Source organism: Nelumbo lutea, chromosome 6, assembly GCF_056320005.1.
Source record: "Nelumbo lutea isolate HS-2025 chromosome 6, American lotus-T2T, whole genome shotgun sequence".
NCBI lineage: Eukaryota > Viridiplantae > Streptophyta > Magnoliopsida > Proteales > Nelumbonaceae > Nelumbo > Nelumbo lutea.
Genome location: NC_142689.1, coordinates 58,749,882 through 58,821,970, shown reverse-complemented (window position 1 = coordinate 58,821,970; position 72,089 = coordinate 58,749,882). Strand labels below are relative to the sequence as shown.

General features: G+C 40.2%; 1 protein-coding gene across 2 annotated transcripts; it reads left to right on the top strand.

Annotated features, from left to right (window-relative positions):
* The first annotated feature begins 28,863 nt into the window (after nt 1-28,863).
* SULA (NAD(P)-binding Rossmann-fold superfamily protein) lies at nt 28,864-54,493 on the top strand. 2 transcript variants are annotated; one of them, XM_088950494.1, is made up of 13 exons: nt 28,864-30,656; nt 30,768-30,839; nt 32,270-32,345; nt 34,545-34,604; nt 35,164-35,282; nt 36,744-36,788; nt 36,903-36,981; nt 37,931-37,992; nt 38,198-38,300; nt 52,938-52,998; nt 53,261-53,331; nt 53,933-54,072; nt 54,172-54,493. In XM_088950494.1, the coding sequence occupies exons 1-13, from the start codon at nt 30,582-30,584 to the stop codon at nt 54,274-54,276; spliced, it is 1,068 nt and encodes a 355-aa protein (XP_088806620.1). In that variant the 5' UTR covers nt 28,864-30,581; the 3' UTR covers nt 54,277-54,493. The 2 variants fall into 2 exon arrangements, with proteins under 2 accessions (XP_088806620.1, XP_088806621.1); XM_088950495.1 differs by having other exon boundaries at nt 28,960-30,656; nt 53,975-54,072.
* Nucleotides 54,494-72,089: the final 17,596 nt, after the last annotated feature.

Sequence of the window (72,089 nt, the reverse complement as noted above, 5' to 3'; positions counted from 1 at the left end):
ATGAATTCAGATCTACAAAACAAAGAAATGGACAAGAATCAAATCCAAAAGATTGTAGAAATAAAAATAACAAAAAAAATATAGAAAAGAAAAGAATGGTTGATCAGATCCAGTGGCGATAGTTGTTGAATGGTTGAACAACTTGCAAGAACCCCTCCTGACAAGATCTGGGCATTCTCCCCTTCTACAACCCTTGAACTCCTCAAGAAACCTTAGCCTTGTTAACTAGGTGAATTGACCAACCCCTTTTACAGGGCCCCTAAGGTCCTTTTTATAGAAAAGGGTGGACACAACTGAGAATAGAGAGAAAGAGGGGGGGGGGGGGGACAACTGGGTTTTAGAAAAAATATGAGTGTCCTAGGGTTTAGAATGAAGGGTTAGGATGGTTCTAGGGTGATCCTAAGGCTGAGAAGAAAAGGAGAAGGCACTCAATATTATGTAAAGCTGAGATTTAATGGCTAAAGGCTGAATGGTGAAAATTAGAGATTAGGTGGCTCCTAGGATTAGAATGCTAAAAAGAGAGTGCCCTAGAATGGATGGTGGAGATTAGAAGGGATGGAATGTGAGAATTTAGTAGTTAGGGGTGGCTAGGGTTTGTTAAGAGTGAAAAGAATGGGTTAAAAGGCGCCCTAGGGTTTGCTAAGGCGTGGGGAGCATGCTAATATAGTAGGAGGGGCGCCAAACTGAGTTTAGCAGCTATGAGGCACCCTCCTACTTTCAGTTTTTCACAAAAGCACCCCCTTTCTTAGCTGGACTTCGCACCTGATTCCCAAAATCTACATTTTAGCTATGAAAACTTCCTAGTTTTCCCTAAAATTTGCACAGAGGTCCTTAGAGACCACAACATTGCATTTAACTAGGAAAATGACACATCTTGACTATTCTAAGGCCGAAAATACCCCTGAATTGATGCCCTTAAGGCATCAAAATGCAGAATTATCACACCCCCCAACTTAAACATTGCTAGTCCCTTAGCAATATAGCCTTAAAATTACACTGATCATAGAGATCTTTCCCATCTCAAGATCCTCCCTAATAGAATTAGTCAAGCATCATGATTCTAGCATTCTCAAACTCTATATAGATCGGTATTGGGTTTTAGGGGTAAAACTGTCTTGTTTTGAATATTATAGAAACTTGGCTTCAAAATCTTATTTACCCCTCCATTTGCAGACTGTCTTGATAAGTTGAGATTGATTTTTAAAATCAAACATGTATTCTTCTTATCATTTCTAACAGTGGATTTCTACACCTTAACTTGATTTGCACACTTTTTTTTATTGCTACCTTCCACCGTTTGACGCGAATCTCAACACTTGCCTTAGGTGAAGAGACCTAGTTACTAAGTGTTAGGTGAGTGTCTTTGGTATTCCCTTTTCCGTTTGACGCGAATCTCGACACTTGACTTTGGTGAAGAGTCCCGGTTAGGGTGTCCATTTACCTTTTATTCTCTCTCTCTTTTTTTTTTCTTTTTTTTTTTTTTTCAGAAGCACAGTTCAGGGTAGTCCACTGTCTCTAACAATTTTGATGAATATTTTTGTCTAATTTCTCAATCTTTCTTTTCTTATCTTGGAAGGGGAAAACTTACGAGTATTTTCAAATTTCTAAACGGTTTCGACAATATTCAAATAAGACCAATTTTTTACTCCTATCACTTGCTACCAATTTCTACAGAATTCAATATTCTTTTATCAGCTTTTTTAACTTTTTCTGTTTGGGAGTCTCTTTTAATGGATTTTTTTTTTTACAATTTTAGTAAAATTTTAATTCTACACATTTAAAGGCTTAGCTTTTTCAAAATTTTTAATCAATTTCCCCACTAATTTTACTTCCCAACTTAAATGCCATTGCCCCTAATGGCATGACTAGAATGATACAAAGAAGATTTGGGCCAAAGGGAACAACGAGTAGGATTTTCCTAAGGGGTTCAAGGTATGCCACATGGTCTTGAATCAAGAAAAGAAATAACAATTCTAACACTATAGACAAAAATCAACTGAAAACTACATTGAGTTGCCTCCCAACTAGCTCTAAGTTCAACGTCTTCAACCAAACACATTCACGCACTATTCCCATCTATACTCCCCAATTCATTTTCATCTTCCGATAGACAGGGTTCAGATTGGGCTAACCAAGGGTAGACATGTCATTTAAAAAGTCATCCACTATATCTACCTTGAATTCATCTTCCCCTAGGTTTGGATACTTAGAGGCACTAAAAACATTTAACCGGACTTTCCTCAAATGAAATGTTCATTTCTCCCGATTTACAGTTGATGTTTGTATTGGTCGTCACTAGAATCGAACATCTTAAGATTATCGAGATGTGGTTCATTTTCTCGGTTAGGGTTATGTCTGTGATGATGAAATTCACTAGGAAGTGACAACCCTCTAGCCTGACAATGACATTCTCAATAACACTTCGAGGAGTCTTAACTGACCAATTAGTGAGTTGCAGAATTACCAGGGTATGTTCTAACTCGTTGATCCTAAACCTGTCATATTTATATTGACCCCTAGATCCAATAAGGCCTGATCGAAAGTGATTCCAGAGATAACACAGCTTATGAGAGGAACACTAAGGTCTTTCATTTTTTGGGGAATCCTCCCACTCCTTAAGTGGTTGAATTTGTTGTGGAAGAAAACCCGGTGGTTGATTTTCAGGACTCAAAACCAGTTGACTCGATAATTGCCCTACTCCTCTCCTCTTCTTGGCTTCAATTAGCTGTCATATTCGGCTCTCTAATCTATAGATGGGCTGCTGTTAATTTAGGATCAGCTATTGAAGCTGCATGAATTGGTCATCTACTATACAGGTTTGAGGAGGTTGAGGGTAAGCCTAATACGGTTGGACCTGTTGGTTCCTAGGGTACACTTGTTGGAATTAACTTTGTACTTGTGGCCTCTAAAATTGCTGGGCCATGGAGTTAGATGGATGATGATACTGTTGGGACTGTGTATGTGTTTGACATGGTTAAGCCGGTTGAGTCCCAGGGCAATCTTTGTACTCCCATTGAGAGTGCATATCTGACAGGGGGTTTCTTGGCTTGGGCCCTATAAGTGAAGTTGGGCATATTTTCCCACCCAGGGTTATATGGGCTAAAGAATGGGTTAGCATTGGGTTGAAAAAATCTGTTGGCCGCATGTACTTGGTTTAGACTAACTAGTTGACATGGGCTCACGGTAGAGCACTAGCTAACATGATGGGCCAGGCTTGCACAGATGGAACATGATGGGTAGGATGACAATGTTGGGTATGGGCCACTTTGTTGACGACGCGCAAGGAGATTAGAAGGCTAAGAAGAAAGGGAGAAGGCACCCAATATTATGTAAAGCTGAGATTTAATGGATAAAGGTTGAATGGTGAAGATTAGAGGTTAGGTGGCTCCTAGGGTTAGAATGCTAAAAAGAGAGTGCCCTAGAATGGATGGTGGAGATTAGAAGGGATGGAAGGTGAGGATTTAGCAGTTAGGAGTGGCTAGGGTTTGTTAAGAGTGAAAAGATTAAAAGGCGCCTAGGGTTTGCTAAGGCGTGGAGAGCATGCAAATACAGTAGGAGGGGCACCAAACTGGGTTTAGTAGCTAGGAGGCGCCCTCCTGCTTTTAGTTTTTCACAAAAACACCTATTCTCTCAGCTGAACTTCACACCAGATTCCCAAAATCTGCATTTCAGCCATGAAAAATTCCCAGTTTTTCCCAGAATTTGCACAACTATCTTTAGAGACCACAACATTGCATTTAATTGGGAAAAGGGCACATCTTGACTATTCTAAGGCTGAAAATACCCCTGAATTGATGCCCTTAAGGCATCAAAATGCAGAATTATCTAGTTCTAGGTCTATGGGCCAGCACGACACAATACAACTATCCATGGCGTGTCGCTCGCGGCCCACATGCTGGCACGACCCAGCCCACGACACGGCCCGTGGGCCCATAGCGGGCCGCGCTTAGCCCATCCTATGAACTAGCCATTAGGGGCCCAACGACTAGTTCTGGCTTTTGGGGTTTTTTTACAAAAATACCGCTAACTACTATTAGGGGGTATTTATGTATTTTGGTTTTGGTGGGAGAAAGAATGACACAAATGCCCCCAACAACTATATAACTAGTTTAGGGGGCATTTTGGGTAAAGTGATAAATAACTTTACTATGACCAAAATACCCCTCTCAATAACTAAAAAATGACTAGTTTTTAGGGTATTTTGGGCAATTAAGTTATTTTCAATTCCTATAAATAATTATATCCTCCACCATTCTCATTACATCAATTCAACAATTCTCTTAATCTCTTCTCTAGTTCTCATACTTTCTCAAGTCTCAATCTCTTAATCTCTCTTACATTCTCTAATTCTCCAATTCTCAAATTTATTGAAGTTTCAACAAGAAGAAGGTTTGCTCGACAGTTCAAGTATCTCAATTCTCAAGTTAGAAATTTGGGAGGCTTGGAGTCTTGGAGTTGAAAGGCTTCAACCATTGGAATCAAGTTGGGATTTTGAACCGACAATCCGGGTAAGTGCAATTAAATTAATTTTTATTTTTTAGAACTCAAAAAATGGTTGGTTGCTCCAAAAACCAATCCCAACATGTTCAAAGTCATCAGTATTAAGTCGCAACATGGTAGTATTAGCACCGATATGGATGCTATTGATATTGATGGAACTTCCACCTTTAATACTGATATTAGGGTAAAGAAAAAGAATGCCACTAAGTTGATTAGCCCGGTTTAGAAAATATTTAAAATAAAGGAGGTTCAGGGGAAGGGAAAAAGAGTTGTTTGCCAAAAATGTAGGAAAAACTTTAGCTATTGTAGAAAGAAGAAGAAGAAGAAGAAGAAGAAGAAGAAGAAGAAGAAGAGAGAAACAACACAAACACAAATTGGACGGGGGATTTTGGTACTTTTAAATATTCTCAAAAAAATGAGGTAAGAATTAGCAAAATACATGTTACATGCTGAACAACCATTTTTGTTAGCTGAAAATACTAAACTTGAAAAATGGTTACATAGTTTTGTAAATCCACAATTTACAAAAGTTTCTAGGAATACTATTAGATCAAATGCTTTTAAATTTTTTTTTATTCATATAAACAAAATTTAATTTATATGTTATCAAATCTTAATTCTAAAGTTGCAATTACTTCTGATATTTGGACTTCTAAATTTAACATAAGATTAATGTTTACCGGTTATTTTATTGATGAATATTGGCTTTTAAATAAAAGAATTTTAAGTTTTACTAGGCTTGAATGACCACATATTGGCCACATTAGTTTTCATAATTCTAGTAATAATGATTTAGAAATAAATATTTTAAAATCTCAATTAAAATTATGTTTAAATGGTAAATTATTTTATATCAAATGTACATGTCACATCTTAAATTTATGTATTCAAGAAGTTTTAAATATTATTTCTACTCATATTTCTAAAATTAGAAATTGTATTATATATTTTAAAAGTTCTAGAGCAAGAAAATAAGAATTTAAATATTTATTTAACATTTTATATTAGATGTTAAATATAGATGGGATTCTACCTATGCTATGTTAGAAAGTTGTATTTCTCACAAACAAATTCTCAGTGATTTTTATAATGCAAAAATGCCTACTGATATTATATTTGAGGGAGACTGGGAAATGATAATTTGTATAAGAGATCTTTTTACACTTTTTTATGATGCAACTAATGAATTATCGGGTATTTATTACCCAACTAGTTGAAATTTAGCTTATCAATTAATGATGATTAGTGATTGTTTTGCAAAATATAAAAAGAATCCACAATTTAAAAGTAATGTTGAAATAATGGAAAATAAATTTAAAAAATATTGGCAGAACATTTCTCCTCTTTATTGCTAGGTTCAATATCAAATCCTAGGAATAGGAAAGATGGTTTAGATATTTTACTTGAAACATATTGTGAAAATATGAATATTGAAATTGGAAATAAAAAAGAAGAAATTAGTAGTTTATTGTTTGAAATGTATAGTTTATATGAATCTAAAGTAATGGGAAATAATAAAAATTCTACAAGTTATACAACTGCATCTTCCACTTCTAAACTTGAGTCTAGTAGTGGAAGAAAAAAAATTATTTAATAAGAGGAAGAAATCCACAGCCTCAACAAGTTTTAGTGTAGGTACTGGGGTGTTGGATGACAAGGGAAGTTGTATGAATGATGAAAGCTTAGAGATGTGCATTTGCTTTAAAGATTGACTGAATGCTGAAAATAGACTACAAGACAAAGGAGGGCATGACGCTACACCTGATGTTTCACTTGAAGCAAATGATCAAAGTCAAGAACAATAGAAGAAAATGATGAAGTCAATATTTTTTGTATACTCAAAAGTTGTATAGCATTTTTTCAAAATATTGTAAATTTTGTTTTAATTTTATTTAATTTATTTGATATTTTTTTAATAATGTAATTTTTATTTTCAATTTGTAACTATATTGTATTTTTACATTTTATTAATTTATTCCATTTTCCAATTTTCATATTTCATTCATCCAATCATTGTATGCTTTTTATCATTCAAATTTAAATGAAATAAAATTCCTATTTTTCTTCCAATTTGTTATTCACTTTGAGTCTTTGCCTCTTCGACATCTTATTTGGTTAAGTATTTTTTTTTCATTTATTTGTTAGATTTCCTATTTTTCAAATAGTTCCCAAAGGAAAGTTAAATATTTTAGTTTTACTTGGAAAAGAAATTAAAAAATAAAAAATGTCAAAAAAAATTGCCTAGCCCAATTCAACCCATGCCCAAGGCCCGACCTGTGGTCCAACCCGGCATGGCTTGTAGCCCGCCTGGCCCAGGCCTATGGCACAGCACGAACCTGCATGGGCTTGGGTTGTGGGCTATGTCGGGCCAACCCCCCAAATTATCCTTGGGGAGGGTGGCACAATCTGCACAATGATCTGAAATTTTATCTTTATATTCTTTTATATTATTTGGAATGATTTTATGGTAAATTCTTGAATTCTTGGGCTGAAGGTGTGATAGAGATCAAATTCTTTATTGTGGCAAGTTTAAAGCACACCATGCGATTTTGATTTTCATGGTTTGTAATTAATTTTTTTATTTTTCAAAACAAAATGTATTAGGTTTCTTTTTCTTGATGTAAGCATTAGAAATTAGGGTTTTCTAGAACAAGTTAGATATCACAAAGAATGATGGAGAACAAGATCGATGTGGAGATAATAGGTCGATGGATTCCTATAGATTGTCCATATTAGATTCAAACCATCACACTATCAGCCTAGTTATTTTATTCTATTATGTTGTTGATCATTTGTTGATTTGATTGTAAATCATACCTAAGAATTTTCAAGATCATAGTTTTTTTGAATTGATGCATGTTTTGGGCACCAAAGCCTAGGCCGATTTGGCCTAGTTTTGGTCTACCTCACATGGGTCGAACCTAGGGTTCTTTAGGGATGGTTAATAGCCCCTTGAATAACTGATTAAGTGATCAATTTTGGACCTCAGCCAGGGGTTTGATAGGCCATTGCATTTGACCCACACTTGTGAAACCTAGTTGGGTTTAGATTAAAGCAAGATAAACCCATTTCAGCATGGACTACAATATTGGCCGAACTACTTCTTGCAGTTGGGATCAAATATGAAGACAAGTGGACCTGGGTTTTACAAGATTTAAGTTGATTCTTGATCAATTATGTGTGATAAGTTATGTGAATATTGATGTAGGCGCCCATGGCCCAAATCAATACCACGTGCGCATGTGGCAGACAACGGCGCACAAGGTGGACCCAATTAGGGTACACACAAAGCAGAGGCTGATACATGACGCGGGGCCAATAGCGCAGCCATACACAATGGCCTTGGATGGCTGCGCTCCTCAAGGTTGGACTACATCCTGATCGTCCGTGCCCATCTACCTCCAGGCCACCTCAAGAATAAATAGGGGAAACCCTCTCAAGGTAAACATTTGGACTCTGGATTACTGATAACTTTGTATTTTGATGCCTTAAGGACATCATTTTAGGGGTATTTTAGACCTTAGACTGACTAATCTATACCCTTTTTTTTTCGTTAAATTCAATGTTGTGGCCTCTGAGGGTCCTTGTGCAAATTCTGGGTAAAAACTAGGAAATTTATAGAGTTTTCTGCAAATTTTGGGAAGTTGGTGAGAATTCCAGTTGAGAGAGGGGTTGTTTCTATGAAAAACAGAGCACAGGAGGGCACCTCCTATCTACTAAACACAGAAAGGTACCCCTCCTACTGTATTAGCATACTCCCCTCTCCTTAGCAAACCCTAGGGTGCTCATTCCTTTCACCTCTAACAAACCCTAGCCGCCCCTAACTACTAAATATTCACCTTCTACTCCTCCTTAACATCTAATCTCAACCATCCAAGCCTTAGCAACCTCTCATACCCTTAGATCTTCGCATTGCAATCTCCACCCTCCATTCTAGGGTGCCATCTCTTTAGCATTCTAACCCTAAGGTGCCACCCACTCCTTTTAATCTCGACCTTTCAGCCCTAAGTGCCCAAATCTTCACCATTCAATCCTAAGAGCTTAAATCCCGACCCTCCATAATTATAGGTGCCCTCTCCTTTTCACTCTAACCGTAGGATCCCTTTAGTTTAATCCTAATCCTCCATTCCTAAACCCTAGGGACGCCCATTTTCTGCATAAAGCCACTAGTCGCCCCTCTCTTTCTCTCTAATCCTAGTTTTGTTCACCCTTGAGAAGGGGTTGGTTAGCCTAGTTCACAAGGCCAAGGCTTCTTGAGTGGTTCAAGGGTTACAGGAAGAAGGACTTCTAGTTCTTGTCAGGAGGGGTTCCTGCAAGCAATTCGTCCAACTTGCAACTGTCGCCACTGGGGCTGATCCACCATTTTTATTTTGTTTTATTTTCTTTCTTTTGTTATTCAGTTTTTCTAGCAATTTAATTTCTACAATTTTCGATTTTGGTTTGATTTAATTTCTGTTTTTCTTTGTCTTTTGCAAATCTTAATTCTCCCAGTTCAAGACTAAGGTGCCTCGAGGGGTTCGAGGGATGAACGGAGGAGGAACTGCTTGCAGTTTGTCTTCCCGGAAAGCTACCACCACTAGATCCAAATTTCAGCATATTTTTGTTTATTTTTTTTGTTAATTTCAGTTTTATTTAATTTCAGAATTTTATTTTCTTATTTTCTGCAAATCCCAAATCTGTTTTCTTTTTCTTATTTGTCTGGAACAAAATAATAATTTTTAACCTTGCTTTCCTGAGGATTCGACCTCTTCCTCACCACTAAACTATGTTCTTTATTTAGTTTTGAGGATTGGAAAAATATAAATTATTAAACTGGCATCCCGGGTGCACCAATTACTAAGAGCACCCTTATTCCCTTTGTGGCCTCGTTTGAACATCCTAACCTCAGGCCTCGTCTAACCTACATTGCACCTGTATTAACTTGACTGTCAGAGTCTCCACCCAGGGCCTCTAACGTTTTCCCTCTCTCTCTTCGTAGGACTGGCCTACTGGCCCTCATCTACGGTAAACCTTGGACTCCTTAGTCGGTCCTCGCTTGGATGTGGATTTACCTTGTTGCCCTCGGTCCATTGACCTCAAACTTAAGAATTCACTTTTAAGCTTCAGCCAACATAGAAAGAAACACCAGGAATGCTTAGAACTTGGTCACAACGGACCAATTCCAAGTGGTGCTCAACTAGCTTGACAACCTCGCATAGAGGTTGGATGAGGTGGGGCGCTTGGCAAGAAGCCACCCTTAGGGTAGTCACCCCGTTGGAAGCCTAGGGCACCATGGCGAACGAGTGTCCCCGGACCCATTATCCATTGGCCCATTCGGATCCAATAGGGCCAACCCCTCAAAATCCAATAGTTTCTAACATGCCATGACCAAGGACATCATCACCGCCAACAAGAAAGCCATTGGGATGAAGGCGAGCGATCGGGCTACCACAACCCCCTTCGAGGGCCGAAGGCCGATGCCGCACCTCTCCCTCTCATGTCTCGGACCTTCAAGAATTCCTGAATGATAGGAGGGCCAGAAGAAATGGGCATGTACCCGCATCAGAGTACTCAGGAAACAAGCTGACCCGTTCTGTGTCTCGGAGAACTAGGATGAGGCCTAGGCCCCCATCAACCAGAAAATCATTGACCTACAGTGCAACTCGGCACTGTCAAAGATGAACTCTGCCAGGTTAAGGAGGGCCAAGCCAACACCTCGGCAAGCTAGAACCCCTTGTTTGGGAAGATGGATACTTCACCCCTGACATCACCTCAGAGCCCTGCCCACCACACTTCAAAGCGTCGATGCTCAAAATGTACAATGGAACATCCGATCTGGACAACCACTTGGAAAGTTCCAAGGCACTCATGCTCTTTTACGGATACTTTGACGCCTTGATGTGCTGGACTTTCCAAGTGACATTCAAGGGTGCAGCCCACCGATGGTTCTCTTGGCTCCCCCATTGGTCCATTAGCTCGTGGGAGCAATTCGCTAGTCTCTTCTTGCCCACTTTATCAGTAGCCAACGAAAACAGAAGAGTGTATCTCACTCATGACTATCCAACAAAAGCATAGCAAGAATCTGCAGTCCTATATTGATCGCTTCAAGAAGGAGGAGCTCGAGGTACAAGACCTCGACCCCATGGTCTCCATGCATGTAGCCATCAATGGCCTCTTGCCGGTCTCGGCCTTCAAGTGCTCAGTAGCCAAGACACTGCCCAAGTCCAAGGCAGAATTTTTGAAGAAGTCACAAAAGTACATCACCGCCGAGGAGGCCTCAACCGGTGACCACCAAGAGGGAGAGACCAACCACCACCACAGAGGCCCAAAGAAGAGAATAAATGGAGACAACCACAACAATAATAACAACAACAACAACAAGGACAACAAGAAGCCACCGGCCTCAGCCTTGGCTTATAGTAAGTACACACCACTCAACTTCACCCAAACAAAAATTCTCATGCAAGTAGGGAAGGAGGAGTATGTGAAGTGGTTCGAAAAGATTAAGAGGAACCCCAAAAGGGGCAATCCAAAGAAGTATTACAAGTACCACGGCGGCACCGGCCACAATATTGAGGACTGCTACGAACATCACCACGGACATTTGAAGCAATACGTGCGTGGCGAGGCCGACAACTCATCCGCACAACAACAACAACAACAGTTAGCAGGCATCATAAACATCATCATTAAATATCCAGGGGCCAGCCCCCAAGAAGCCAAAGCAGAGTGAAGTCCTCACATTCACATATGAGGACTTGAAGTGGATCTTGGTCCCCCATGACAGCACATTAGTTATGTTCGTCGTCATCACGAATTTCATGGTGAAGAGGATACTGGTGGGTAGCGTCTCCTCAGCCAGAATCCTCTTCTACAATGCCTTCAAAAGAATGAAGCTGGTGCTCGAGAGCCTCCAACCTTCTGATGTGCTACTCGTTAGCTTCTTCAGAAACATGGTCAAACTGAAGGGAAGAGTCACCCTGCCAGTCATGATAGGGACAAAACCTCGATAGGTGATGAAGATGAACAAGTTCCTAGTCGTGAATATTGACTCACCCTACAACGTCATCATTGGATGGCCGACCCTCCATGCATTCAAGACAACCATCTCCTCTTACCACTTCACCCTCAAGTTCCCCATTGAACATGGCATTGGAGTCATCCAGGTTTTGTCCCTATCATGATCAACAAACTGCTCGCTAGTATTACGTGGTGGCACTAAAAGACAAGAACAAGGAAAATCTTCCATTGGAAGGCCTCGACCTTAGGGAGGAGCTAGCGAGTTGAAGCCAACCAGCCGAGGACCTCGACTCAATACTCCTAGACGAGGCCGAGCCTGAGAGAATGGTTCGTATCGGGTCCAAACTGGTAAGTTTCCTCAAAGCTAATATCGACATCTTTGCTTGGTCTGCCATTGACATGCCCAGAATTGACACTTTGGTCATTACTCATAGGTTGAGCATGGACCTGAGCTCTAGGCCAGTTCGAAAGAAGAAGATGAGCTTTACACCAGAGTGGTGGAAGACCAAAGGAGAGGAAGTTGACAAAATACTCGATGCTAGTTTCATTCGAGAGGTACATTACCCTAATTGTTTGTCCAATCTGATTCTGGTGAAGAAAGCTAATGGGAAGTGGTGGATCTGTTTTGACTTCACAGACATCAATCGAGCCTACCCCAAAGATAGTTTTCCTTTGCCAAGGATAGACTACCTCGTCGATGCCACTACAGGGTATGAGCTACTCAACTTCATGGATGCCTTCTCTAGATATAACCAAATCAAGATGCATGCCGAGGATGAGGAGAAGACATCGTTCATCACTAAGAACAACGCATATTGTTACAAGGTCATGCCCTTCGACCTCAAGAACGTTGGGGCCACGTACCAACACCTCATGCACAAAGTCTTCAAGCACCAAATGGGAAGAAACATTGAATCCTACGTGGACAACATGGTTGTGAAGAGCCAGAAATCCAACCAGCATACCTCAGACCTAGCCGAGACCCTCAACACCATGTGGAAGTACAATATGAATCTTAATCCTAGCAAGTGTGCCTTCAATGTCACATCAGGCAAGTTCTTAGGCTTCATCGTCACGCAGCGGGGTATAGAGGCCAACCCAGAAAAAAATTGAGCTATTCTTGACATGGCACCCCCTTAGAGAGCAGGTTGTCGGGCTTCGTTGTCAAGTAAGTTCCTAAGCTAAAATCGATGAAGAACTTAGAATCAACCTAGACCTATTGGAAGAAGTCCAAGAGCAGGCACAAATCAAGGTGGTGGCCTACCAACAGAGGGTAGCCCGCTAGTACAACTCAAGGGTGAAAGAAAGACAGTACCAGAAAGGAGACATCATCCTCAGGAAAGTCATGGTGTTGAGCTTGGTGTAGGCAAGCTTGGCCCCAATTGGGAAGGTTCCTATAGAATCAAGTAGGCTGTCGGCCTCGACATATTTTGGCTCGAGTATCTGAACGAAAGACCAGTCCCTCGAACATTGAACTCAGAGAACCTTCATATGTATTATCAGTGAATGTACTCCTTAGTGGCTGAACAATGAATAAAAGTTCAAAGTTCCTTCCCCATCGGCTCCAACTCTTAGTGTATAAGTTCTTATTTTGCTAACTATCGGGACCCCTCGGCCACATGACCAGCTGACGCATACAACCTCCCCTGATGTTACATGCTTAGACTAGAAGAAGGTTAAGGCACACGGTTCCTTATGAACCATATGTCAACTTCGCCTTCACGCTAATGCAAGGAACGACGGGACCCCGGCTATAAGCATCAGCCAATGACCTTGACCTACCACAAACAAACACACTAAAAATAACCTAAGTACTTTTCCAAGTAGGAAGCGCATTGCGTCCTCATCCTTGGCACCACGACGACTTAGTTCAGTTTCACTCGACCAATCTTAGTGGGGTGTTGAATGAGCCAGGAAAGCTAAGGCGTTCGCCTCCCTCCCTTCCTTGCTAAGGAAAGGGGCCCAGACACCTCAGTGACATAGCTTGGCCTTGGATAAACTCCTTTAACTCTTCCTAAGTGAATGACTAAGTAGTGAGCCACCTCGATTGACTTCTTTGTGACTTGTGGCCTCTTGGAAGGGGGCACCAACCCTCGACAAAAAAAAAAGAAGTGCAAGTGCAAAAAACAAACATTTAAGGCACAAGTTACGCAAAAAGTATATTTCATTGAGTATGATTGTTTTGTTTTACAAAACATTGGCCTCGGATGGGGAGGTCGAGCCCTTTACAAAAAGTAACTTAAACAAAATGACAAACAAAAAGAAAGAAGAAGAAAAGGAGCAGCCTATGCAGCGCCCTCGGCAGTGGGAGCAGGGACATCGGCAACCTCAATAGCTGGGTCCTTTGCAGCAGAAGCAGTTGGATCCTTGATGGTGGGAGTAGGAGGGACTTCAGCTTCTGGCACTCCTAGCTTGTCTATTGGGAAGTCGGGCATTAGCTTCAACACCTGAAGCTTAGCGTCTCCAATGACCTCCAAGTAGGAGTCGACCCCATAGTCAGTGAGGACCTCCTAGTACTCAACGATCATCTTCCAAATGGCGACAATGCCCTTAGCCCTCTCCTCAGCCTCCGTCGCTTGCATCCGAGTTGCCGCCAAAGCCTCGTCAAGTGGGACACGCTCCAGCTCGGACTTCTTCAAGGCTTCCTTGAGCTCGGTCATTAGGGCCTTCTTTGCCTTAAGGTCCTCATCTAGAGTCTTCCCCAGCTCCTTCTCTTCATTCACAGCCAAGACAGTTGTGTCCTGGCCACTCTCGGCCTCGGCGACTTGCACCTCAAACCTTTCCCTCTTCTTCTTGGAGTTCACCAAATGCTAGTGAAGAACTTCCACTTTGTCGCTAAAACCGACAAAGTACCAGTACACCTACAATAAGAAAACCATCATCAATGACTTGGAGCAAAGGAATGAATTTTTCACTAAGGCAACGAAACAAGAAGGCAATGTACCTCAGCCAGGTGCTACAACGCAAGGTCCCGAAGGTGCGGGAACCCTTCATTCACCATAGCCATCTGATCCCCGGGAGGGATCATCCCCATGACAAGGGCCTTCCCGATGCCCCAAGCATCGAGGGAGTACCCATCAACTTCCCAATGCGGGTGGAACATCTACCTCGTAACCAATTGCCCCTAACCCTATGGTTTAGATGAAGGGTGAGGGCCTAAAGGATGAGGCGCCCTCGCGACCCCCTTGGTTGAAGGCCCCCTCAGAGTGTTGCTGCCTTCTCATCCTCTTTGGCTGCCCTTGGCTAGGTGGTCCCTCTACATTGGCCTCTTTCCCATGGGGGGTTGAGGCAGATCAGTTGGCCTCTTCTGGCCAGTCTCTCAAAGCCAATCTTCCTCGGCCGGCCTCTTCCCTCGATCACCCCAACGTCGGCTGGTGCAAGCAACCGAGGCACCGCCTCCCGTTGTAGGTACATAGTGGTCACCAAGACCATCAGAGTACAATAGGTGTCAAACCAACACTACACAAACGCCTGTGATGAATCCATAACCCATTGCATGTTTGTGATGAGTTCATAGCTCATCACAAATTTACAATGAACTCATACCCGGGATAGGTCGCAATGAACTTCGGATAGCACGAATCTATGATAAAGCTTAGACAGGCGTGAATCTATGATGACCTATAAGACGCGCACGGACTTTCAATGAACCACAAACACGCGCGAAGTTGCGATGAACCCGACACCATTACAGAACTGCAAAATTACAGTAGATCAGGAATAAATTACAGATACACATGCATCTTTAAATTACACATGTGGGTTTAATAAAAGTACGCCTGCCAAACAATGACATCACCCACGCCATATCAATATAGTAGAGTCACATACGAAGAGAATCCGAAAGTGATAGGATTCTCTAATAATGATCCCTTAATAGTCAAATGAAGGGAAAGATCTCATTTCCTATCAGAAAAGGTTTCATTTCATAATAGGAAAGAACTTATTTCTTGATAACCTTAACTTCCTCTCTATAAAAGGGAGAGAACAATTCTTCCTCAGAAAAAAAAAAAAACACAATTATAACTTGGATCTAAGATTTCTCGTAGAGGAGGATTTTCCCTTCTCTCTTCTCTTCCTCCCTCTTCCCCACGTCCTTCCTTAGATGTTGTTTCCATAATAATTAGATGATTAAGTATGCATTAGTTTCCTTATCATGGATCGATTGTTGATTAGTATAAACCATCTCCCTTATCATGGATCAATTGTTGATTAGTTTCCTTTCACCTTGCGGTTTGGGATCTTAGTTTGCATCATCTGAATTAACGTGAGTAATTCACTAATGTCACATCATAATCTAATACGGGTGATTAGATATTTGTGATCATCTATTATCAAACTTTAGTTAATACCCATTTTGGATAATGTGAAAAGTTCGTATCTTGTTTTGACCCATGGTAACTCCTCTCGATTAGCTAATAATAAAGTGTCTTTTGTGCAATTGAATAATTGGTTTTTATGGTTGTTATTTTTTTTGTTTTATTTTATATCATCATATTATTTTCATCGACATAATAGATTAACTTGATTATTTTCTCCTTTTTTTGTTTTAATTTATTCTGTTTTTTTTTTCTTTTTTTCTTTAATTTCTTTCAATCCAGGTTGTTGTGTTTGCTTCATTTTGATTAATGATATCTCATATTGAAGTCAATTTTATTTGGTTACTCCCTCTTATGCAGTTATACGATTCTCATCTTTTTCTTATTCAATAATGCTGTTTATCTTTTCATAATTGTCGTTATTTCAAATTGTATAGTGGCTAATTATGTTTATGTCTGTTATTCATGCTTGCATTCGGTCCCCCATGTGGGCCCTACCTATTGGACCTAGGAGAAGGGTGCCTAACTTCTTCCTTCTCCCATGCATCTGAGTTTTACCTGAACTGGTTTATCTGGTGCCTCGAACTATGGAAGTCACTATTAAAACAAAACTGTTAAAAAAAAATCATTCTCGAAAGTCCTATCACCTCCATTTCCGAATCTGATGGGTGGCAACTCCATTTCCAGCACAAGTGGCAAGTCAGCTTAGAATTTTTGTTCAAAACTGGATATTTATAGATTACAAAAATGATTATATTTAATCTTCATAATTGATAATATTAAATCGTATGTTCAGTAATTAAATGCTATAATATTATAATATCATAACATTATAATTATATTTCAATGTTTACAATCATTCGATAATATTTTATACCCTTTAAGTCTTAGCTACTAAATTTACTTATTTCAGAAATTAGAATTTTTAGTAATTGTAATACTAACAATCATAATATTACTGAAAATAATTACTGAATTCAAAAATAAGTAAAATCCTGAAATCTCTAATAATTACTAAAATGCAACCTTTTTTTTTGAAATTTCCGAAAATGCTGAGATTGGAATAATTATTGAAAAGAAAAAAAAATAATTATGTCAAATAGCATTCAGAATTTTAGAATTAGGGAGTTTTTTTTTTTTTACATCAGCTTGATTTAGTAAAAAGTCCATTTAACATTATTGTCAGATTCATAAATCCTATATTATTTATGTAATCAAGCAAAATACCCATTGGATCCTACTATTTGATTTTGAAACTCTGTTTTATCTATGTGATTTAGTGAAACTTCTATTTGTCAGATTTTGAAAATCCGCTTCACTTATTGATATTTAAATTATGGTCCAATATTGTTATTTGCTGGTATTTAGTGTTTCAATTTCTGTTGATAATCTGTCCAAACCCAACTTTGACAAATCTAAAATTCAAATGATCAATTAAATTGATCGGCTTAATGTAGTTTATTGTTATATGTTCTTTATTCTTTTTTTTAATAAACGGAAATTATTGTAAAAAATTATCAATTTCATTTTGTTAAAGCATGGAACATGTTCGCACCTTAAAGTATCCAACGTGCCTGCACATTTTGAATTTTGAAATCATTCCTTTAACCCCGGGCTTCAACATTTATTGTAATCAAATTAAAACTAACAAGATAGCAATATTGCATAATTTAGGCTTCCTAACTAAAAGATTGTTTTCTGGATAACTCTCAAAGCATGTTATTTGAAAACGACATTTCAAGTCAAACAGTTATTTCCTCAAAGCACGCTTTTGTCACAAAACACTTATCCTGTAAGGTTTTCCCATTCAAATAGTTATTTTCCAAAACATACTTTCAATGCCATCTTCTAAGATATATAAAATATATTTCACAAAAGCGTGATTTTAAGATATGATTTTTCTTTTTTTTTTTTTCACAGTAAAAATACGACTTTGAGTTAGGTTAACAAATTTTGAAATGAGTTTTTATGCATTCATTAGATATTTTGCAATGTACTTTAAGTATTGTGATGAAGTTGTGATGCACTGATATATCCCGAATAGTATGATATAACTGTTGTTAATGGATATATTTTGACTTTTGCGATAAATCTTGACCATGCCTATTATATATATATATATAATATAAATCCTGGCAACCCCAGATGCACTCATTCCCTGGCAACCCCAGGCGTGCTCATATCACCTATCAACCCCAAGCTTGCACTCAAATTCCCCAACAACCCCGGAAAGGCCCTAGCAACCCTAGGCATGCTCATATCACTTGGAAACCCCACACTCTTACTCAGATTCCTTAGCAACTCTAGAAAGGTCCTAGCAACCCCAGGTATGCTTATATAACTTAGCAACCCCAGGCTTAAACTTAAATCTCCTGACAACCCCAGGAAGGCCCTGGTAACCCCCAGGCACACTCATTTCACCTAGCAACCCCAGGCTTGCACCTAGACTCCATGGCAACCCCAAGCATACTCACATCCCCAGGCAACCCCTATGGGGGCTTCATCGACATCAGGTATTATTCCTATTTAATTTATAAATGTAAATACTTTATCTAACTTATAAGTGCAATGGTCTAAGGGGGAACACATTCCACTCGTCCCATACATGATTGTGATGAAACTCTGACTTATGCTAATTATTTATGCTATGATTGAACCCCAATTGTATTGCCCATGAAGGGCTTCGCCCTCTTAAGCCACAACAACCATCGATCCTTAGGTGGGTAGCAAAACTGCACTTTCCTACAAATAATTCAAACTTCCCTTTCTATGAACACGTTAATTATCTACTTATTTACATAACGTTATTTGGGATAACTCCTCCGTACCTGATAGTATCTCAGATGTTGGAACAACACTGTTCATTTTTCTATAATGACCTGCGATAAGGTTCACCATGCTTTTGCTAATACTTGATTGTGAAATTTTCAAACAGGAGCTCGACTCTAAAATACTTGAATTTTATTATTTTTGATGTTACCTAAAAAACCTGCAACGTCCCTTCCAATGTCAGTAGACACTTGCAACTTCCTTTATTCTCAACGACATTTAACACTTGTGCTGAGCCTCTAAACTAAGGGGCACACACAATTTTCTTTTTCTATAGTAATTCAGAATTAAAGGGCCGATTATACTCGAAATGGTACTCGATTAATTTCTAGAATACTTACAAAAAGTACTTATTTGTGACGGAATGCACAAAATAACCAAACCATTCGATATTTGCAAGTTGCAATAAAATTCATAGACCACGCAACTTCCAAGCCGCATTACACACAACTTTGATTCAGACCCTTTCCTACAAACTAATATGCGATAAAGTCTTGTACATGTGCCTTGAAGTCCATCAAATCCTTCACCTTTGCTTCGTATCCAACCCTCACCTTATGCTGACAACCACACTTCTCCATGAGGGCTTCTAGCTTCTCAGTAGACTTTGAGAGATTGGCCTTAACCACTTTAAGACAAAGGTCACACACATAGCAAACATCACCTAAGTGTTTCTCGATAGAAGACATTCTATCAAGATACAGGGGGACTGAACATTAAAGTAGTCAACTACTCATTTTACTTGTTTCTTGATACAATGACTTCTATCAAGAAATATGGGGTTTGAAGTACAAAACCATTGAACTATACCCACATTCTTCTATGATTTTTCCATCACTTACATCTTCAAAAATTTCGATAACCCAAAAAGTAAGTACGAGTCAACATGACACCCGATCAAAAAGATAGGGGGGCTGAATCACAAAATGAAAACTCTCGATTCCCATCCAAGAACATTACTAAGTTGAATACCACAATTCTTATTGACAAGTTCATACTTGTCAATAAGCATCTCACCAAATGATTTTTTTTTGATACATAGTGGTCATCAAGACCATCAGAGTATAAAAGGTGTCAAACCAACACTACAAGGACTCCTGTGATGAATCCATAACCCATCGCACATTTGTGATGAGTTTATAGATCATCGCAAATCTGTGATGAACTCATGTGAACCCTGAACACGAGCAAAGTTATGATGAACTCAACACCATTATAGAACTGTGAAATTATAGTAGATCGGGAATAAATATCGGATACACGTGCGTCTTTAAATTATGCATGCGGGTTTAATAAAAGTATGCTTGCCAAACGATGATGTCACCCACACCACATCAGTATAATAGGGTCACATACGAAGAGAATCCGAAAGGGATAGGATTCTTTAATAATGATCCGTTAATAGTCAAACAAAATGAAAGATTTCATTTGCTATCAAAAAAAGATTCAATTTCCTAACAAGAAAGAACTTCTTCCTCAAAAAATAAATAAATAAATAAATAAACACAATAATAACTTAGACCTAGGGTTTCTCATAAAGGAGGATTTTCCCTTCTCTCTTCTCTTCCCCCCTCTTCCCCATGTCTTTTCTCTCTCTTTCCAGTCACCATCTCTGGACCTTGGGAGAACTGACCAATTACCAAAAGTCCACGGTGAAAACACCCATGGCACCTACATCTGTGAAGGGTTGTCGCCCGATGTCCTCTTCTTGGACTTGGCCTTTCCCAATAGCATCTGCTTCGCGTCCATCGGCATCTCTGTAGATAAGTGAAGCACACATTAGCACCTCCAATAAAGAAAAGAAAGCTGACATGTTAAAAGCCGAGGGCAAGAATTCTCCTACTGAGGCGGGTAGGGCTGAGACCAACAAACACCAATAGAAGTTCTTCCTCCACTAGGGGCTTAGCTCGGATAGTCCTTGACACTCGGATGTGGGTGGTCACCTCGGCTTCATTGTTCCGGAGATAAGGAGTGGGCTTCTCAACAGTGAGGTTTAGCTCCCCCCAGCCCGACCTGAGGTTCAGCTCCCCCCAGCCTGACCTGAATGACCAACCCTCGGGATAAGAGACAAAGAAAAACTTGCTCTTCCAGTGGAGGACAGAGGTGGGGTTGTTGATAGCTCGGCCTCGGTGGGCTTGGAAGTAATATATGCCCTCTTCACGAGGGTGTGGCCTCGATACGAACATGGCCAAAAGATCTTCTCAGTCAACTCCATGCCTCGGAGGCAAGCCATCACCAGCAAGGCAATAATGGTCCTGAGAGTGTTGGGGGCCAGTTGACTAATCGAAATGTCGTACCACCTCAGCAATGCGAGGATAAGAGGATGGGGGGGAAACTTAAGGCTAAACTTTAAGTAGTGTTGGTAAATGCATATCTCCCCCTCCTCCAACGTCCACAACCGATCACCAGTATTTAGAACCCTACGTATATAGGAACAAGGGATATAATACTTCCGAGCCAAGGTCTTCACCTTCTCGAAGCGGAGGGTACTATCCTGCTCTAAATGCGGAAGATGTCCTATTGACACCCCTCGGGCTGCATACTCGGCCACTAGCCTCGGATTGGGTTCAGGAACTTCCTCGCCCTTGACCACATCAAGTGATCCTAGGGACCCCTCGACCTCCCTAGGCCTCGTAGATCCAACACTCTCATTGGGAGAATCATTGCCCCTTCGGTTGCATTCAACGCCTACACAAGCAGTACTCTCCTTCAGCACCTTGACCTCAGGCCTCAGAGTTGGGACCTTGGGCTCACTCGAGTAGTCTCCACTGCTGCTAGCAGGTGATGGGCTTCAGAAGGAGCTTGCTTCCGAGGGATCTAAGAGTTCATAGCACTTTGGGCTAGAGTCTGAGTAGGACATAATAGCAGAAATGTTCTTTACCTAAGGAAACGAAGTCTGGAGAGCTCTAAGGAAGTAAAAAGGAAGGTCGAGGTCTCTTAGAACTATAAGTGCTTGGAAGTAAATGGTGAAGGTGAACTCGGCTACGGAGCAATCGCCTCTACGTTCTAGTCAAGCAACCGACATGCGTCGCTCGCCTCAGGAAGACAAACAACACCGGGCGGGCCAATTGGTCTGCTCACTCCGTCGACTAGTTCGCCCAACGATCTTGAACCGGAGGTAGCACAGCCCAGGCATCTTGGTGCCCATCTTGCATACAGACTTGATGCAGTGATCTAAGAATGTTGGGAATTGGTTTGCTCACTCCGTCGACTAGTTCTTTACTATGTTTTTACAAGAAAAATATTAGAGGGTATCAGGTTCACATACCCATATCGATCTAAGAAAGTTGGGAATTGGTTTTGCTGAAATAGTATTGCTGAATTGGCTTCACGTACGCACTACGTCATCTTCAGTTGGAGACCAATTTTGGGATTGATATTGAGCGTGAAATACCACTCTAGGATCCGCACACTGTGGTCTCCATATCATGTATGATCAGTTTTAACTTAGGTTTCAAATCTGATCCGGTTCAATGCAAGATCGATCATGAAATTTTAGATTTTAAAAGGGATAATAGCATATAAAGACAACTTTTGAGCCTTAATATCAATAAAAGTAATATTATTATAAAAATTTCATAAATAAGTTAAACTTTTGAAAATAATATCAATTAAGGACAAAATCGTTGTTCATCTTCTTCTTCTTGCAATTTTTGTTCACCAGTGCCGCCGCCTCTGGCAACACCTCCGCCTATCTCCACCCAGGTAGACGGAAACAGAGGCGATGGCAGCGGAAGAGAATATGATTTTTTATTATAGGTACACCGACCCATTGACCTATGGCGACTAGTTGCCAAAATTCTCACAAGACCAGTCCATTGCAATGAAGGGATCGCTCGAATTCCTAGGACTAAATTACTACCCTTGCTGATTATGCAACCAGCGCTTTCACCGCAAGTTACCTTACAGATTCTCGAGTGACTTTGACATCGCAAGGGAACGGTGTCCCCATTGATCCAAAGGTATTGGTTTTATATCAGCAACTAATCGATCAATCAACTCATTCTATTAAATAAATGGATTAATTAGCAGTTTATGAGTTATGTGTTTGATTAATTCACAGTCTAGTTCGGATTGGCTTTATGTATACCCAAGAGGAATTCGAGACACGTTGCTCTATGTAAAGGCACGATACGATGATCCAACCATTTATATTACAGAGAATGGTGAGCTAATCAATCACGTACAGTTGATCTGTTTCCTTCTGTAATTAATTTTTCCCATATATCATGAGACGTTGATGGTCACAAGTGGAGAAGCTGCTGATATATATTATTTTCTTCAATTGATTTGTTTGTTAGGAGTTTCAAAGGTAGACAACAATGCATTGACGTTGGAGGAAGCCCTGAGAGATGACCTGAGAATAGATTCTCATCGTCGTCATTTCTATTTCCTTCAAAGAGCTATCCAGTGAGTTGGGATAGTATTCTTTCATTCTTTTCTGTGTGTTTCCTTTTCCCCTTCCATTTCATCGTTGCATTGAAATTGAAACTACAGCAGATTGATGGGTATTGGTTAAACATTAATGTAAAAGACTGAAGTGAACGAATGCTGGTTGATTAGATTTTTTTTTAATACATGTTGAATACTTGTCCTTCTCCGATGCATAGCTGTAACATATAGGGTTAGCATGCTGGTCCCAACCAGCACGTAGGCTGTGCCATAGAATAACCCATACCCCCGGGCCATGTTGGGTTTGGAGTTTTAGGCCCGCGGGTCAGCATAGCACGACATGACAAAGCAGGTCATGCTGGTATGGGCTCACGACACGGTATGGCACAACCTGTAGCACAGCATGGCACAACCAAACTGAGTAGTTTTTGTTTTTTGGGGGGATTTACATAAATTCCCCCAACAATTATAAACAGGGGGTATTATGTATTTTGGATTTGGGGGAGAAAAAATGATAATAGTGCTCCCCTAACAATTATATAACATCTAGTTTGGGGGGCATTTGGGTAAAGTGATAATTAGCTTTATGAACAGTCAAAATACCCCTCTCAACAACTAAAAAATGACTAATTTTTAGGGTATTTTGGTCAAATGAATTAATTCCAATTCCTATAAGTACCTTTACCCTCCATTCTCATCACACCAATTCTCATATCCTCTCATACTCTCTTATACTTTCTCCTACTCTTATATACTATATTATACATAATCTCATACTCTCTCTACTCTCTAATTATCAACTTTATTCACATTTCAACAAGAAAAGGGCTTGATCAAGTATCTCAAGTTAGTAATTTGGGAGACTTGGAAGCCTCAATAGTTGAAATCAATTTGAGATTCTCAATTGGCAAACTAGATAAGTTGCAATTAAATTATTTTTTAGTTTTTTAGAGTTTTAATACTATAAGTTTTTAAAATGCCTGACTCCTCTTAAAATAAAATTTCACATGTTCAATTTCGATGATATTCAGTCACAGTATAACAACACCAATATGGATGCTAGTGGTTTTACGAATGATGTTACTAGAGTTGCCACCGCTAGTACTACTACTAGGGGAAAGAAAAATGGTAGTAAGCTGACTGGCCTAGTCTGGAAATTGTTTACCATAGAGGAGGTTGAGGGAAGGGGAAAATAAGCTATTTGTTATAAATGCAGGAGTGGTTTTTAGTTATAGTAGCAAGGGTGGTATTGGCCATTTTGATAGACATATGACCACTCATATGAAAAATGAAGATAATAATAAAAAATCACAATCACAAATTAGGCATGAGGTTTTTTAATAGTTTTTAACATTCTCAAGAAAAATGCGAGAGAATTAGTAAAATATGTTTTACATGTTAAACAACCATTTTTATTAGTTAAAGACACAAGGCTAGAAAGATTTTTACAACAATATTTAAATCCCCACTAAAAAAAAGTTTTTAGAAATATTATTAGATCAAATACTTTAAAATGGGAAAATTTCTTAAAGTACTCCTAAGGTTTAGGAATTTGACTTAGTCACCCCTACTATTTAGAAATTGACTTAAAGTACCCCTAAGTTTTCTGACAATTGACGATCATTGATTAATGTTAATAGAAATATTGAAAAGACTATTTTACTCTTTAATCTTCTTTAAATTTCAAAATGAAAACAATCACTGCTCTATTTCTACTTTTTCAAAATGGGAGGAAGACGAAGCTACATAGGACTCCGAATCTCCTGCCCACAAGAACCCTGTCCACACCTACCCACAATACACTACCCCCTATGAATTGGGAACATCTCCCCCTGCATAAATGCAGAGGATGAGATGTTCTCCATGTGCAGCTGCGAGAAATGTGGGTAGAGTTCTCGTGAGCAGGAGATCAGGACTCACTACATAAAGCCAGCTTGACTATGTAGCCTCAAATCAAGCTGCCAATGGCTCAATTAAAAAGAAGATATTCCTACTATCAAAATAGCTATTTTGCACTTAAGCGCAAAGCTTCTTTCTTGTTTCTCATCCTCACCATCAACATTACACGTACAATCCCCAACTTCTGTCTTGAGCGCCAAACTTCTTTCTCATTTCTCATCTTGAAATTGCCAAGCTTCTATCTTAACTATTCTCCATTTGAACAACCAAATATGAGTTCCAAAATAACTAGGTAGAGCTCCTTCACACTAATTCTTTTAACCATAGGTGAATAAACCAACTAAAAACTAATTCGTTGCATTGTTAATCGACATCTTCGTGTACTACGACACTCAAATGTTGCTCGGATACATGAACACCCAAGCCTTTGAGCCAATAGATCTAGGGGCAAGTTTGACTTGAACTTGGCTTGGTAGTGAGTTCCATTCTTCTTGACATTGCCCTTGTAAAATGTAGGCCAACCACTTGCCGTAGTACCATGCGACCTCCTCCTTGGTGTTCGCGCCCTCACTCTGAATCAGTGACGTAAAAGCTTATTTCTTTCAATTCCTCTTCCTTTTGTCAAAGTTCTCTCCTACTGAATATATCCTCTATTATCTTTTCTCATTTACTCTCACGCTAGAGAGTAATAGTCTCTCTGTATTGTTGAAACTGGGTTGAGCATTGTCAAACCCCCTTGTTTAAGGTTTTTACTTTTTAGTGTTGGAAATAAAAATCTTGAAGAAAGCAGAGCACCAGTTACAAAAGGGTAATATTGGGTTTTAAAAAAGTCTTGTTGGTCACGTGATGCCACATGTGAATAGATTGTGACGAAACACTAATGGATGTTAACAACAAGGGAGGTTTTAGATAATTGTTAAAAAACTTAAGGGCACTTTAAGATAATATGTAAATAATAAGGGTAGAGGTAATTAATTTCCTAAACCATAGGGGTAGTTTAATAAATTTATTTTTATCCATATAAATAAAATTTATTTTCTACTTTATCAGCATGTAATTTTAAAGTTGCACTTACTTTTAATATTTGGATTTCTAAATATAAATACAAATTATATTTTTATTATTCAACATTTTATTGATGAAAAATGACTTTTACAAAAAAGAATTTTAAGTTTTAATATGATTGAATAGTAAATATTGAACCAACAATTGCTACAAGTATTTTAAATACTTTATATACTTATTTTCTATTAGTTTTGATAATACTAGTAATAATGATTCAAAAATAAATATTTTAAAATCTCAATTAAAATGATGTTTAAATGGTGAATTATTTCATAATAGATGTGCATGCCACATTTTAAATTTATGTGTTCAAGATGCTTTAAATATTAATTCCCATCATATTTCTACAATTAGAAATTGTATTACATATATTTGAAGTTTTGGAACAATAAAACAAGAATTTAAATATTCATATCAAAATATGGTTTAAAATATAAAAGTTTTGTATTAGATATTTAACATAGGTGAAATTCTACCTATTCTATTTAAGAAAGTTGTATTTTAGGCAAAGATATTCTTAGTAATTTTTATAATGAAAAATGCCACATGATTTATAATTGATGATGATTGGAAAATGACAATTTGTATAAAATACAACTAATGAATTTTTGGGTGTTTATTACCCAATTTTTTGTATTTTAGTTAATCATTTATTTATGATTAGTGAATATTTTGCAAAATATAGAAATAATTTAAATTTTCATAATGTTATTAAAATAATGGAGGTTACATTTAAAAAATATTGAAAAAATACTTCTCCTCTATATTGCTTTGCTACTATGTTAGATCCTAGGATTAGGAAAAATGGTTTAGATGTTTTATTTGAATCTTACTATGAAAATATAAATATTGATATTGAAAATAAAAAAGAGGAAATTAATAGTTTATTATTTGAAATATGCAATTTATATGAATCTTAATTATTAGGTTATAGGAAAACTTGTATAGGTATGACTTTCACATCTAAAATATTTAGTTCTAATAGTGAAAGGAAAAAATTTTGGTCTTTAATAAATAAAAGGTAGAAATCTACTGCCACTTCATCATCAAGTTCATTTATTGAACATAATTTTTATTCACAAGCTATTTTTTTCTAATTTAATTGATTTCCTTGACTTGGAGGAATTAAATAATTTTTATATTTTATATATCTCGGTAGATTGGATATGGATTATCTAATTTGTCGTCATGGTATGTGATCTATTAATCCCTTTGATGTTTATAATTTCATTAGAGTCTTGTTTTAGTGCAGGTACTAGGGTGCTACATGACAAGAGAAGCTACATGAATTCACATGCTTGAAAGTGTGGTTGGATGCTAAGAATAAACTACATAGTAAAGGAGGGTATGATACTTTACCTGATATTTCACCAAAAGCAGATGATGTAGATTAGGGTCAAGGATGATGGAGTTGGAACTTGAAGAAAATGCCAAAGTCAATATTTTTTTGGTATACTCAATAACTGTATAGCATTTTTAAAATTTATTGTAAATTTTGTTTTTCAATTTTACTTAAATTATGTTATTTTTCAATACTATTGTAATTTTTTATTTTCAGTTTTATTATATTGTTTTTATATTTTATTCCATTTCCAATATTATACTGTATTGTTTAAATTCAAATGAAATAAAATTTCTAAAGTTTTCTTTTGATCGGGTGAGTAGAAGTGGGATAAATTAAGGGGACACGTTATTAGTAACGTATTGGGGTTAATTTTATTTTTACGTAATTGTATGTGAAACGGCTGAGTTTAGTGTTTAATGCCTTATTTGTAGGGGGGGCTGACTTTGGCTAGGCCCACAGCCCAGCCCGTAGCTCAGCTTAGGCCAAATCCACGGGCTTGACCTATTAAGGATCCCAAAGCTGGTACAACTTGATTTATACCTCTATATAGGGTGGAATGTTTGCATACCTTATTTATGCTTATTATAGAACCTCCATGTATGGTGCCCCACCGAGAGGGATGCCTAATCCCTTTCCTCTCCTATCCAAGTCTTACCCGGACTGATTAGATTGGCTCCTCACATATGGAATCACTAGAAATACCACAATGATTTTAAGTTGATGGATGTTGACTCCCAATTCATTCACAATGATGGATGTTGACTCCAAATCAGTCCATGTGAACCATTTTCTAATGCTCACATTTTTAGTAAATGACCCAAAGATTTGCTTAAACTAAATGACAATATGAAATTAGCAAGCAAATTTTAATAAATCCAAAATACTATATACAAATTTATATGATGTCGGAAATACTTACAGCCAATCAATCAGTATCAACCAATCAGGTGTATTCATCAAAATTCATGGGGTGATTTGATTGGTCAAAACTCTTCCATACCAGGCTTTTCAAGTATCATAGAATTTTCCATTTCTATATTATTAAGACTTAAGATATAAAAATTCAAAAATTTACCAAAAAAATTCGGATTTTATGATACCAGCTGATTGGTGATTGGTAACAAGTTTTCCAGTATCATATTCGAACCCAATTGATTTTTTTATTTTTATTTTTGTGGTTGAATATAGGGTTTTTCTTGTCATTACACATTATATAGGGAAAGTTTAAGTAATAATCCCTTAAGTTAATTACCAACAGGCATTCAAACCCGTTGGATTCAATAATTACAGAAATCTATGGCGCAAAAAATTGCGATAATGAGATTAATATTTGGGGTCCTACAATCACAATTCACAAATGACCGGAATAGGGTAAATTTCTTAAACTATCTTTATCATTTAGTTAATTGAGTAAGTGTATCTTATTGTTTGAAAATTCACTAACGATACGGACTAAAATCTTCCCTTACCTTTAACATTCATTAATGCTCCACCACAATCTATGCACAAGTGATCCCACGTAACCTATACAATTTTTTTTAAAACCCAATATTACCCTTATACCCTAAGTCCCTACTCTCTCTATCTTCTAAGTCCTCCCCCCCCGCCTCTGTCTCTCTCCGGTCTCTCTCGCCATTCTCAAACCTCCCCCTCTGCGTCTCATCTCTCTCCTCTCTTCCTCTATTTCTCTTTCTCTCATTGTATGCTTGCATACTCATCAACTCAGATTAATACTAATTCAAAATACCTCTTTTCATTTCCAGTTGGTCTTTGGTTATTTGTTGTATTTAGATCCGCTGTTGGAACAATGAGTTGCAGCGGTGGTGGCGATGATGAAACAGTAAAATGAGAGAGGACTCGGAGGAGAGAAGGAGAAGAAAAAAAAAGAAGAGAAAGTGTGAGAGAATAACAGAGATCAAAGTGCCATCGCTGTTTCTGGTTCAAGCAGAGGTCGATGATGAAAGGTACTGTAACAGGAGAGAGAAATGGGGGAGAATGGCCGGAGGGGTGCCGCTGGTTCACCACCGCCCATCTGTTTTCGTTCGAAGAGTGGTCATCGCCGTCCCGGTCAAAGAAAGAGAGAGAGAGAGAGGAGGGGAGTGGAGAGGCCACCCCTGGCTACACATCCCGGTCAGCGTGGGAGCAAGAAGCCGCCATCAACACTGAGCTCAGAGTGGACGGCTACCTCAGCCCATTCCTAGTCACCGGATAACAGGGCACAAAGAGGGAAGCCACGATTGTCAGGCCAAGATCTTTGGTTGAACCTCTTTTTAACAATAGAAGATCTTCCGTCTTCAGCAGAAACTGATCCATTAACCGAAGGGGTGCCGCTGGTTTGCCGCCCCTCTGTTTTCATTCGAACAGGGGTCATCGCCGCTGCCGGAGCGAGAAGGGGGGTGTCGCTGGTTCGCCGCCCCTCTGTTTTCGTTCGAAGAGGGGTCATCGCCGTTGCCGTAGCGAGAACGGGGGTGTCGGTGGTTCGCCGTTGTGTGCAGTTGCGTCTTCACTGTTTCGAAGAGGGGTGCCGCTGGTTCGCCGCCCCTCTGTTTTCATTTGAAGAGGGGTCATCGCCGCCGCCGGAGCGAGAAGGGGGGTGCCGCTGGTTCGCTGCCGTGTGCAGCTGCATCTTCACTCTTCACTGTTCGAAGAGGGGTGCTGCTGGTTCGCCGCCTCTTTATCTCTTTCTTACCTGTCTTTTTTCCCATCCCTTCCCTCATTTATTTTTTGCATTTTGGATCATTGTTCACCATCATCTTCAAACTCCCAAACTCGAGCTAGACGTCACAGCGGCGACAAAGCGTAGATTCTCCAATAGGCAGAATCCGATGTTATGAAAGGGGTTTTTAGGTGAAAAAATGATTGGGATCTAAGTGCTGAAATCACCGATTTCAGTGTTTCTTTTGCTTTTTCTCTGTTTTATTTTGAAAATTTGAAAAGAAGTAAAGGGTAAAATAGTATTTTTTGCCTTTCCGTTAACGGTCGTTAACGGTAAGTTAAACGGGTAGTTTAAGAAATTTACCCAAAAAAACAAAAAGGTAAATGGCATAGTAACGAAAAAAACTGAAAGCCAAGCATACCACTCTCCTGCTGAGAAGGGACGAACGATGGATATGGAATTTGGGTTGCTGTGGCTCCAAATCGAACACGAAGTGAGGCTTATAAAACTTTACCCGCTAACCCGCCCATCTATGACTACCGTCCTTTCTCCTCTCTGAGCTTCAATTACTTCGTCAATGGAGCTCTACGGAGCTACTCTTTCTTGGACAAGCTCCATATCTCTGCCGATTCACATTGCACAACCTCCATCTGTAAGTGCCGAGAGCTTTACTCAAGTATTTATAATTATTGTTACCGTTGTTCCTTTTGATAATGGTTTTGTTGTGGTATTGTGGTCTCTAAATTTATTACTGGGTCCGTAGATATGGGGGATTAAGAGATTTAGGCTCTTTTGTCTCAACAACATCAAGAATGTCTCTGATGAGACTCAGAAGGTATGTATTACTTCTATGTATTGCTTTTCTTTCTTGGATATTTGGATATTTGGATATTTGGTTTCAGTCATCTGTGTTAGAGATGATTTTTTTTTGGCGGTCACTGCATTTCCTTATTTTTTTTTCAGTGGTTGTATTTGAGTTCTTTCTTCTAATTTTCCAGATATCCCAGCTGCCTCTTCTATGTTGTGATTTGATTTTCTGCTTTTAACCTACTAAGAATGTTACTGAACAGTGAACACTTGTATTTGTTTTAATATGTTGTTCTGCATTAATATTTCGGTTTTCCCCTTCAATGATATTCTTCGTTATTAATTCAGTTGTTCCAAACAGTTGCCTTCTCTTTACATTTTTTTTTCTTTTCTTTTATAGATAGTAACGCGGATCAGGGTTTTCCTGGTATGGGCTTTGAGTGATATTAGTGTCGGTGGGAGTGACTGTTGAAGGAACAAAATGACTTTCTGCTATGTGCATTGCAGCTTGATATTTCTATGACTATAAGAATCAATATCTTCCATTGATCTAATCATTTCTAATTTTTTTTAGTTCTTTCCTGGCCCTGCTTTATATTTTTCCCTCATGAATATAACTTGGATTTTAATGAGAACTGGTTATGCTAAATCTTCCCAGAAATTAATTTTCCTGACACAATTGTATCATAGAATATGCCTACTTCTTAGGTTCTACCCATTCATTTTAACTTCTACTATGCTAAAGAAGGTGCCCCATGAATGAGAAATTCAGTTTTAACTGCATGGCAAAATGTCTTTGGGCTATCCAACCAATTTTCTTTACCACCTTGTCATCCCATCAGTGTTCAAATTCTTATTATGGGAATTTCTTTTGGGAAAGTGCTTTATAGCTGTGAGAAATGCAAATACTTTTCCAAAACAACTTCTACATCCATCACAGGCAGCTACTGATCAATTTGGTCAGTAGCTTTGCTCATATCCCCTATAAAGGGACGTAGTCCAAAGATTGAAATGAAAGGAACTGGTGACTTCTACGGTTCTACTTGCAATCTATTTATTAGATTTCTTCTACATATCAATTTTTTCTTTCAAACAGATGGTTAATTTATAGTATCTCATTATTGTCTTGTAGCCTTTGCCCATCCTAGAACTTGATATGGCCTACCTATTGGATAGAGCCTGTTGATGCATATTAGGCCTGTTCATGGGCTGTGCTTCAGGCTCGGTCATGAACATTTTACATTGCTTTGGGCTTGGGGTTCTTTGGCTAAGTCCATTCAAATTTTGACAAAAGCTAAGCCTGGGCTCAGCCCATGAACAGGTCTAATGCATATAAGAGCCAAGGCACCCATGTAGTGTCAATGAAATGGATTTTGTGGCTGTCAGGACTCAAGAAGTCTATTTGATAAATTTTGTATTTCCACGAGTATTTCATTAACTCATTTGAGTCCATTGTAGGATAATCGGATGGTTGTATCAATAACAGGAGCTACAGGTTTTATAGGTAAAAGATTGGTCCAAAGGCTGTATGCAGGTAATGGTTTCTCGACTTTGTAGCAATGCTATAATAATTGCATTATATTATGGTTTATAATAATAAGGTTGACCATATAAAACATGAATAGAATACGATTTCAAGGCAAGACATAGGCTGATAAATGTTGAAAGAACTTTGTATATGATTTTCACTAAACTCTGTATCATGTTCCTGAATCTTATTTGTCTGTAATGTAATACAACTATCATCGCAATCTTAAACCGCATTAAAGAGATGTTAAGAACTTTTAATGTTTTGTACTCTCAAATATGTTTGCTTCTTGTTCTTGAAAATTCCATGCATTATCTTGCATATCAGAGTATCAGTTTTCAGGTCCTTCCTTGTTATTAGATGGGGGTCTGTTCATTTGATATCCTTGAGTAATTTGCAGGTTCCTTACCATGCTTGGTCTCATCTGTCTGGTAGTTGAAGTTTATTTTTCTGAACAATTCTGGAAATTTGGGTGCATTGTAATATGGGCACTGTCATCGTATACAAGGAATACTTTGTGAGGCCTAGGTTTTTGGTAATTTCCTATGGAAGTTGATGGCAGTGCCTATACTAGCATGCCCTCATATAGCTAAGATTGCTCCTCTTTTTATTGTTTTACAGTTAAATCCTATAGATATAATTGCCTCCTGTCATGTAGTTTGTCCTTGATTACACCATATATCTATATTCCATGTACTATATATAGAAATCCTCAATTATATGCAAACTTTCATGACATGTTATAGTGTTATAAGTAGCCAGGACCAACCTTTTGTGGGTCCTACCGGTAGACATTATCAGTGAAGAACCATTGTGATTGAATAATATACAAATTCTGTTAGCAAGATGTTAACAAGAATTAGTATGTCTTTATCAAAAATCTGCTGCAGTCTAAATTTCTGGATTCCTTCTGCACTGACAACCAAGAACATATCTTCCCTTTGATTCTTTCCAGTACCGCACTCCTCTTTGGAACTATGGTTCTGAAATATCCAATCATTTCTCTTCTCCAAACACACCAGACCACAGACGATGGAAGTAGGCCCCAGACAATTCTGCCTTTTTACTTAAGCACGCCAGCTATGCATAAGTGACATGGTGGACATTGGGAAGCACACCACCCATTGGAACATTGCAAGAACTGTGCTCCGCACTGTGGCTGTAAATGGGAAATGCAAGAGTAGGTGATTTACTGTCTCCACATCTGTGGAATAAAAGAGAGCATGCCCCCTGCTTTGCAGCCCATCACAAGTCGAACACTTCTTGGATACTACCGTCCAAACAAAAAAGTTAATTTTAGAGAGAGCAGACTGCTGGATTTTTCTATCAGGAAGTTCACTCGTACTGCATTGGTTCAGTTTCCTGTGAAATGATTTCACTGAGAACAGCTGGTATAGAAATGATTTAGTTCTATACTTACAAATAGTCTTTCTTGTTTTTTTTTTTTTTTTTTTTTTTTTTTTCCGGATTTCCCTAGTTGTGTAGAAAAAGACTTTCATTTTGTGTAAACAACTGGTATTTATGTTTTTAGCCTAAACAGAGACTTTCATTTGAAGTTTGGTTTGGTCGTCCAAATGAATGCACTATATGTCACAATCACAAAATAGAGTTGAAATCCTATCTAGCAGATTCTTAAAAAGGCATGGTACAAGCATTTGATAGATGTAGAGAACACTGATGTGGGCCCCACAGCTGTGGTCCCCACTGTGTTCGTAGGACAGTATGTGTAATTATTTGTTTCAGGCATGGTAGTGTCAGTTGGTCAGTTTGTTATTTCAGTTTTTTATTTGCCATGTAAGTACTAAGGGCAGATCTGTCCTTTTCCCTATGTACTGAACATAACCTATAAATACTAAGGGCAGATCTGTCCCTTTTTTCAACATTTGTTTCTCCAATTCCTCTCCTCTCTTTTCTCCCTTTCTCTTCTTTTCTTCTACTTTTTCTAATCTGAAATTTATTAGGGTTCAAGGCTGATTGTAGTCTTGATCGCCTACTATAGACATGCTTTATCATAATACTTTTCATAGATGGTACATCCCATCTGTATTACACAACGGAACATTTTTATCCTTATTCCATTATTGTTAATTCCTACACATCTTTTATAATCCCATTTATTCTGGACTCCCTGCACTGAGCATGTTTAGTTTCCTTTCTTATCTAAAATCAGTAATGTAAATATTGGTTTCTTCTATTGTAATGCAGATAATCACCGTATTTGTGTTCTGACGCGGTCTAAGTCAAAAGCACATTTAGTTTTTCCTGGTAAGAGGTAATGGTTTTTTGGTAACTCTGTGGCATGCAGTGAATCGTTGTAATAATTGTGGGGATTTCTTGCCAATGAACTCAAGAATTGTGGCATGGCTACAAAATCTGGAGACTGTTATTTGGGAATATGGGGATTAACTCGAGAAGGTTAAATGGCTTACCAGTAACATAACAGTGAATGTATTTTGGGAGAGGAGATCGGATAATGGACTGGCTGACCTTCTAGCTAAACAAGGGGTTTATAGGGATCAATTATTTTGGGCTTAAATGTAATATGTACTTTTTAGGATGAGGGGAATCTCGCACCTCTCCCTGGGTTGCTTGTATTGATGTATATTCTGAGTTCTGATTTTCTAATGAAATTACTTATCAAAAAGAAAAAAAAAATCTTGCCAATGAACTGTAAAAGACATTTGTGTTTTTTATTCTTTTTTAAAGAGTTGTTATGCGGATCTGTTTCTAGGACAGGCCAAGCTGCTATATATTTAGCATTTATCTACAATTTGGCATTATTATGTTCAGTTGACATCCTATTTGTGCTTCCTGATATGTGTAGCCAAGGAATTCCCGGGAATTTTAATTGCAGAGGAACCTGAGTGGAAAGATTGCATTCAAGGATCAAATGCTGTTGTGAATTTGGCTGGAATGCCCATAAGTACAAGATGGTCATTTGAGGTTGGTAGCAGATATTGCAAAATGTTCTTGTTCTACACCTTTCCTTTTGAATGAAGCATAACAACTAATGAATAATATGATGACACCAAATAATGCTTCAGATAATGCAAAATGTTGTAGGCAGTATCCAAAATTCTTGAATGCTTTCTGAATAATATGATCTTTTTGTCTATCAATAGCTGTTATTTTGTAGCTCCTGACTACCTTGAGTCCATGACTAATATGATCTATGATGACTTCTTTTGAACTACTTGAAGGTGCTACTTTCACTGAAAGAATCTTTGTTGGTAATTCACTGCAAGAATCAACATCCAGATATTTCTAGATTGAACTAAAAAAGTCTGAAGATTCTAGAAATCATTTAAGATGGAGAGATCGGTCCCAAGAAGTGGTTTTATAGTACACTTTTTTAGTTCGTGAATAGACTGAGAAATGAAGAATACGAAATAAAACTACACTCACTGACATGTAAAGAATTTTTTCGTTCAACAAATGGAGTACAAATGCCATTTGAAGGATCCCGTGTTCAGTAAAGTCCATGAATTCTGATATTTGCTACATATGCATGAATCCCAGTGTTATTTGGCAGCATGCCCTTGTACTAAAATTCTTAAACATTCATATTCTAGTTACGCTTCAAATTCTTTTTGAGGACCTATTCCATCTTAAAGCATATGCGAAGATTTTTTTTTTCATCTAGAGGAAATGGCTATTTTCCAATTTCCACGAGATCTCATGTTGATGATGGTTCTTCTCTTCGAAGCTTAGAGAAAGTTCCCAAGAATTTAGTCTGAAATATTGACACGTTTTTTGGGATGGTGCCCGGTGAAGACAGCAATTTTCCTGCATATCCCACAACAACTATCTTTCTTTTTCATTTCTTTTATGTGCATAAAATATAAAATCTCTTATTTGCAATTTTTACTAGCATTATAGTGTAAATAGAAAATATTTATATTATGTTATTGATTTTATTTTTCCAAACTAATGTTGAAGCTAAGACCTAAGCTTTTCCTGAAGATCTAAAATATATGTCCATACATAAGCCCCCTCCCTCTCCCTCCCCCCGGCCCTTTATTTTTGTGGTGGGGGGTGATCAAACAAAGGGAAACCACTAAAATCCCCATGTTGTATGCAGGCACTCAGGCTATAGAACTATGGGGGCTGTGCTTATGCAGTTTCCAAATTTATTTATATTTTCTAGCATCCTATTTACCAAATAGAATTTCTCCAACAAACTCTAATGGAGATAAAGCATGGTGTGTGCTCATAAATGCATTTTGGTCTACCCAATTAAATTCCTTCAGTATCATTTAACCCTTTATGCACCATATTTTCTTGGTATTAAGAGTACATAGACATGCTTATATGTTACTTTTTTTTCTTTCCATTGGTGACTTACATGAAATTGATGTCATAAAAGTATTTTTATTATTATATAAATGTCTGATTGTTATGCAGATCAAGCAAGAGATCAAGGACAGCAGAATAAGTGTCACCTCAAAGGTCACCATTGATTCTTTACTTAACCCTCTATTCTTCAAGGGTGATCTATTAGAAAAGCTTACAAATGAAGATTTGTAGTTGGTTTTTCACTAACCATCATAACTCTTTTTGAAGGTTGTAGATATAATAAATAACACCCAAGATGATGTTAGGCCTTCAGTTTTGGTCAGTGCAACAGCTGTTGGTTATTATGGTTTGTCCTTTAACGCAATAGTCTACTGTTCCTCTCTTATTCTATTTGACCTTTGAATGGTTGTTACTTACTATCATTCCACTTCCTATTTAGCACATTCGCATATCTGTCATGCATCTATCTCTTGCTTGAATGTTATTGTCTTTTCTCAAAGTGGCACAAATGTGAAAAGTATCACATATGGGAAGAATCATAAAAAAAGAGGGGAATATGGAAATTAAAGAGGCTAAATAAAAGCATGGCATTAGGAACAATAAAATGATAGAAGGTCATCATGTCATAGAAACAGAAATGCCACTACATGCTAATTATCATCTTCTGGCCATAGAACCTGGAGAAAACTTTTCTTGATGAAGGTGTTGGTAAGTGATTCCATCTATCAATTGCAATTTAGGAAACTCATGTTTAAGCTAAACATTATGACACTGATCCAAAACTCTCTGGGTTATAAAAGTAAAGGATCAAATGTTAGATTATTGAAATGTAAATACATATTTTTGCATGTTTTATTTACTTACCAATGTATCCAGGAGAGGTTAAAACTCAGTAATTGCTACTCTGAAACATTAACCTAATAATCTAGGAGGTGGCAATTAGATTTGTTTGTCAAGTTTGAAGAGGTTTCAAACCTAGACCTTGGAGTGAATTCTGCCTTTGGAATTATAAATTCTGACAACTGACACTTACATTTCCAAAAAAGAAAAAGCAACCAAGGTTCTTTTTGATGACACTATACCCAAACACAAAATTAAAAAGAAAAAGATCTGTCTCAACAAAATGCGGAGGCTATGTACATAATGATGTATTTGGAGCATAGGGATTAACATTAATTCCATATATTACAATGCTTATTGTGGATGTGAAATTATTTCTTTACATCGGTGCATTTTTCTATAAGGTGATATTTGTTGGTATTCTTAATTTTTTTTGGTTGTTGGCACACTTCCAGGCACTAGTGAAACCAATGTATTTGATGAACAAAGTCCATCAGGAAATGATTACTTGGCTGAGGTAGAAATCACTATTTCATCTCTCTCTCTCTCTCAGAGAAGTATTTAGAAAAACTTAGCATTGTTTCTTTGGATTTGTTTAATCTGTAGCATTTATAGATTTGTTCCATGATATCACGTATAACCTGTTGAAAATTGTCTTGGTAAGGATGCCAAATAGGCCTTAATTGTTTTCCCATCTTGCACCAATACATATTTTTTTTCAGGTTTGTAGAGAATGGGAAGCAAGGGCACTAAAAGTAAACAAGGATGTAAGATTGGCACTCATTCGCATAGGTGTTGTTCTTGGAAAAGATGGTGGTGCATTGGGTAAGTTGTTCTCTTCCATTCTTTATTTTGCTTCTTAAGCATTGGAAGCTCAACTTATTTAATGGTCTTTTTAATCGAATTCTCTTGTTTCCACTTGAAATTGTTATTTCGAGAAATTTAATGTGAACATTAGGTAGTCCCCTTGCCAATAGGTGTCTAAGATAATGTGCCATCAATGTGTTAAGGGCCCGCGAATAGGATCTCGTCACGAGTCGGTCCACGGGGAAAACCTCCTGTTTTCCCTTGTTCCTCCCTTTTCTTGAGGAACCTATATTGGCGCCTTAATGGTGATTTGTTCAAGAGATCACCAACTCTCCTCTACTCTGTCTTGACTGAGAATTTCGATGCCTCTATTGAATATCAATAGCTCCTTTAAATAGGAGATTACAAGAAAATAAGAATCCCACTTTTAGGAGGACTCATTACTAATCTATACTATTGAATTTAGATAAGAACACTGAACAGATAAGACTCCCTACAGATAAGATAAAACTGTATCTAGCTAGATAAGATGAGTACACTGAATTAGATAAGATGAGAACACTGAGTTAATCGCCCATTACTGCTGCTGTTAGCGGCTGTAAAAGCACCCACAACATTACTCCCCTCCTAGACTAAGAGCTTGTCCTCAAGCTCGAATTCAGGATAGGTGTCTTGAAACATAGTCAAAGGAATCCAGGATAGGTGGAATGTTTTTGCCCTCTTGGATCGGGTTCCAATGAAGAGTGTTCATCCTCATCTTCCTCTTGTTCCACCAGGAGGCAGAAAAGTCTCTTGCACTTATGCCCTGTTGAGTAAAGTTCATCACAATTAAAACACTGTCCCCTAGCCCTGCGTTTTGCCATCTCAGCCCTAGACAAGTGCTTAACAAGGGGTGCCACCACGCTGCTTCCCAAACTGGATGCCGATTTGGAATCGTGGCTCGGCTGTGGTTTTTGTTCCCGGCTAGCTGCAGAAGATGGGGCCATGCCGAGTGGTTTTGGGGGTGCCCATGCTGTTTGAGGCCTCCCCATACTAATACTTTCGTGGTTGAGTTGCAGCTTGCGTTCAAAAGCGTGAGCCAAATTCATAGCAGTAACCAGATTGGGGGGATTTTGCATTTCAACATCCACCCTCAAAGTTTATGCTAACCCCACGGTGAACATGTCGACCTGCTGCTCTGGTCGTATCGATGATGCTCTTGCAAGGAGGGTCTGAAACTGATGCTGATATTCAGCCACCGTTCCCATCTGTTTGAGGTTGATTAGTTCGCCTAATGGGTTGCTTGTTAATGGGGGCCCAAATCTGAGAAGGTAGTAGGATTTTAATTGGGTCCAACTGAGCCCGGGTTCCTCTTGCTCTAATCTATAAAACCAGAGCTGCACCTCCTCCATCATGTGGATTGCGGCTAAGCTTACCTTGTCTCTGTCCTCTGTCCGTTGGTTGCGGAAGAACTGCTCACATCTGTACAGCCATCCCAACGGATCTCCTGCGCCGTTATAGGAAGGGAACTCCAGCTTGTTGTATTTTGGAACGATTGCAGCTCCCTGGGCGACGACCTACCGCTCGCCAGACGATTCTGCCGTGTCTGGATGGTAGCCGTTTGTGGTTGCAGCCCCTTCTGGATTCCTCTCCTTGCTAGAAAAATAGAGCTCCATCATGCACCTTAATTCTTGGACGTCTTCCTTGATCTCACGCACCTCCGTGCTGTTTTCCACGAGCTTGTGCTCTAGTTCATGAACCCTAGTCGACAACTACTCAAGGTCACCCATGACGCCTTGCTCTGATACCAAATTGTTAAGGGCCCGCGAATAGGATCTTGTCACGGGTCGGTCCACGGGGAAAACCTCCTGTTTTCCCTTGTTCCTCCCTTTTCTTGAGGAACCTATCTTGGCGCCTTAATGGTGATTTGTTCAAGAGATTACCAACTCTCCTCTACTCTGTCTTGACTGAGAATTTCGATGCCTCTATTGAATATCATTAGCTCCTTTAAATAGGAGATTACAAGAAGATAAGAATCCCACTTTTAGGAGGACTTCCTACTGATCTATACTACTGAATTTAGATAAGAACACTGAACATATAAGACTCCCTACTAGATAAGATAAGGCCCCCTACTAGATAAAATAGAACTGTATCTAGCTAAATAAGATGAGTACACTGAAGATGAGAACACTTAGTTAATCGCCCATTACTGCTGTTGTCCATCACTGCTGATGTTAGCAACTATAAAAGCATCCACAACACAATGCCGACTGATTAAACTCATCATCATGTAGAACATGTAGACTGCTATTACTTATTATCTTCTCATTCATGTAGAACATCTAGAGCCATGGCATGTAAATCTATGTTGCTGATGAACTTCTTTTTCATTTATTTCTGGGTAATATCTAACTTCTCCTTAGGTCTTCTTAAGATTTGTAGATTTATTTCTCTAATTGGTATAACTTTGATTAGGCTTCCATCATAGTTTTTAAGGCACCAAGGTGAGGCTAGGCAACAAGGGGTGCCTTTTCGCCTAGTTGCCTAGGTGTCCACCTAGGTGATGGATTTTTATATGTAAAAATATATCCTAGGGTAGTTCCCTGGGTTCCATAACTATATTTCCTTAATAATTATCCATAATTTTCATAAGAAAAGTGTTATGATTTGGCCTGCCTTAGAATTCTATCTATTTGAGATCGGTTAGGTAGAAAGAGGTAGAAAGGTGGAAGAAAGAGAGAAAGAGAGAAGGGAAAATTCTGGTTCGAACTGGAAGTCTCAACATTACCTTCTCCTAGTCGACCAGACAAAACTTATATTATTAAAACTGATTGAAGAGACACATGTGCCCTTATTTAAGTTAGGAGCACTGGTTCCAGCACAACATTACAGATCAACAACATTAATCTAGGTATAAAGACAGAAATACCCCTACGCTAACACTCCCCCTCAAGCTGGTGAGTATATATCATATGTAGTCCACTCTTCCCTGACTCAAGCCTTTTGTAAATAAGTCAGCCCACTGATTTCCTATATTAACATGTGTAGTGTCTAGTTCTCCATTCAGCACCTTCTTCCTCACAAAGTGGAAGTCAACTTCAATGTGCTTGGTTCTTTCATGAAACACCAGATTAGAGGAAATATGAACTGTAGCCTGATTATCACAATAGAGCTTCATTGGAGTGTTGATGTTGTACCCTACTTCCTGTAGAAGGTTCCTTAGCCACACTAATTCACAAGCGGTGTGCGCCATAGCCCTATATTCTGCTTTTGCACTGCTTCTTGCCACAACCGTCTGCTTCTTACTTTTCCATGTCACCAGGTTACCTCCTAGGAAAGTGCAATAGCTTGTAGTAGACCGCTTATCAGACATAGAACTGACCCAGTCAGTATCAGAATACTCTTCTACTTCAAGTTTTCTGCCACTCTTGTATATCAGACCGCGACCAGGAGCCCCTTTTAGATACTTCACAATTCTCAGAACTACATTCCAACGAGGAATCAAAGGTTTTTGCATGAACTGGCTTACCACACTAACCGCAAAAGAGATGTCTGGTCTAGTAATGGTTAGGTAGTTTAGTTTGCCCACAAGTCGTCGGTATCTTCCAGGGTCTTCAAACACTTGACCCATATCACTGCTTAGCTTGGTATTTGTGTCCATGGGTATTTCAGCTGGTTTGGCACCCAACAAGCCTGTTTCTTCCAGCAAATCAAGCACATATTTTCTCTGGCACAGGTTAATACCATACTTGGATCTTGCTACCACTATCCCCAAGAAGTATTTCAACTTACCGAGATCCTTTGTCTGAAAATGATCTTGTAGATAAGTCTTCAGCCTGTCAATACCCATGTTATCATTTCCAGTAATAACAATATCATCTACATACACCACCAACAGTATTTTTCCTCCCGAAGAGTCATGACTAAATACAGAATGGTCAACTTTGCACTGTTTCATACCAAACTTCTTTACCACCTCACTGAACCTACCAAACCATGCTCAAGGAGACTGTTTAAGCCCATATATAGCCTTAGTCTGCACACCTTACCATCCTCCCCCTGAGCAACAAACCCTGGAGGTTGCTCCATGTAGACTTCCTCGAGGAAGTCACCATGCAAAAAGGCATTCTTGATATCAAGCTGATATAGCGGCCACTCATACATGGCTGCAAGAGAGATCACAACACGAACTGACCCTATCTTAGCAACCGGTGAGGTATCTGTGTAGTCAATACCATAGGTTTGGGAGTACCCTTTTGCAACCAATCACACTTTCAGGCGTTCAACACTACCATTAGGTAGATAATTAACTGTATAAACCCATTTACAACCAATAGCTTGCTTCCCAGGAGGAAGAGCAGTGAGGTCCCAAGTATGATTATGATGAAGGGCAGAGAGTTCTTCCTTGGCTTGACACCACCCTGGAGAGGCAAGGGCTTCCTAGACATCCTTAGGGACAACAACTGATGATAACAAGGTGACAAACTAGCGATGGGAAGCGGAAAGGTGAGTAAGTGAAACATAATTAGAAATAGGATGAAGGGTGCAAGTGCGTTTACATTTCCGCAAAGCAATGGGGAGGTCAAGCTCAGATGCTGAGTGCAGGTTTGGTGCCGGATCCTTCGACGGAGATGTAGCCGGAGGAGTAGTAGTTGGTACGCGTGGGTGATGTGTATACATATGACGGATAGGTGGGCGTTCAACAGGTGGTGGCACCGGAGGCAAGGGTTTGGTCATGGCTGGAACCAAGGGAAGAGGGTCGACAATGGGAAGTGGAAGAGGAGGAGGTGATGAGGAAGAAGAAGCATCACCGAACCCCAAAAAGAACGGAGTAGACTCAAAGAAGGTGACATCAACACACACAAAGTACCGTCGAGAACTAGGATGGTAACACCTATACCCTTTCTGGGTCCGAGAATAGCCAAGGAAGATGCACTTAAGAGAACGGGCATCGAACTTGTCATTCCCGGGACCCAGATTATGGATGAAGCAGACACACCCAAATACCCTCGGCATAAGATGAAACTGAGACAAAGCGGGAAACAAGACCTGAAACGGAGAATGACCATCAAGAATGAACGTGGGCATCCGATTAATCAGAAAGCACGAGGTAAGCGTTGCATCACTCCAAAAGGGTTTGGGAACATGCATGTGATGCATGAGGGATCTTGCTGTTTCCAGGAGATGGCGATTCTTTCTCTCAGCCACCCCATTTTGTTGTGGGGTGTAGGTACATGAGGTCTGATGTATAATGCTGTGTTGGTCCAGGTATTCCTGAAATGATGAGGATAAATATCCGCGGCCATTATCAGAACGGAAAACTTTGATGTGGGTACCAAATTGGTTACAAATCTCAGCATAAAAATTCTGAAAAATGGTAAACAATTCACTTCTTTCTTTCATTAGATAGAGCCACGTCATCCTTGAAAAATCATCTACAAAAATGACAAAATATTTGTATCCATTATATGGCATCACTTTATAAGGACCTCAAACATCTGAATGAATTAAAGAAAAAGGACTCGACACACGGTTATCAACCCTAGAACTAAAGGGAACACGATGGTGTTTCACAAACTGACACGACTCACAATCCAAAACAGAAAGCTGACTGAAGGACGGAACCAAAGACTTCAAGACTTTTAGTGACGGATGACCAAATCGGCAGTACCACTGGAAAGGAGAAAGGGATGACTGGAGAGCTGTTGAAGTTCTACCACCACCACCGTCAAGATAATACAATCCACCAGCTTCATGCCCTTCACCAATCTTATCCCCGTCTTGAGATCCTGAAAAACACACATAGAAGGATAAAAGGTAATGGAGCAGTTAAGTGATTTGGTCAACTTACTGAAAGACATAAGATTAAAAGGCAATTTAGGAACATACAAAACTGAGGAGAGGGATACAGGATCTAGGTCAACATTACCAACACCACAAATTGAGGATGTGGAACCATTAGCAAGGGTGATAGATTGTGATGTTGAGAAATGAGATAAGGAAGAAAACACACCTGGAGTTCCAGTCATGTGATCGGAGGCTCTAGAGTCAATGATCCATGGATTGGGTGTGGATGCCAGACAAGCCATACTTGAGTGAGCAAAAGTCGCCGTGTTCTGTTGTGATTGGATAAACCTCTCATATTCATCACGGGGAACACTCATCATCTCCTTCACGTGACCATCTGTGGGTGTAGGAGGTATCTGATCAGATGAATGATTCTCCTGTCTAAAGTTGGAGCTTGAGTCACCGATCGCGGCATGATTGGCCTAGGTTGAGGGTGGAGCTGGAGCTTGAGTCACCGGTCGCAGCATGATTGGCCCAGGTTGAGGGTGGACCATGTAGATCATAACAATAGTTAGTGGTAAGTCCATCCATACCACAATGAGTGCACTTCCTCTGCCCCCAGTACGACCACCACCACGATTATAAGTAGGCCCACCATTGCCACTTTGGCCATACACAACCACTACCACCACCATGGCCAGACTGAGCTCTCCTAGCTCCACCTCGAGTACCACGGCCTCTCGATACAGCAAAGGCAAATCTATCTGAGATATTAGAGTTCTCAGTAGATCCGATAGAAATCCTCCGGAATCGAGCAAATACCTCTTCTAAGGAGGGAAGAGCTTATCCTCCTAATATCTAAGCCCGTACTGGTTCATATTCAGACTTCAGTCCCACCAAAAATCTAGTCACATCAAGCTGTTCTCTCTGTTGCTGCTGAATCTTGACATCAGAAGTGAGAGGGTGATAGACATTCAACTCATTATGTACGTTTCTCATGTTGGCATAGTACTTCTCAAGACTCCGATTGCCCTGTTGTAGGTTAAAGTACTCTTCATACAACTGATACACTCTGGTTGTATTGTCCTGACCCGAATACAATTTTTTCGCATGGTCCCACACATCTTTGGCAGTGTCAAGAAACATGAAGTTTACACTAATCATGAATTCCATACTATTCCACAACCATGTGATGATCTGAGAGCATCCTCTTGCTCTCAGTCTTCATACTCGTGAGAGCCAGTGGAGGGTTTCTCCTCTCTTATGTATTTTACCTTCTTCTTTGCCTTCAGAAAGACTTCGACGGATTTAGCCCAAGGCACATAATTCTCTCCATTTAGTTTAATGGAGGTCAACTGAACATTCAGGTAGTCTGTAGGCACCATCACACTAGGATTACAATCACTGTTATCTCCCATTATGTTATCACCGATTCTGCACACTTGCTGAATTCTATTACCACTGAATTCTGCACACTGCACACAACCAGATCACACCTGTCACACTGGTTTCAGAACTTGTTATTGCTGAAAAGTGTGCTCTTTACACCACAAACCCTACTCCTACGACTACCTGAAATCTCACCACTATATGATTATAACTCTTCCTTCGAAATACACAAAAGTCAGCATAAACCCTAGCACATTACTATCTGAAACCCTAGCATATGGTCTGAAACACACTTCCTATTTGATCCATAACAGATATCATGCACTGAGATCTCTTACCTTATCACTGAAGTAACAACCACACGAACAGGAAATCAGTCCACACACGACAGCCACTACACCTATGATTATAACTCTTCCTTTGAAATACACAAAAGCTAGCATAAACCCTAGCACATTACTATCTGAAACCCCAGCATATGGCCTGAAACACACTTCCTATTTGATCCATAACAGATATCATGCACTGAGATCTCTTACCTTATCACTGAAGTAACAACCACACGAGCAGGAAATCAGTCCACACACGATAGCCACTGCACCACACAGATCGGCCCTCTATTCTTCATCGATTAGGGGAGGGCGATCTTAGAAACCACAGCAACCGACCACACACGACCTGACTAGAGGCATAGAAACTTCCAAGGGAAGAGGACGATCACTCCTTTTCAGCCCTTTCCCTTATCTCCAGTCGAATGCAGAAAAAAAAAGGAGAAACCCTAGATAGGGTGCGCAGAGAATAGAAATCTAGGCAGATTCAATTAGCTCTGATACCAAGTTATGATTCAGCTTGCCTTAGAATTCTATCTGTCTGAGATTGGTTAGGTAGAAAGAGGTAGAAAGGTGGAAGAAAGAGAGAAAGAGAGAAGGGGAAATTCTGGTTCGAACTGGAAGTCTCAACATCACCTTCTCCCAGTCGGCCAAACAAAACTTATATTACAAAAACTGATTGAAAAGACATATGAGCCCTTATTTAAGTTAGGAGCACTGTTCCAACACAACATTACAGATCAACAACATTAATCTAGGTATAAAGACAGAAATACCCCTACGCTAACAAAAAGTATAAATTTCATGTTGAAGTATAGAAAATTGATGTATTCATGAGAAAAAAAGAAAAGAAGAAAGAAAAGAAAAGAAAATTAGTATATAAACACACAAAATGAATATTTTAGTTTAATAATGTCTATTTTATAATTATAATCTAAAAATATTAAGAATATAAAAGTATTTCGTAACACAATGTATGTTGACAGTTGTTTATGTATTCAGGTTTAGTACCATAAGGGTACTGTTGGAATTTCTCCTCTGTTTATATTGTTCAACTGTACTAGTATAAATAATAAAATCATTCTTTCGCCCCCTATGTTCAAGAGGGCTTTCAGTCACACGACTCACCTCTCTTCTCTCTTCTTCTCTCCTCTCTTCACTTGCTCTTGCTCAACATGGTATCAGAGCAAGTCGTCCAGGCCTGAAGGGTGATGTCAAGCTAACTACTGTTGCATCCAATGCTGTCTCCAATCGAACTCCTAATCTGGTGAAATCAATTCGACCCAAAAGTTACAGAGTCTTTTCGTCTTTTGCTCCTCCTGTCTGCTCGACTGTAGAGAGACTATTGTTTGCAGTTTGTAGAGGGTGTTCTGTCTTCAGAAAGGCTATCATCTGAAACTAAAAGAAGTATTGCTCATCTTCTGTTTGGCTGCCTATTGTTTGAGGATTCGCAGAAGGAGTTCTGGTTTATAGTCAAGGAGTTCTGGTTTACCATAAGGGAGACTATCATCTGAAACTAAAAGAGGTACTATCATCCTTGTCTATTCGGCTGCCTACTATTTGATGAACTGTTCGGCTACCCTACTGTTGTCTGTTTGACTGCCTACTGTTTGATGAACTGTTCGGCTGCCCTACTGTTAAGTGACTGTATTCCTTAACACAGTAACTGTATTCAAACTTTTTTTTTTTGTTGGTATTGTGGACTGTTGATGGTCTGTTTAGCTGATTGATTGTCTGCTCAATATTAATCTTATTGATTGACTGTTCGGCTACCTATTGATCTCCTTGACTGGTTAGCTATCAGGCCTACTAATTAGGTCATTCAGACCTGTTCTTGTACTGCAACAGTAGTGTGTAGACTTGTTTCAGTGAAACCGTAGGTCAGAAGGACCTAACGGCAGTGTTCAGTTTGTTGTTTGTTCTCAGTGAAACTGTAGGTCAGAAGGACTTGTTCTTGTACTGCAACAGCAGTGTTCAGTTTGTTGTTTGTTCTCAGTGAAACTGTAGGTCAGAAGGACCTGTTCTTGTACTGCAACAGCAGTGCTCTTTTTTTGCTCTCAGTGAAACCGGTGGTCAGAAGGACCTATCTCTGAAATAACCTTGTACAGCTGTACCTTTTTGGTTGTTTCAATTTTTTTTTTATTCAAATATCATGGGCAGTGAAGATTCAACCACATCTGGAGTTTCCTCAATGCTGAATGGAATGGGTGGGGGTGACCTATCATTTCCTATGGCTGTTGTCCCTCTTAATGGTTTAAATTACCTGGAGTGGTCAAGAGGGATTAAATTATACATCACTGCAAGGGGGAAATAGGCTATATTAATGGGAGAATAAAAGAACCATCCTCCAGGAGTGCTGAATATGATAGATGGAATCAAGAGAACAGTATTGTTATGTCTTGGCTCTTGGTTTCCATGCAACTTCAAATCAGGAAGAATTTCATGTGGACTAAAACTGCGAATGAAATCTGGGAACAAGCAAAGTCTACATATTCAGAATTGCGACACTATGCCAAAATTTATCAACTGTAGGAAGGATCTTCTACTTGTAGACAGGGGGAGAGGTGTTTATCGGTCTATTACTCTGACTTAACATCTGTCTAGAAGGAGTTGGATCACTACCAGAGTGTGGATTGGATGTGTGATGAGGATGCTAAGAAGTACAAACAGCTTGTCTCCCAGCAAAGGGTGTTTGCATTCTTACATGGTCTGAATCCTATGTATGAATCTTTCAGGCTTCAGATTCTTAGCTCTAAGGATCTCCCATCTGTTCAGGAAGTCTATGCTCTTGTACAGTCTGAAGAAAGCAGGAGAAATTTGATGAACAACCCTGGTGGGGATGCTGTTGTGTTGGTTGCAAAAGGGGGTGTATCTACTGGTGTGGGATCTTCTTCCCGGAAAGGAGATCTCTAGAAAAAAACAGAAGATAAGGAAAAATTGTGGTGCACTCATTGCCAGAAACCCCGACACACCAAAGATACCTGTTGGGATCTTCATGGGAAACCAAAATGGTTTCAAGATCTGACTAAGAAGCAAGGTTCAGAGGTGAATAAGAAGTACAGACGGCAAAATACAAAGAAACATCACATGGCCAACATGGCTACTCGGGAGAATCAGCCCCCCATTTCTATTGTGACTCAGACACATCTCACCGGTCCTGACCCGAGGGAGGACATTATGAATTCCTTCCGTGACCATTTAGAGCTCTATGGTTGAGCAATTCGTCAGATGGATGCTCCTCCCTCAACATCATTTGCATCCACGTCAGGTAACCCTGCCACTGCTTTCCATGTTGCTTCTCACACCCCTGACTCTCCATGGATCATTGATTCTGGAGCATCAAAACATATCACTGGTACGTCCTCTTACTTTCAAACCTATCCCTCTTTTTAGAAGAGACAAGGTGAGACTAGCCGATGGATCATACTCTTCCATAGCTGGTCAAGGAACTCTCTCTCTTCCTCTTGGCCTTACCCTTTCTGATGTTCTTCATGTTCCTAATTTTCCCATTAATTTGTTCTCTGTTAGTAGTGTTACTAATTCCTTGAATTTCTCAGTACTTTTTTCCCTTCTCATTGTGTGATTCAGGATCTGGCCTCGGGGAGGACGATTGGTAGGGGTCGTATGGCTGATGGACTTTACATGTTGGAGAATAAGGCTAGTCTTCATGTTACAGAGTCTATGAGTCAGTCCTATAAGAAAAAAGTCTATTTATGGCATTGTCGTCTTAGTCATTTGTCTTTTGAGTCTTTGAAAGTTGTATTCCCAGAACTGTTCAAGTCAATGTCTGTTTCTGATTTTTCCTGTCAAACGTGTCAATTGAGTAAGCATTGTAGAACTCATTTTCTTCAAAGAAATAGTAAATATGAATTTCTGTTTCACATTTTTCATTCTGATGTGTGGGGCCCTGTTACTTTACCATCTGAGAGTGGCTACAAATATTTCATTACCCTCATTGATGATTATTCCAGATATACTTGGGTATACTCGATGCGAACCAGGGAAGAAGTACCAAAAATCATTCAAGATTTCCAGTGGATGGTCTTCACTCAATTTCAAACTGAAATCCAAAATTTTCAATCAGACAATGTAAAAGAATTTTTTCATAGTGACCTCATGGAATTTTTTGCTTCACATGGTTCCCTTCACCATAGCTCTTGTGCCCGCACACCACAACAAAATGGTGTGGCCGAACGGAAGAACTGACATCTTCTTGAAGTGGCTCGGGGTTTACTACTTTATATGAATGTTCCCAAACGGTTTTGGCTTGAAACTGCTCTTTGTTCCACTTACCTTATAAACCATATGCCCTCTCGTCGGTTAGAGTACAAAGCCCCACATCAACTTCTCTTTCCTAAGGCTCCCCTTCTTTCTATTCCTCCTCGTTGCCGGTGTTTTGTCCAAAATCTGTCTTCCACCCGTGGAAAATTGGATTTTCGTACTATCCCTTGCATATTTCTTGGTTACTCCTTCACTCAAAAGGGATACCGTTGTTTTGATCTTGTTTCTCGTAAATTCTATGTCTCCATGGATGTTTCTTTCTTTGAAGATGAGTCTTTCTATCCTGTTTCTCCTCAGGGGGAGTGTAGGCATGAGGAGAAACTGGTTCAACTTCCCTCTCTCCTTGACCCTCCACCTTTTCGTGTTTTTTCTTGTCGTTGCAAAGGCCAACCAAATTCAAGAGCTATAGAGAATTCGAAAGCTGTACCTCCAGTGCCAATAGACTCCTCGGGGGAGGATCATACTCACTAAGGTATTTTGGCTCCCAATGATGTTCTTGAATCTATTGAAAATGATTCCTCTACTGCTAATGATCTTGATCGTCCTATTGCTCACTGGAAGGGTGTTAGATTGTGCACTACTAAACATCCCATTTCCAACTTTGTCTCCTATGAGAACATTTCACCCTCATTCCGTGCTTTCCTTACCTCTATTGACAGTGTCCCTATCCCTAAGAATGTGGCAGAAGCTCTTTCAGTTCCTGAATGGACAAATGCCATGAGGGAAGAAATTAATGCCATTCACAAAAATGGCATATGGGAACTTGTTGATCTTCCTAAGGGAAAGGTTCCAGTTGGATGTAAATGGGTGTTCACAGTCATGCATAAGGCTGATGGAACAGTGGAAAGGTATAAAGCTCGCTTAGTGGCAAAAGGATTTACTCAAGTGTATGGAGTTGATTATGCAGAAAATTTTGCCCCCGTTGCCAAGATGAATTCCATTAGAGTCCTTTTCTCTCTTGCGGCTAATTTGGATTGGGTTTTACACCAACTAGACATCAAGAATGCATTCTTGAATGGTGACCTTGAAGAGGAAGTGTACATGATTCAACCTCCTGGTTTTCTAGCCCAAGGCAATGAATAGAAAAGTGTGCAAGTTGAAGAAGTCCTTATACGGGCTGAAACAATCACCAAGAGCTTGGTTCAGTAGATTCCATGTGGCAGTTCAGCAGAAAGGATATAGGCAATGTCAATCAGATCACACATTGTTTGTGAAAAAAGGAGAAGGTAAAATTGCTCCTCTAATTATTACTGGTGATTGGGAGGATGAAATTCAGAAATTGAAACTTTTTTTTGCCATTCAGTTTGAAGTGAAGGATCTAGGACCTGCCAGATACTTCCTTAGAATTGAAGTTGCCCGATCAAAGAAGGGTATCTTCATTTCTCAAAGGAAATATGTCTTAGATTTACTTCAGGACACTAGGAAGATGGGGGTGAAGTCAATTGACTCTCCCATTGACCCCAACCATAAATTAGGTGACAACTGTGGTGAATCTCTCAAGGATGTGAAACAGTTTCAGAGGCTTGTAGGGAGATTGTTATACCTTTCTATGACTCGCCCAGACATTGCATATGCTGTGGGTGTCCTCAATCAGTTCATGCATGCTCCTAGGTCTTCTCATCTTGAAGCAGCAGAGAGAATCCTTCGATATCTAAAGAAGTATCCAGGTACCGGTTTGTTATTTCAAAAGCACAGACATTTGAAAGTTGAAGTTTATACAGATGCAGATTGGGCTGGATCACAAAGTGACAGAAGGTCTACCAGTGGCTACTGCACCTTTATAGGAGGGAATCTTGTTACATGGAGGAGTAAAAAGCAAAATGTGGTGGCTAGATCCAGTGCTGAAGCTGAATATCGTGCTATGGCCCACGGGGTCGCTGAAGGCATGTGGATAAAGAATTTGTTGGGGGATGGGTTTCCCAGTGACCGAACCTATAACTCTATTTTGTGATAACAAAGCAGCTATAAGCATTGCTGCCAATCCGGTGCTACATGATAGAACAAAGCACATCAAAGTTGACAAGCATTTTATCAGAGAGAAAGTTATCACAGGCGAAGTATGTACCCCCTATGTCACTTCTGAGAACCAGCTTGCAGACATCTTTACAAAGGGTTTAAACCTTTCCAGACATCATGGTCTTTGTGACAAGTTGGGCATGATTGATATCTATGCTCCAACTTGAGGGGGAGTGTTGACAGTTGTTTATGTATTCAGGTTTAGTACCATAAGGGTACTGTTGGAATTTCTCCTCTGTTTATATTGTTCGACTGTACTAGTATAAATAATAAAATCATTCTTTCGCCCCCTATGCTCAAGAGAGCTTTCAGTCACACGACTCAACTCTCTTCTCTCTTCTCCTCTCCTCTCTTCACTTGCTCTTGCTCAACAATGTACAAAGCTTCTTTGCAATTAGGTAAGGTGAGCCTCCAACGGCGCCTTGTTGCCTAGGCATCACCTTGATAGTTACGGCTTCCATCAGTGAGCAATATACATCATTAATGATATTGATTGTCTATATGCTACCTACAGGAATTTATTATGGCTAATCTTGATTTTTCAGATGTTTAAAAATGAGAATAAAATTCGTGCTTATTATTAGATTCAACTTCAATTATATACAAATTTTATTAGTGCAATTTTATAGTTGCATTTTACTTCCATGGAAATGCTTTTATAGCAGTTTTCTTGTTGCAATTAATGCCATGCAAAAGTTATTCTGGTAATTGTTTAGTAGCACCAGTTGATGTTGACCAGATTTCCGTACATAAGCTTAGCACCAGTTAATGTTGACCAGATTTCCGTACATAAGCTTGGTGATGAACTTTGTCCTCTGGATCATTTAATTTTGTTGCTGCATAAATTCCTAATTCTTTGATTATGGTGCAGCCAAAATGATCCCTATATTCATGATGTTTGCTGGTGGACCCTTGGGAAGTGGAAAGCAATGGTAACGTACTTAATTTCTATCATCCAGTGTTTATAGGATTTAATGACACCGCTCCGCTATTTAACCATTAATTAGTTTTATAATTGAAAAATAATAATAATTAAAAACTCAGACATATTGAAAATTCTGGTTAATTTTGAGATCATTATCTTCTCTTTTGTTCTGACTGGTAAAACTTCTTCACTAACAGTTTCTTATCCTAGGCAATTTTTTTTCCTGCTCTGTTATTCTAATAGAATTAATAGCTTTCTTTTATGTGTAGGTTTTCCTGGATTCATTTGGATGACATAGTGAATTTAATCTATGAAGCTTTATCAAACCCATCTTATAAAGGTAAATGTACTATAGTTTGAATATTAATTGATCTATGAGGCATTATTAAACTCTTCATGACATATTCCAAAAATTAGCATAGTATATGATGTAATGAGTATATATATAACGTATCAAATTTGAGGGGTAGCTCTGCAGGTGCAATCTTTAGTACAGAATTTCATTAATGTCCAACTTGGAGCTGGACATGACAACCTTCTCATTCCATTGTCTTGTTTTTGTGTTTTGATATTCATTTGGTCAACACTATTCTCATTGCTGTCTTTGCCTTGGTGCATGAAATCCATTACACAAAACTCCATGCATGGATGGCCTGCCATTCCTGAAATGCCCAATTGCAGTTGGTGGGGCCTTCCTGAAGTGGATCCAAAGGGGTTGATGGGTGATGGGAGGCATGACCCCCAAAATGCTGAAAGTGTCTTGTTTATGTGGGAGGAATGATAGGATGTGGCATACTGGCATTTCCTAATCTGGTGTCCCTCCCCCCACCCCCACCCCTCCCCCTATGGATCCCTGGCTCTGCCTCTGGCTGCCTTCTGTTGGCACATTTCAGTTATGGTAATTTCCTCTTCAAATTCATACTAAATGAACATCCCCTTAGGAGTCATCAATGGAACTTCTCCAAATCCTGTTCGACTGGCAGAGTTGTGTGAACAATTGGGAAAAATCATGGGTCGGCCATCATGGCTTCCTGTACCTGACTTTGCACTCAAGGCAGTCCTTGGTGAAGGTGCTACTGTGGTAAGTGCTTCTGTTCCCTCTTTTTTATTTTTTGTTTATCTCTGCTGTAATTTCTTCAAATCACTTTTGGTTGATTAGAAGTGATTGAATTGGGTGCAGGTTCTGGAAGGTCAAAAGGTGCTTCCTGCAAGAGCTACTGAGTTGGGTTTCTCGTTTAAATACCCTTTTGTGAAAGATGCACTCAAGGCCATTCTTTCCTCTTGAGAATTCAAGTTGAAATGTTAATTTGTTAATACAGCTATTCTTTCATTCATTTATCAGAAGGGTAACATAAGAAGCAAAGAGTCACCTTCGTGTTAAGCTGTCAAATTGACTCCAAGTTCCAATCTTAGAAAGTTGACTTCCTTGGTCTATACATTTTGTATTGACAATGAAAACTTCCTTTTTAAGTGAAAAGGCTTCATTTGTTGGCTTCTGAACACCTCATTAAATTTTGACAGATACCTCATTAATTACCACTTAACTTGATAATCCTTTTCTTTAATATGTTAGTCTGGCCAAATTAATCTGAATGGCATCATGGATGTTGTTAACCCCGGAAACTGAACTGCATATGAGTGATAGAACGATGGTGAGATTCAATAATAGGTGGCAGGTTCTGACTCCTCCAAGACTTCTAAGATCTAAAAGGTTTACATCTTAAAATGAACGAAATTCTACTTTTCCATTAACTTTGTTTTTTTTTTCGCTGAAATGCTTTTCCACCCATCATTACCTGTTTCCATTAAATATGTTGCTTTACATTTCCTATTTCCACCCTATGTCAAAATGGGCATTGGCCGAAAATGTTGTTCTTTGATTGGTCATCAATTTGATATCCCAATTATTGGAACCACCCAAGCGATAATACTAAAACTTACCGCTTTTTGATGGTTAGATCGACAAACATGGAGCATCACAATTAGGGATGGGAAACAGGGCGGGTTCAGGGAGGGATGCAAATTTTAGACCCTACTACCTGCCTTCTTAAACTTCCCAAATAGGATGGCAATTTTTCTCATTTTCTTGATTCTCACGAGGACCTGTTTTGAATAGGGTAGGGATGGGGATGGTTTTTCTGCCGTGGGGATGTGGATGGAGAAATTTTTATCCCTGTTGGCGGGTACAGGGCAGGGATGGGGAGAGCACTTTCCACCGAGGACCTCGATCCACCTTATGGCATTTCTGTTTATATATGTGTATATATGTATGGATACATCTATATATTAATATTTTTAAAAATATGGTTGAATATATTTGAATTTTTTTAATAGGATAGTAAATTTTAATTTACTTTTAATGTTTAAAAAAAATAAAAAAACAAAAACAAAATGGTTGGCATTATAAAAGATTATGGGGAGTGGGGATCCCCGCGAGGATGGGGATGGGGATAACCTTATCCTTGTTGGTGGGGACGGGGATGAGGATTTTTGCGGGACGGTGATGGGGAGTGACTACCCGTCCCCATCCCGCCCCATTCCTATTCCTACTCCCAACCCATACCCGCCCCAAAACTTCTAGCGGGTTAGATTTTGAGAATCCAAACCCTTCTTGTACATGAAAATTCAAAACCCTACCCTCCCCGCATTCAAGGGTAGGGGCATAGTTCAAAGTATCGATATACCTCTGTGTATCGGCAGAGGCGTATCGGTACTTTAAACAATGCAGAAATATGATTTTATTTTAATTTTTTTCCAAAAGTTGGTTTTTGGGGAGTTTTTAACCTATATTTTTCATTAGAAAACAGTAGGGTCCCAAAACACTTGTAAACAGGCATATCGGGACCCAAAAGATACGATACAATATGCCCGATATGGGGCGTATCGTATTGATTTTTGAACCTTGGGTAGGGGTGGGTTAGGTTTAGAATGCGTATCTAATTTTCCATTATTTCTTGTTATATATAAACAATAAATAAGTAAAATAACATAAATAAACAACAAAATTTCCAATTATTTAATTAAGACATGTAAAAACACTGAACTATTAATTATCCTTCACATAAAATTCAAAGTATTATTAAATTCAATACCCAATACATAAAGTTTAGATACTTTCATACAATATGTGGGTTGGGGAGGGTTGGGTTTAGTCTAATACTGTACCCCACCCGTACTTGTATAGCTTATAGAATCCCAAAGCCCGTCCTTACCCCAAAACCCACCCTTCAAAAAAAAACCCGCCCCAGCGGAATGAGTAGGGGCAGGTACCCATTGGGTAGGGTAGAAATTGCCATCTCTACTCGGAATTGGACTGGAGACCCGCATATGGTTTCTGATGGAGTTGGGAATGAATATATGATTATCCGATGAACCTTGTACACGGGTTTGATTAGTTGGGTGTAGCTCATTTTCAATGTCAATAATCTTTTTCTCTTTTTATTATTTCTTTTGAAGGGCTACACAACCGAGGGCATAGCCCATCCCCCACCCAAAGTGCGGGCGGGATTCGATCCCAAATCTCTGCTACAACCAGCAAGAGACCTTACCAACCTAGGTGAAGGGCTACACATGGTTGGCACCTTGCAATGTCAATAATCTTCAAGTTTTACATTGCATTCTTCCTTAATTTGAATGGTCTCTTTATATGTCCTCTTACTAAATAACTGCTTGCTAACATTCATTTGTGAATATGAGAAGCGACTTTTTTTACATTGCTTCTTACTCTTTGTGTTCTAAATATGGTTATGACTTTTGTTTGGGTGGTGCCTGAGCCGGCCAAAGCCACCACGTGTTAGTCTCTATGGCCGACCTCCTCAAACCACATCAGCACACCTACTTCAGGAGACATGCTTCGCGGGGGAAAAGGGAACCTCCAGGGAACATTGGCAAACGACCTCATTCCGACAATCCCGCGGACCTCATCTGACTACAACACAAATGTTTGACTATATAAAGGCATCTCCCCCTCAAGTTAAAGGACTTTGGACTCTCAACCTACTTCAGCATCCCTTGCATTCACCGCAGTCTGAACTAGTTTGTTCTCCTCAGCTCATCTTGACAAATCTTCTATCTCCCTAAATGACTTGAGCATTGGAATGCCTAAGAACACTTCCAATTGCTCTGGAGCATGTTCCCCATCTTAGGGATCCCGCTTACAATGCAACTACCCTCTGCGGGAGGCTCAGCCACAAGCCCAGGTTGACCCCGTCCAATTCAATGCCCTGTAACAAAAGTTTGACCGCATAATCATGATGATGAAAGCACTGGGGCAATATGAACAAGTCCCCCAACTTACTCTCCCATCCATGTAGGTGCCCACGACAATTGATCCTTGGACTGAGGACCCAAAAAGGTGCCCTATAGAACAACCGAAGACTAGGATAGAGAATTAGCCACCCCAGCCATCTTAGAAGTCCAACTCCCAACCCCGGATCTAAGCCAACGACAGTCACACTCAGTCCCACCATGCCAATGCTCGACTCCCCGCCAAAGAATGGCTCAGCCAACACTCACACTAGCCACCACTGATCTAGCTAACCGAGTCCAGCTCCGTCTGATACTGATGAGTAGCACCCATGATAGAGAAATTGACAAACGTCGGTTAGGCTGAACAGAATGTGGAGATCAGGAGTCTATGGGAAAGACTAGATGAGCTAGAGCACAACCAAGTAGACTGTTAGACAATTGTATGCCCTTAGCTCCAATCAAAATGATGTACATTATGAATTTATTGTAAATGAATAAAGTACATATTTGATTCATGTTCCTGTGGTGTATTTCTGTGTAATACCCTTAAACTGGACACTTATGAGACTCGTGTTAGTTTAGAATGTTCATAGCCATTGGGTAAGTCTGGGGAGATTTATCCTGCCAAGGCTGACACTGGTGTGCTGCCAAATGTTGGGGTGGCCTGTCTCAACCGCTAGGGTGAGACCCAAGGCACATGCAGTGTAGGATTAATTGAATCTTTGAACCAGACCAGATTTTCAGGATTGCCCTGGACCTTGGAGACTGATGGGAAAAACTGGAAAGTTACACCTAACCCCTAGACTCGATTATGAAACTACACTAGGTGTTGGATTGGGCTGTCTTTGATATGCCAATCAGTGAGATCCTTAGTGGGGGTCAAAACCTAGGTATGTTGGGACAATCTGAGAATTCATTTGAGTGGGTGATCATAGTGACAGGATTAGCCCCTTTGTCGGACAAAGGTAATGATCGGGGATGCACTCTCTTTGATGGAAACCAAGACTGCCGGTAGTCGATTTCAATTGTTGAGATTTGTTTTGCAAAATATGTTTTATATGAGATATAAAAGTATATATATTATGGTTTCCAAACATTTGCAAAAAGGTTTTAATTTCCGGGATCCATGTGAGTAGAGAGTACAACACTGTTCCTTATAGCCGAGGGAGAGGTCCTCTCTTGTCGGGCAGTGTTTGATCATTATGGGTTGAGATGTTAAGTGTAAGACTATTGAGGGTAATACCTGATGGGCTAATATTGCATCTGCCTACAGTCCCTGGGTGTTACAAGGTGGCTTGGCCCAGGGACCACTTAGGGTAAGTATTGGGCCCATAGAGCCCATGTGATGGGTTTCAGGGGGTGCACTGTCCATAATAGTGTATTCGGCCAGGCCTTGTAACAAAGGTTGGGCTGAACCCATGTGACTAATGTGTAGATCAATGTTTGGGTCCCACTCCATACAAGGAAGCCCAACTGGGTAGCAGTTTGGAAGGCTAAGTGAGCATATAACCTTAATGGGCCTAAAGCCCATTTCGAACTGGGCTAATTTGATCAGTTAAATAAGGGGCGAATTCTGAGATTGGATTAGCAGATGGGATAGGGTCTTAACCCTATCCACTCAAAGAGTCCAAATCTAAATGTGATTCAGATATGGAAACCTCCTAATGAGATTAGGAGAAGGCTGATCTAATCTGCAGATAAGATAAGGGTTTACCCTTATCACTTAAAGGAATTCTGATCCAAATATGATTTGGATCAGCAACTCCTAATGGGATTAGGAGTTGATCCCTTTAAAGTTATAAAAGGAGGGGGCGTCAGCCTTTAGGAGATATACATTCACATCCTCTTTAGAGCTGAAATCACAGAAGGAAGAATCAAGCAACCCTACGAAATTCTTTCTTGCCGCCCCCTTCCTGCCGTCGCCTCACTTGCCAGTTCGATCTCCAGTTAAGTGGGAGAAATCAAGATAGGATCTTGATATTAGTTTCTTGTGAAGTAACTAATAGGAAGTTGTGCTCATGTGCCATCCTGCTAATTCTTGCGAAGGATTATGTTCTTGGGAAGAACACTGTTGATTCTGCTCCATCCTGCACTGCGCCATCTTCAATGGGAGCAGTCTTTGGATCCTTCCTTGGGCGTGAACTCCTTTGGGAGATATTATTTCTTCGTATCAAGTATATCCCTCTCCTACTGTTGTTGTTCTGATCTGGTTCAGTTCTTGGTTCAAGATTGATCATTGAAAAATATGATTTTTCTAAAATAGGGAATACGATTCCCAATAGGATGGAGAGAAATTTTTTGAAATTCGCCCATTCTATTCTGCAAGATTTGGGTGTCCATACGATGGATATCTCATCCCTTCAGTGGTATCAGACCCAGGTTCAAGTCTTGAACCGAATTGGATCAAATCTGAACCTATGCAAATGGGCAGAAGGCATTCTACCTGATTTGCGTAGATATAAGGTTTTTCTGGAAAATTTGTTTCTAGTTGACGGGCGATTAATCTGGAATTAAGTTTTATAAATCTGATTATTATTTAGAATTGTTCTTTATGATTTTCTTGATTTATGGGTTGTTCGTACACATGGAGATCAAAATCTTGTTTGGCCCAGGGAACCTGTGATTTTGCAATTTCTTGATTATTTTTTTACATTTGGTCTGTAAAATAATTTTTTGTTATTTTTAGACTAAATGTATAGGCATTCGATCTGATGTAATAGAAATTAGGTTTTCTATTTATTTTTATTTTGGATCAAAGATGGCGGCGCAAAGAAGGAGATTTCGTAGATGGGAGAATCGCTATCTATGAATTGCAGTTTATGAAACTGCAAACTGTGATCTAACCTCTGTTTTGCAGGATGGATTGTGCGAACAACCCTATCTGGCTAATTCTTGAATTTCTTTTATCAGTATTTAATTTCAAATTAATTTCTTGAATTAAATATTTAATTAAAGATCAAACCCTAAACCCATTCGAACCAAATTGGTCCAAATTGGTTGGACCGAATTTAGGGTTCAATCAAGGCTGAATGTCAGCCCTATTTTTCCCACTAATGGGCCTAAGGATTGATAATTAATTGAATACTTAATTTGGCCCAACTTGTAAAGGCCCAGTTTTAATTTGTTCAAACTGCTAAAAGCCCATTTCGCAGATAAAGCTATATGGACCAAATTGTTCAACCCTAACTTCGACCCGTATACCTAGATAATTTTAATGGTTAATATTATGGGATTTAAAATGGGTTTTACAGATATTAATTGATTGGATCAATTCTTCCCTGCATTTGATGTATGGATGTGTGATGTGCAACATTCATGGGCCATAAGTGCTTGGCCCATGCTAATTCGATAGTGGCTCTTGCGCACACCATGGCTGAATGCACATCATTGCCATTGTGTCTCTACTGGTCATTGGATGACCTCCCTCAGTGATGGGCTCCACACCTCCTGAAGAGGATACGTGCGGAACCCTAGCCGATTTGGGCCCACCAAAATCTGGCTTTATGAAAGTCAGTGGGAGCCACTTTGGTTTGACCTAAATCAAACTAGGGCATAATCATTTGTTCCCTCTAGCAAATATGAGTGCATGTGATAGGGAGATTCATGTGATGAACTCTCTAAAGGCCTTCCATCATTATCATGAGGATGGGTCATTCAGTAATGAGGAAACGCACAAGAAAATGGGCTATCCATTTGCTGTTGGGCTTATCCGAGTGTTTCATAAGATGATAGGGGCGTCATAGACCGATGTGGGAGGGGCTTCACCAGAAAATGTGAACTCTCTCATGATACCTTGGCATTCACGAATATGATGGGTGAGCACTCACTAGACAGAAAGTTTACCTGAAAACGGGTCTGAACCTTGTCTGACAGAGGCCAAAGGGAAAACTCATATGATGAGTGGATATGATCCTTCACAAAAGGTGGTGGAGTTTTGCAGCTGAAACAGTTGGCTCCATGCACCCTATGTGGTTTCCCACATTTTCAGAGACAAGTCATTGTCTCCATGACTGAGATGGGAGGGAAATCTCAAAGATGAACAAATGGAAATGGAACATAGATCAAAAGTCATATCTATGTAATGAACATAAATCAAATTAGGTTGTGGACTAATGTTTGTTGTTTTACCAGAAAATGGCAAATGGACAATTTGCAAAGCTTCTTGACGACAACAAGCTTAAGGGCCCGAACTATGCCGATTGGTACCGTAACCTCATGCTAGTCTTAACATCTGAAAAATTGGATAAGGTAGCTAAAAATCCTACCCTGGAGCGTCTGAGCGACCGAGCTTCTAAGGCCAGAAGGAGGGAATTCCAAGATTGGGAGGATAAAAACTACCTAGCCCGCTGCTATATCATTGCCACTCTAGACAATCCAATACAGAGGCAGTTCGATCAGATCGACTAGCCAAGGACATATTGGATAGTTTGAAGACAATGTACGAAGAGCAGAATCGTTCTACTTGGCAGAAGGTCTTGAAACTGTTCATGACTGCTCAAATGTCCAAGGGGCAACAGATTCATGACCATTGTCTTCAGATGATGGGTTACATCAACGAACTTGAAGCCCTTGGATCTAGGCTAGATCTTGGCACGCAAGTGGATGACATCCTTAACTCTTTGCCTCCTTCATTCAACCCATTCATAATGAACTACAATATGAACAAGCTGAATGTTAGTGTCCAGGAACTCAACAACATGTTGCAGAGGACCGAGGATTTAATTAGGAAGGATGAGCCTATGACTATGCTTGCTGAAGCTAGCAAATCAGACAAGAAAAAGAGGAAGGCAAATAAGTCTTAGAAGAAAGCTGCCAAACCCAAGAAGCAGAAGAAGGACAGGGCATCGGATGCGTGTCACTTCTACAAACTGACCAGCCACTAGAAGAGGAATTGTACTCAGTACCTGGAATCCAAGAAAGGTAATTTCGAATCTTGTGTCATAGAAACCAATTTATTGGTGGCTTCTGCGTCCCGGTGTATTAACTCTGGGGCTTCAACTCATGCGTGTAACTCACTGTAGGGGTTCAAGGTAAGCAGAAGACTGAATGAAGGCGAAGTGATGCTCTACATGGGGACTTCTGCAAGTGTTGCAGCTACGGCAATAGGAACCGTAGAGTTATTTTTTAGAGAATGACCTATTGTACTTAAAGATTGTATTTTTGTGCAAAATCTAAAAAGAAATTTGATTTCTGTCTCAAAATTGTGTGCGGATGGATATTCTGTATTTTTCAGTAATACGATTACTATTAAAAGAAACAATAGATTCATCGCATATGGGGAACTAGAGAACGATCTCTATGTTCTACATCATTTTCTAGAAACTAACATAACCAAAACTACGTTGGCTGATATCCCCAAGAAAAGAGTGCGTGATACAGTTAATCCCACATGCCTGTGGCATTACCGACTTGGCCATATCGGTATTGACTGAATCACAAGACTAATAAAGGATGGTCCTTTGGATTTTCTAACTGTAGAAGATCTTCCCACTTGTGAGCCTTGCCTTTAGGGTAAGATGATAAAGAGGCCATTTAACAGTAAGCCTGAAAGATGTACAAGCATGCTTGACCTTATACATACTGATGTATGTGGTCCCCTGAGTGTTAGGACCCGTAACTAGCACGCCTGATGTATGTGGTCCTCTGAATCCTTTGAAAAGTTCAAAGAGTTTAGACAAGAGGTCGAGAAGCAGTTAGGGAGAGAAATTAAGGCCCTTCGATCATCGAGGTGGCGAGTATCTCTCTGACGAATTCAGGGACTACTTGAAGGTCAACGGGATAGTATCACAGTTGGCTCCTCCTACTACACCACAACTTAATGGTGTTTCAGAGAGGAGGAATAAGACCTTACTGGATATGGTCCGGTCACTTCTCATCCATTCGGAGTTACCCATATCCTTTTGGGGATACGCATTAGAGACTGCGATATACATGCTGAACCGGGTTCTAACAAAATCAGTTTTGAAGACTCCCTATGAGCTTTGAACAGGAAAGAAACCAAGTGTACGACACTTGAAGGTTTGGGGTTGTCCGACACACATTAAAAGAATGAGTCCGAACAAATTGGAACCCAAGACCAATCGTTGCCTATTTGTAGGCTACCCAAAAGGCTCTGCAGGTTATCTATTCTATGATCCAAGTGAGCAGAAGGTGTTTTGCAGTCGAAATGCACAATTCTTAGAAAGTGATTACATCCTAGACAATCATCGTCTGGAAATCGTTCTTGATGAGGAGTTCTCGGATGCAGTGGGAGGTGTCCCACAAGTTCCAGTTAGTAACCAACCTATAAGATCTACTCGGGTATCCAGGCCATCAGTCCGTTTTGGCTATGACTAGGATAGTTACCTGGTGGAAGCCTTGACTAGTGAAGATGATCCTGTGACTTATGCGGAAGCTATGTTGGACATAGACTCCCTTAAGTGGGTAGATGCCATGAGAGCTGAGATGAACTCAATGGAGACCAATGGAGTTTGGACTCTAGTAGATCCACCATCTGGGGTTAAAGCAATTAGATGCAAATGGATTTACAAAAGGAAGAAGGGCCCCGATGGTAGGGTTGGGACCTACAAAGCTCGTTTGGTGGCGAAAGGGTACACTCAGAAAGAGGGCATCGATTATGAGGAAACATTTTCACCTGTGGCCATCCATTAGGATCCTGCTAGCTGTAGCAGCATACCATGATTACGAGATTTGGCAAATGGATGTCAAAACTATGTTCCTGAATGGAGATCTTACTGAAGAAATCTATATGCAACAGCCGCAAGGCTTCATCGTTGCGGGTCAAGAACACATGGTATGTAAACTAAACAGATCCATATATGGACTTAAGCAAGCTTCTAGGAGTTGGAACATTCAATTTGACTCTACTGTCAAAACGTTTGACTTTGAGCAGAATTTGGATGAGCCCTGTGTTTATAGGAAGACTAGTGGGGACAAGGTTACGTTCTTGGTTCTGTATGTAGACGACATTCTACTCATTGGGAATGATGTAGGAATGTTGACTACGGTGAAAGTGTGGATTTCACAACAATTCTCCATGAAAGATCTTGGAGAAACCTTCCTATATACTAGGTCTTCGACTCTATAGAAATAAATCGAAGCGGATAATAGGATTATCCCAATCTGCTTACATTGACGAAATTTTCAAAAGATACAGCATGGAGAACTCCAAGAAGGGAAATGTTCCTTTCCGGTACAGAGTCACTCTCTCCAAGAAGATGTCTCCCAAGACCTCTCAGGAGATTGAGGGCATGAAGGACGTTCCCTATGCCTCAGCCGTAGGGAACATCATGTATGCCATGCTGTGCACTCATCCTGACATTGCTCAGGCAGTGAGTGTGGTAAGTAGATTTCAGGCCAACCCAGGGCAGGAGCACTGGACTGTTGTGAAAAACATACTTGAGTACCTTCGAAGGACAAAAGAGTTTTGTCTGGTATTCGATGGTATCTCACTACAGATCTAGGGGTATATTGATTCCGATTTCCAATTGGATCCAGATGATAGAAAGTCTACATCTGGGTATGTTTTCATGATAGGATCGTGTACTGTTTGATGGAAAAGCAGCAAACAGGGGTCCACGACAGACTCCACAACCGAAGCCGAATACATTGCCGCAAGTGAAGCTGCCAAGGAAGTCGTGTGGATGAAGAAGTTCATTCATGAATTGGGAGTAGTCCCATCCAGTACATCACCCATCCCGTTGTTGTGTGACAACAATGGAGCGATTGCTCAGGCAAAGGAGCCACGAGCCCACTCGAAGTCGAAGCACATCGAGAGGAAGTACCACGTACTATGGGAGATTGTTGGTAGAGGGGATGTCCCAATTCAGAAGGTAGCATCAACGGAGAATGTAGCAGACCCATTAACTAAGCCACTGACACAGAAAGTGTTTGAGAAACACGTGGAAAGTATGGGACTCCGGCTTGTACCAGATTGGACCTAAGTGCAAGTGGGAGCTGTTAGACAGTTGTATGCCCTTTGCTCCGATCAGATCTAGAAACCCTATCCACTTAGAGAGTCCATATCTAAATATGATTCAGATCTAGAAACCTCCTAATAAGATTAGGAGAAGGCTGATCTAATCTGCAGATAAGATAAGGGTTTACCCTTATCTTTTAAAGGAATTCTGATCCAAATATGATTTGGATCAGCAACTCCTAATGGGATTAGGAGCTGATCCTTTTAAAGTTATAAAGGGAGGAGGGGGTGGTAGCCTTTAGGAGATATACATTCACATCCTCTTCAGAGCTGAAATCACAGAAGGAAGAATCAAGCAACCCTGCGAAATTCTTTCTTGTCGCCTCCTTCCTGCCGTTGCCTCACCTGCCAGTTCGATCTCCAGTTAAGTGGGAGAAATCAAGATTGGATCTTTATATCAATTTCTTGTGAAGGAACTGATAGAAAGTTGTGCTCGTGTCGTCCTACTAATTCTTGCGAAGGATTAGGTTCTTGTGAAGAACACTACTGATTTTGCTCCATCCTGCACTGCACCATCTTCAATGGGAGTAGTCTTTGAATTATTCCTTGGGCATGAACACCTTTGTTGGGAGATTATTTCTCCGTATCAAGTATATTCCTCTCCTATTGTGTTTGTTCTGATTTGGTTCGGTTCTTTGTTCAAAATTGATAAAAAAATATGATTTTTCCAAAATAGGGAATACGATTCCTAGTAGGATGGAGAGATTTTTTTTGAAATTCGCCAATTCTATTCCGCAAGATTCGGGCATACATACGATGGATATCTCTTCCCTTCATAGACTGCAACGTGGTCCCTCTGATAACCCATCCCCGTGGAGCCGCACCTTGCCAAAAAGCTGATCTTTGCACAAGAGGTCGTGGACGATCTCCCTCTTGTTGGGTGGTGACCCCCGCAATTCAAGAAGTACAATGGGACCTCAGACCCTAGTGAGCACCTTTAATGGTTCAAGGTGGTAATGATGCTACATGGATCGTCCGAAGGCCTCATGTGCAAAGTTTTCGTTGCGACACTGCAAAGGCCCAGACATGGTACGCCACCCTACCACCAGGGTCCATCACCACCTAGGAGAATGTTAAAGCTTGGTTTCTAGCGCAATCCACCACTAGCCAATGACATTGGAAGACCTCGGCCAGCCTAATGTAAGTGCGACAGAAAGAACGAGAAACGTTGAAGGACTACCTGACGTGGTTCAACACCAAGGCCTTCCAAGTCCAATGCTTGGATCAATCAGTAGTTGTAGCCACTATCATGAAGAAACTGTACTCGTCTAGGTATAACTTTTCCTTGTAAAAGAATCCCCATGCCACTTTGACCATGCTCATGACACATGTGCAGAAGTACATGAATGCCAAAGAAGCCTAGGTGCTATGTAGACAAGGGGAGGAAGCTCGGTATGAGTGAAAGCGCCATGATCGAGATAACAAAAGGATAGACCGTGACGCCCAAAGGCTAGACTACCGTAGAGACCACAGGCCGAGGACTCCACCACTGACGTACTACAACTTCACCCCACTCAATACGTCATGGACCGAGGTGCTGATGCAAATTCGTAACTGTAGCTTCATCCAATGGGCAAAACAGATGAAGTCCCAAGGAAACAAGAGAAGTTGGGACAAATACTATAGCTTCCACTGAGACCATAACCATCAAACTAAGAATTGCTGCAACCTCTGTCATCACTTGGAAGACCTCGTCCAACATGGTACCTCGACGGGTTTGTGGACATCAAGGAACAAAAACTGAGAGAAGAGCATGGCAACGCTGAAGTGCTCGTAGCCCGAGCCGCTTTGGTTAGGGTCATAGCCATCATCTCAGGAGGAATGGCCTTGGGAGGAAAGAATAGCTCAACCCGAATGGCTTATGCCCGGATGCACCAGATTGACGACAGGGAGCTGAATAAACCAAAGTAGGACACCCCCATCACCTTTACCGGCAATGACCTTAGGGGGGTACAAGTGCTGCACAACAATGCCCTAGTGGTATCAGTAGATATTGCCAACTTTGAAGTACGTCGGATCCTTGTGGACACGAGAAGATCGACAAATATCATCTTTGAGGAGGCATTCGAGAAGATCAGTATAAGGACGGAGCGCATTCAGTCGATTAACACCCCTTTGGTAGGCTTCTCTAGGGACTCACTAATACCGGAGGGGAAGATCACTCTACCTCTAATGATAGGCGATGACCTCAACACTAGCATGACCGTGGTGGATTTCATTGTCGTCCATATCCGATCCCCATACAACACTAAATGCGCTACGGGCTTCAGTCTCAACCTACCACCTAGTTGTGAAGTTTCATTATCGTCCACGTCCTATTCTCCACGTCGACGGTTCACCCAACCAATAAGCGAGCGGTGCTAGTTTTATACTCCTCAAACTGGATGACATCGTTCTTGAGCACATATTGTGGTTTGAATTCAAGGCCTCAAACAATGAAGCAGAGTACAAATCCTTGATAGCCAGGATCCACCTTGCATGGGATGTTGGGCAAAGTGAGTCAAATTCTTCAGCGAGTCCCAATTGGTGGTGAACCAAGTGAACATGCAGTTCGAGGCATGGGAACCTGCCATGGCGAACTATCTACAAAAGGTGTAGGAGCTCATCGAGCAGTTTGATCACTTTGCCATACAAAAAATATCTAGAGCCGAGAATGCCCGATATGACACCTTATCTAAACTCGTAACCTCACTACCAATAGATCTTAAGAGCACAGTTCAGTTGGATACCTTAGCTTAGCCCAACATCTCCAAAACGGCTTTGGTAATCCTCCTGGTGTAGCAAGAGTTGTCATGAATGGACCCCATCATGCAATACTTATAGAATGGTACCCTGCCCAAGGATAGGAAAGAAGCAAAGAAGCTCACAAACAGAGCAGATCGATATTGCCTCATCTGGGATCAACTATACCACAAATTGGTACCGCCTCATTTGGGATTAACTCTACTGCAGATTGCACACTCTGCCATACCTGAGGTGCCTCCCTCTAGCCAAAGCCAAGTATGTCCTTAGGGAAATACACGAAGGCATCTACGAAGCCCAATACAGTGCTCGAGCCTTGGCATTCAAAGCCCTCCAGCAATGCTACTTCTAGCCCATTGTGAAGTATGACGTAACCCAACTCGTCTGAAAGTGCAATCGCTATCAGAGGCACTCCAATATGCACCACTAGCTAGCGGTCCCACTAACACCAATTCCTAGCCCGTGGCCATTTGCTTAGTGAGGTATGGACATCCTCGGAGCCTTTCCTACTTCACCAAGTGAGTTAAAGTCAAGCACTTAGCATGCATCACTGCCCAAAACGTTCAGGGCTTCCTATGGAGGAACATCATCTATCACTTCGACATCCCTTGGATGCTCATCACTAACAACAATTTGTAGTTCATTGATAAGAAGTTTGAAGCCTTCTATGTTGAGCTAAGAATAGACCATCACACAATGTCGGTGCATTGACCCTAGAGCAATGAATAGATCAAAGTGACCAACCGAACCCTATTGCACAACCTGAAGGCGAGGCTTGATAATGCCAAAGGCAAGTGGGTGAAAGAGTTTCTGAGCATTCTCTAGGCTTACCGCACCACATTGAGGACAACTACTAGAGGAACCTCATTCAGTATAGCATTCAAAGCCGAGGCAGTGACCCCAGCTGAGGTTGGATCCCCTACACTCCGAACTAAGCTATACAACGAAGAAGCGAATAATGAGGATCTATAGGCTGAGCTCAATCTAAGACTGAGCACATGTCAGGATGGCGGCACAATAGCAAAAGATGGCCAAGTACTACGACGCCAAAGTCCACCAAAGAGAGTTCAAAATAGGGGACCTCATTCTTTGCAAAGTCATCGTACCTACACCAGGTGAAGGCAAGCTTAGACCCAACTGGGAGGGACTGTATAGAATAACAAGGGAACTTGATCCAACCTTTTACAAATTGGAAGACCTCAATGGCAAACCAATACCGAGGAGCTGGAACATCGAAAACTTGAGAATGTACTACAATAGCTAGCATTGACCCCTTATGACGGTCAAACCCTATACTTCGCATTCAAAATGAGTAACAAATTTTCTTCTATATTTGGTTGAGCAGACGTTGTTATTCTATCATCCCAACAAAAGAGCATAAGCTCTACAAGACTAGGTGCCACCGAGCTCCCCATAACATCGAGTGCTCAAAAGCACTTTGGCCAACACGACCCGAGGCAATATACCCGTAAGAGTTTCATAGGCAGGAGCCCGAGGTCACGAAAAAACCAAGGTGTACCTTACTTCGACTGGAGTGAAGAGCACAAACTAGAAGAAAAGAGATAAAAACACAAAAGTTTTCATTTTACTAATAAATAAAAAGTTCCATTCAAGGCATAAAAGCTTGGCATACCGAGCTGAACATAAGTACAAAAAAAACTCATTCTTCAGTAGGGTGGTCCTCGATCTGGGGCTGGCTATCGACAGTCATGGCATCATTAATGGTCTTGACTGCTTTCCCCTAGTGTCACCATTCGGGCTCGAACGGGCCAAACTCCCACACCATGCTCGCCATCTTAGGAAACTAAGAAACCTTCCTTTTAGGAGTCGGTGGCATAGTCATCTAGCATGTTCTAGTAGGACGTTGATGCCTTGTACTCGAAGATGCCCTCCTCCTTCGCCTTAGCCTCTTCTAGCCCCTTCTTTAGTTGCTCATGGGTATTCTTGAGGTCATGGACACGACTCCACAACTTGAAAATGGTCTCATCCCTTTCGTCAGTCCCCCTCTTCAACTCAGAAATTTGGCCTTTAGTTGAGCATTCTCCACCTCCCTCACCTCATATACACGCTAGACACCGCACAAACGATCGAACAAATTGATGACTGAGCACACTGACTGTAACAAAAAATAAAGTTAGCCAAGACAAAGGAAGCTAAAAAGAAAAAGACCGAGGAGGGACTTATTGCCATGATCTGGTGCATGGTCAAACTCTCCAAGAAGCTATTGGTGTGATTGTCGACCTCCCTTCTGATCCTTGGGAGCATAACACATTAGGCCAGTTGCTCAGCCCCCTTGGTCTTTAATGTGCCAATTGATCAGATTGTTCAATGCGGCACATAGACATTAGCCACCTCATCGCCTTCAGCCAGAACCTGCCCTGAAGCATTCCCCCTTGGAGCAAAAGGCGGATTGTGCTACTAGATAGCTTCCTCAAAGTCCACTACAACCACCTCCTCGAATGACCTCGACCTCTTTGATTTCCAAATAGACTCCATAAAACAACATTGGTATCCGTGAAGCCTAACGACACGGCCAAGGCCCTGATTGTTTAGGCCTTCCTTGTTGTTGTGGCCTACATACATCTAACACGATCCTCAACACTAGCCATATTTGAATTTTCACAAGACAAACACATTGGTCAAGAAGTGGAACAAGTAAATGGGAGTAGGAGACAAGATAATCACAAGACAAACAGACAGGTCTGGATCTGATCACCCAAGGAGCGCATCAGCCTGACACGGATCAGCATATCAGACAAAGTGTACTCCTTGGTGTGCACCCTCACTACCCTTCCTATGGCCATTATTTCATTTCTCGACAACTTGGCCTTGGTAGGGGCCTTGTTCTTTATTCAAGGGGCAACTAACTTAGAAGAGAATGACCAGCTATCTCAATGCTTGACAAAGAAGAAGCTTTCATTCCAGTGCTTGATCAAGTAGGGGGCTCCAACGAGCACCTTAGTGTTCGGTTGGGCAAACAAATAATAATAACCCTGTTGGTGCTTCTTCAAGTGGAGAAAGTACCTAAACACCTAAACATCAGTATGGTGATTTGTATGTCTCGAAGGGTGTAGTAGCAGAGTAGCCCAACCAAATACCTAAAAGAGTTTGGCATCAATTAGATGGGATGGACACGATACCACCTTAACATAGTCACAACTCCTTGGTTTAAAGGGAACCTAAGATTGGCGATCATGTTGCGCTCATACATATAGATCTCACCTATCCCCTGACACCTTAACTTAAACTCCTAGGGGATGCTATATTCCTCCCAGATGCGAACCATCTCAGTCAAGGAAATACCACAAGGATCCAAGGTGAATTGTTCCCTAAACCTCCTCTCAAGCACTTGCTCTTCTTTCAATTTTACCTCAGCCTCACTTGCCTCTACATCGCCAACTTCTCCTTGGACCTCAGTCTCATCCTCCTCGTCGACCTCGGCCACATTGGTGTCAGTCTCAGGCATCCTATCCTTAGAAAATTTGGGCAAAGGACCACATTCACTCTCATCCCCTAAAACCAGTGAACAAGGAAGAAAGTGAAGAGGATAAAGTCGAAGACATCTTATTGAAAAAAAAAAAGAGCTTAGGTCACCTAAAGCAGCAAGCAAGGAATAAGTTTAAAGTGTTAGCCGAACTCCAAGGCACACTCCCTCTTAAAATGACAAAGTGAAATAGCTAGCCCTACTCCCTCCTTATATAGAGGTAGCCAACAATCCAGATCAAACGGGACCAACATCCCAGATGCAATGCCGCACTTCACATGTGTGATAACCTCAAGAAGACGAAACGGGCCCAATTCGTTCAAGCATTGACCAGCCAAAGAAATTGAATTCTTTAGCCAAGGACTTAGTAGCTCTTCCACTCTATCGTGGTCGAGCACTAGACTCCTCAACTTTAGAACTGGGGGAGTGGTGTTTAGGTGGTGCCTAGGTTGGCCAAAGTCGCCATGTGTTAGTTTTCGTGGCCGACCTCCTTAGACCACGTCAGTACACCTTAACCTAACTGCATCATGAGAAGGCACACCGAGGGGGTAGAGTTCTACACAAATAAGGAGACATGCCTCGTAGAGGAAAGGGGAACCTCCTGGGAACCTTGGCAAACAACCTCATATTGACAACCCCACAAACC

Bases quoted from the DNA above. Each gene is read 5' to 3' on its own strand.
- SULA (XM_088950494.1), top strand. From the start codon at position 30,582: ATGGAGCTCTACGGAGCTACTCTTTCTTGGACAAGCTCCATATCTCTG. The intron at 52,999-53,260 runs GTAACGTACTTA...TTTTATGTGTAG, and splicing joins TTGGGAAGTGGAAAGCAATG to GTTTTCCTGGATTCATTTGG. The intron at 54,073-54,171 runs GTAAGTGCTTCT...AATTGGGTGCAG, and splicing joins TTGGTGAAGGTGCTACTGTG to GTTCTGGAAGGTCAAAAGGT.